The following is a 72,089-nucleotide window of genomic DNA, read 5'->3' as shown; positions in this document are numbered from 1 at the left end:
ATTTCTAGACGCTAAGCCATGGCAACACTGACACCTCCTGGCCACTGGCAGAACAGAATGTATATGGACCACAGGTTCATTATAGTCTCTCAGTACAGACTGAAGAAAAGAGGGCGCTGTTTTTCCTTCATTTTTTTGACGATGGGTTCTCAGATTGCCGTTTCATTTAATGGGTAGTTCCGGATCTCTGATTAGGGTCTTGACCCGCATGTAGGGCTCCATCTTGAGCCACACGTGCGTGGGTGCGTGCGTGCGTGCGAGCGTGTGTGTGTGCGTGCGTGCGGCTGTAGACTCACCCTCTCTGTAGCATACACAGGTAAGCGCTCTGCAGGGCCGCTTGTTGGAAGTAGCCCAGGTCCATTTCCACAGGGGGGGACGAGAGGCTGGCCTTGGCTGTTTTAGCATGAGGCGTGGTCACCATCTGATGACACACACGCACGCACACACACACACACACACACACACACACACACACACACACACACACACATTATACGTGCTATTATAGTTTATAGGTATGTTGAAATTAAAATGACACAATGATGACATATATATGCTTTACTGTCAGCGAGTGGGGAGTCTATACCAATCAAGCACAGGCTGGACGAAAATAGCCTCGCTCACAACTCGTCACGACGTGACAGACATGTTGTGAGCTTTGCAGATGTGGCTAATTTCAAACCTAAGACTATTATCATCCTATAGCAGCATGTATGTATGTACATAAAACAGGTACTAACAACGCAGCACAATGAGTATGAACACCGGAGAAGTATAGGTGTCTAATTGAAATGGAAAATGCAGCTTGCGGTTGCGGTACATACGGGCAGCTAATATTTTTTACAAACACACATACATGTTATGAGATACATATTATATACATTATATTTGAGATAACCACAATTATGTTGTCATAATCATCATAATCGTTTTCATGTTGAAAAATGTGCATACATAGAAAAGCAGAAATAGCAGATCAGCTATTCCCTTTATAAAGTATAAAATGTATACAAATGTCAGTCATTTCTTGATATAGTTCAGTTATTTGTCATGCACTTTTTCATTATGAAGCCTAAAAGGTGGGCCTAATGAGGTCAACTCCTTTCACCTGTGCAATTTCCAGCCTCTGCCTCAGCCAATTGAGACTCAACCAATCAGGCTCTGCCAGTGGGCCGAATTGATTCCCAAGTACACTTTTCAGTTTGCAGTCTTCACACACACACATGCAGGCACATACACAGATCTCCATGTGGGCCACCAAACGGGTGCTATGACTACGTATATCATTAGGTTCCCAAGTAGGCCGGTGGCCGACTAGTTCTAATAAATGACACACCCTATCCAGTTCCTGCAGGAAGGACAGGGCAGCATCACAGGCCTGGAGGTAGCAGGACAGGCTCTCCTCCTCTCTCTCCGACAGACGCACGCGGGACACCGCAGAGACCAGCTGGTGGTCCAGGGACAGACCTGAGAGACAGAGACATTTAGGTGTCTTATATAGCGGGACACCGCAGAGACCAGCTGGTGGTCCAGGGACAGACCTGAGAGACAGAGACATTTAAGTGTCTTATAGCGGGGACACTGCAGACATCAGCTGGTGGTTCAGGGACAGACATGAGAGACAAAGACATGGGTGTCTTACAACAGCTAGGGCTCGTCAATGCTTTTCAGGCCAAAGACCCTTTAGCTAAGAGAGAGACAAAGCAGGGATCCTCCCATTACAAATACACTTTTTCACAGATTTCATGTATAACTTCATAGACTTGTTTGACAGCACTATCAGTGTATGTTGGATTCAATACTGTCAATACTTCCACCAGGGTTTCTTCCCCCACATAATTTTAAAACAAATTAATTGCTTCAGATTCCTAAACGTTAAACTGGGACCAAAAAAGACTTCTTCTTGCCCTGAAGTGGGAACCAAAGTGGACGTGTCACTATTCAGGTTGTGTAACAGTCAACAGACACTGAGACGAAATGATTTTATTTTGAAAGGCTGTGCAGGCTCACAGGAAGCACACTCACTCACCAGAGACACAATGACAGATAAAGAGCCCTGTGTGTGAGTAGGGGGAAATGTTTGGAACAGATCAATGAAAGAAGTCTAATATCATCTGAGGAACGTTATGAAACGGACACCCAAATGGATCAAAGTGAGTGCAGAAAAATATCACATATGTGAAATTGAAATGGAACTATTTGGATTTTAATTATTTGATTTATTTGGTTTAGTGGCTTTCCTGAAACTCATATGGGCGTTGATGCCATGCTTCTGGGACGCGACATACCAGCCTACACGGATAGTGCAGTCTACGCGCTGTGATTGGCCAGTCGCTGTGATTGACAGCCTAAACCTAAGCCCAACCTCAGTAAAACTATACCTAAACCTAACCCTAACCCTAACCTTAACCTCAGTAAGCTTAACTTGCCTGGGGGCGTGGTTATAAACACAACCCGTGTAGGAATTAGTATGTAGCTTCTGGGACACCTGGTAATGGCAGTATAGCACCTAGCTGGAAGAGGGAACAAGGTGAATAATGTCATTTTGTCATTTATGGTTATTTGTTTCTGTCGTTTTATTCTTATTGTTTATTATTGTAATTGGTATTTCCTCATGTGGTTTTTGGTATGCACCTTCTATTGGAAAAGTATTTGTTTGACAGTTTATCTTGATTATGTGTTTTGTGCTTGTTTTTAGTTTTCACATTGATTACTAAAGAACCATCGTACATCATCAGTCGGCTTCAACCTCATTTACCAGCTCGGTCTGCTACAGGTAGGAAGATGACTTGACTGTTCTTTTTTCCCTTCTATACCAAAATGCCTCACAACGCCAACGTTGGGAGCTTGTAGATCTGCTAGTTTTTGGCTAAAGTTCCCCTAGGGATGCTAGGGTTCAAGTGGTTACGCTAAAATAATATCCTATCACATTACCTCCTGTAGTAACTCTAAGGCCCCCCTAGGGGGTCCCGGACCCCCTGTTCAAGACCCCTGTTTTACAGGGAAGGATTCTCTGCGGTTAGAAGAGATACATGAGACAGACTGCACACAAACACAGGTCCAGAGCCTGGGAATCCAATCCATGACATTGCATTTATGTCATGTGTATTCAAGATACAATCCACAGCTTGTTTATGGGAATAAAATGTTATTTTAAACGAACCGTATGGTAAAACTAACACAACTGCGGTGGTTGGAGGTGGTCTACCGATTGAGACTTTCATATCCTGTGGTTGAACTCGCCTGAAACTCAAATGGAAACGATGGAAACTCACATTCCCAAAACTCTCTCTCCGTTAAAGCCCAAACAGCAAGAATTCAGGCACATGCGTGGGGGGGGGGGGGGGGGGGGAGACCCGTGTTTGGATCCTGTGTATAGGACATGAAAGTTACAGATTGCAGTTTTACACTGCCTGGGGATAATCTAAAGTAATTATTTAAGCAATTCTGTTTGGACAGTGGAGTGGAGTGAAACAGAAAATAAAGACTAGATGACATTTACCAAAGCAAGGTTTTGAGCCAAATCCAGGATGATGTTATTTATTAAGTGGTCAGTGCACAAACTGGATGATTCCCTACCTCAGGAAAACCACGGCCAAGTCCAGCATGCCAGAGCAAGCTGCTGAATGCAGTTACAACTCAGTCACACCAGCCCCAAAGATAGAAATAGAAGACAAAAGGCCACAAAAGGAGAAATATCACTCCAATTTATAGCTGAGAGACAGAGCTGAAGCAGGGAGCCCCTGCACTACAATTGTGTTGCAACTTTTTCATAGATTTCATAGACTTCATTGCCTATCAGTGAATTCATATTTTTTTTGTTTATTTCGGTCTTTTAACCCTCAATACCCTCAGTACTTTGGTCTTTTTCCCCTATACACAAGACCGAAATAGCCGATCTACAATTTGTAGATCTGCTATTTCCGGCTAACGTCACCCTCAGAATAGGGATTCCAGGGTGGTTACTGTAAAAAAATGAAACAAACACAAAGATTTGGCGACTGCCCTATAGTAACTCTGAGGACCCCCTAGGGGTCCCGGACCCCCTATTGAAGACCCCTGCTCTATAACATTTCACAGTTCACAACTGGGCAACAATTCCTGGAAAAGCCATGGCATTCTTTTGAATGCTAGTGTTTTCCATGCCTGGAAACAGGATAGGAATCACGTCGTATACTCAAACTCGTAACCCCCAACCTCAGTTTCTTCAGCCAGAAAGAAACATTATCAAAGGAAATCATTGCTGCTTGCTTCCAGTTTGCGAGTATAAGGACCCAAACAGCACATTTCCTGATTATATTAAGACATCCAAGTGCACTGGACTAGGACATGACCTAGAGGAGTGAAATCAGCTATTCACCAAAGAAGGTAACGTTTGTATAACATGATGCGTACATCAATGGAAATGTACTATAAGGCTTATGACCTGCCATTGGTTTTACAGAAGTGTTTTGCCTGTACGGTAATACTTATTTTACCCTGTATGGCTGTATCTGTACTTTAACTGCTGCTTCCTCATGCCTCTTAATTTCCCCCACGGGATCATCTATCTAATAGTGGAAACACACAACTCTGAGTTTGGCATGAAGGAAAACAGCAAAAAAATAATCCAACAGTCCTTACTGACTTGTATCTAAATACAGCTCCAGTAGTACTGTGAGCTGAGAACATGACTGGCTTGCTGCAGGGTAGGTATTTAGCAGACGCTCTTAATCCAGAGCGATTTACAATAAGCAAGAACAAAAAAGCATGGCAATACATCACATGCATAAAAGGTAGCTATCATGAAACATGCGTAAGCTAAGACGTAACATCTATGAAAATGTGGAATATCTATGAAATGAAATCAAAGTGGGTGAAATTCTTTTCACTGCTAGAGCCGTAAAAATCTTCTCTTATGGGTGTCCCTGGCTTATCTTTTCAAATGGGGGTCCGCGGACTATTACGTGTCAGTTTGGGGGTCCTTGACATGAAAAAGTGTCTGTCTGTCTGTCTGTCTTATGTAAATACAAGATTGGCAGTAGTAGAGAATCATTGTTATTTTTAATTTCCTGGTTACTCTACTAGTGGTGACGGTGGTGCTATATTGCGCTTCGTTGCTGTTGGGACAGAACACTTTGTTTCTATCATGAATGCCCTACTTCATCACACTACAGCAAAAGTATACACTGTATAATGCATCACATACATTTATACAAGTATGTGCTTAAAAAGCTTTTAAAATAGAGAAATGGAAGCGCTGCAGGAATCAGTCCGTGGCTCTTATAAGATGGGTGCTCTTTGGTGATACACAGGGTTACAGATAGACCCTGACGAAGACCTTGTAGGTCGAAACAAGTTGGTCATTCTTTGTTGTCTTGCAAATAAATCATATTTATATTTTTTCACCAAAGAAGGAGTGCCTTGGAATACTTTTTTCTTTGCAAGTCTGCATTTTACACCTTTTGGAAATTAAGCACCCGTTTCGACTGTTATCGATAGACAAGACCGCAGTGATCACTTAGGATCAGTACCATTGTTTTCAACGAGTATGGGCTTGCTCTGCCGACTGAAAAAAACCCCCAGACAGGATTAAGGTTGGCGAACATGCGTTAATATTAGGACCGCGCTGCGACATGCTTGCAGTTAAGTTTAGGGGAGGGTATGAGGACTAGGAGGCTTGTCGTTTTTAGTAGGCAGTAGACCAAAACGACAGGATTAAGGTTGGCGAACATGCGTTAATATTAGGACCGTGCTGTGACATGCTTGCGGTTAAGTTTAGGGGAGGGTATGAGGAGGCATGTCATTTTCAGTAGGCTCCCAGCATGTCCAGTAGACCTGACTAGAACGATAAGATCGTTTAATGTGTCATCAACGCCAATCGCAGCCAGTAGGGTCCAGACTACATGCAGTAGGTCCGATCGGCTAGATAAGATCGGCGTAATAAGTAACCTACTGGGAATTATCGTTGATTTTCGGTCGAAACGGCTCAAATTAAGCACACCACCTTGTACCACCTTGAAGATGGTCTATATGTGCTTGTGACTAAATAACTAAATTGGATTTGTTGGAACATGGGTTTCCATTTCCTGAAAAGTAATGCTTTTGTACGGTTTCCATCAGGGACATGCACACATAGACATCAAAGGGGGCTTTTCAGCCCCAACCCTTTTACCCGTCTGTAAAACAAATGCCCTCTCCAGACAACGAATGCAGCATTTACTATAGTGGAAGAAATACAAATGCCACTCCTTTCCATGCCATACGCCAACGCGTCGCGCTGCGACGCATCATGAGCTTGTAGATCTGCTATTTTCGCAATTTTTGTTCAAAAGTGCCCTCTTACGAGATTTCAGCCCCTGCCTCTCTATAAGACTCTCTGCAGTCTGCACGGCCCCGGTTTCCACCCGACAGACAGTGACGTCTTGCTGATCACGACCGCGCTGAGGGAATACAGACGAGCCAGCCCATCTCGGTCCAGATGGCCCGGCCTGATGTCAGTTAGCGGACTTATTGCTCCAAATAAATGGCGAGTTGCGGCAAAGGAACCTCCAGGATTGCAGGAAGCACAGCGGGGAGGCTAGCTAGCGCCTCGAAGCCAGACGCCAGGCGTAATCAAATAAGCAGACAGCTGCCAACAGACGAGATATCATCATTGTCCAAATATTCATATCTGACTACATTCCCACAACAATATACTCTACTCTATACAGTACATGGAAAACAGTGGAAGGAAACTATGCGATATCAGGGCTGTCTCCAATTATTATCCAAACTTTTTTAATGTCCAATTATTACATGTTGATTCCCTGTGGATGTTCCTATTCTCACGCGTGTTTTCCATGTAAATTCCGTCAAGCATTTGGCAAAATAGCTCACAATGCGATGTAATGTGTTGCATTGTGAGTTTGGGCTATTTTCGGCAAACATAATTTATGGCGACCAAAGGTTGAGGAGATGCTCAGTTCAGAACTCACCAAAATCCGAACTTCCCTTACTGATAATATAACAAACTCTCATTGCATAGGCAAGGAAGCAACCACAGTGCTTAGGAGGTGTGCAGGTATAAAGATGTAAAAATAGTAAAAAGGTGCTCTGGGATCAATCGGGATAACGCATCGATATAGAACAAAGCGGAGATCCGGGCACACTTAATGTTAAAAGAAGGAAAACGTTATTGAATCGACATGTTTCGACCTATACGGTCTTCATCAGGGCTGATGCAAACTCTCATCTTGGTAAAACAGAATAATTTTCTTTTTGGGTCTAACCACTCCCTTAGTAGGGTAAATTATTTCAATATCAGAATGGACGACATTGTAATCTCTAGCAAAAACGAGGTTACATATCAGGTCAACAAAAGGGTGATCAAAAAAGTAAATCCAAGGACAAGATTCCTGGGGAGAATCTCCTCCTTTGTTTGTTTGGTCATCACAACATTAACACCAGGATGGGTCATCACACAAGAGATCTCTCAGGACATTAGCTGGAGTTCTTATTCAGCCATTATTTGACTACGCCTGTACCTCCTAGTTCTCTAATATGTCAATGTCACAAAAGACTATAAGCTTCAAACCTCCCACAACAAACTAATCCGACTCCTTCTATGCCTAGGGCCCATGACCCACCTTTATGCAACGCATTTTGATGGCATAGGATGGCTCCCGGTAGAAGACAGAGTCAAGCAGTTGAAAATGGGGCTGACATTCAAAATTGTAAATGTAGCTCTGCCCTCAGTGCCCATTTATTTAACTGATTACCTCACAAAGGTGAGCAACTCTCACAGCCACAACACTAGAGGGAGCATAAATAATGATCTGGTGCCACCCACATTTAGAACTAATATGGGTAAATTCACTTTCCACAGCACTGCCACTCAGGTGTGGAATGCTCTGTCCCCTTCCCTCAAAACAATGCCCTGTCCCCTTCCCTCAAAACAAGGCCCTGTCCCCTTCCCTCAAAACAAGCAAAGTCTTCCTTTAAAACCGGTCTGAAAATCCCTGAAAATCAATGTCAGCGGGTCAAAAGGAGAGAAGGTGATTGCCCAACCTCTTTATACCCCCCTCCCATTGATTTATTTGTATTTTGATCCTTCCCCATCCATCCTTCCTCTTCGATGTCTCCCTTTTGACTGTATACCTGTCCATTCAAACTCGGGCCCATGCATGCCCCAAAGTTATTATTGCTGCCGTGCCTGGCAGCCGGCGAAAACTAGAGGCCCACCTGTCCATTCAAACTTAGACGGGCCTGCTAAGTTATTAGTCTTAAAATATTTTGGTAGGGGAATTCCATTTATTGTTGCCTTAGTCTGCACTGATGTACAGCATAATGTGTGTGACAATGAGTAATCGGAAAATGCACTTTATGTAGAATTATTCACTGATGAATAAGCCTCATGACGGGCAGTCGTCAGGTCTTTCAAATACTATCTTCATGGGGGACTACTAGCAGAACACAACAGAACTCAGTGATTCTATGAGCGGATGGCTTGATCATGTTAATCGGACTAAATTATGAACACAATCCCATTGTAGGAATGGGGTGGGGATGTGCATCATCATCACCTTGGAGAAAGCTCAAAGCAGATGGAGCCAACAGGGCAAAAAGACACAAAGGGAGGCATTGTCAACCAGGCCAAATCCAATTCACTAATCTTTCCCCCTTCCACATTAGTGGACGCAATTAGAAATATTCTGCGTCATTCACTGATTCACTGTGCTGAGGATAAGGCTCCACTGATACTGAGTGAATATTGCAGTTTAGTAAGAAGGATCCTAGGCTCCACCATATACAGCAGTTCATACTGTACAAAGTGAAATCCTGTGTTACATTGAGTAGAGTAGTAAAAATGCACAAAAATGGTACAATGTTTACTCAGAGTAAATCTCAGAGTTGAATCAACATTGAGGATTTTACTGTGCACCTTCTGTTCTTTTCTGAGATAACAATCTGCCAACTGAAGATCCTATTATTTTCCAGATGCATTACGTTCTCCCAATGGCATTTCAACAAGCTCCCTTCCATTTATGACTATACTGAACCTGTACAAGGCAAGGCCATTATCATTTTAGGGGTTGTAATAACTCCTGCTGCTGAGGAGGAAATTCATGCAGCAAGCTGTTCAAACTTTCCTGTGGTGTGCCAAGCTCTTGTGCTATCTCTGCGATCTCTGACTTCTTGGGCCAAACAATACGAGGCTTTTATGGGTAAGAAAAACATGTCTGTGTGTGTCAGATAAACTCTTTGTTTACCATTGTCCCAAAGACAATAAGATGTCAGGGGAGAAAACAATCCTCACACTTAAGAAAGGTGATAGAAGATTAAATGCATTTACTGTCATTTGCACAAGACCTATTTCTCAACCAAAAGAAAGAACTACTATATCTCTGCTGTCGGGCGGAAACCTCATAACTCCAAAATGTTCATTTTTCAGGAAATGAAAGTTTTACATTTTTCAGGAGATGAAAAATGTAAATTTATCAGGAAATGGAACTGTACATTTTTCAGGAAATTAAGAAAACCTTATATTTTTAACAAAGCAATACAGCCTCATCAAAATTGGTGTAACTTTATATATTGTCAATTACTTCCATGAGAGGGGGAGAGGTGGTGGAGTTAGTTGCTTAGAAGACATTTTGAGGGTCCCATGGAGTTAAGAGGTTTTGTCCTAAGCACTTTTTACTACTTTCCATTGGTTCAATATTTTCGAAACAACACACAGGCGCAAAGGGTGTTCAATAGCACTGATTTATGTACCAAAAACGTAAAAGATTGAGTTATGAGGTTCCCTCCAGACAGCAACGATACTGCAGCCATTATATTAATCATACCAAGAATCAACTCTATATGCTGGCTACATTGCAGTGGTGGAAGGTAACTAAGTAGTTTGACTTAAGTACTGTATTTAAGTACAATTTTGAGGTATTTGTACTTTACTTGAGTATTTCCAATTTCCAGTACTTTTACTTCTACTCCACTACAGTACATCTCAGAGCCAAATTTTGTACTTTTACTACACTACGTAAGTATTTGAAAACGTTAGTTAAGTACATTTTGATGCTGATACTTTTGTACTTTTTCTCAAGTACATTTTCAATTCCATACTTTTACTATTCTAAATTGCAGCATTGGTACTTTTACTTAAGAAAAACAATTGAGCACTTTTTTCCACCACTGCTACATTGTATCCACTCTCAGAAGCCTATACCTTTAATAACGAAAGCCTCGGCCAGCAGACGCAGATGGTAGACGGGCTGGTCGTCCTGCGTGAACTCGTCGATGCCCACCCTGGCACACATACCCTGGGCATCTCTGTACCGGCCCTGGACATAGTGGAGCTTGGCCATCAGTAGTAGAGCCTCATTCACGTACCTGGGCTAAAGAACACACACACACACACACACACACACACACACACACACACACACAGGGCCAAGACTTGATTTATCTGCTCTAGCAGGTACCGAATCATCATTTGTTCAGCGGCGGTCAGTGGATGGAAACAGATGAAGCTGGAAAAAATGTGCATGCACGCACGCACGCACACACACACACACACACACACACACACACACACACACACACACACACACACACACACACACACACACACGCGTCTGCCTACTCTTGTAAGGCTATTAGCCAAAAAATATATGAAATATGAAAATATGAGCCTGCAGCGCTCCAAATTAGATGAATCAATAGTACAATGGGAATGAAGAAATAGCCAGCACACGACATTTCCTTTTCACATGGTTTAGGAGTCAGTCAGAGGTAAATAAAACATGTAAAAAGGACATTTCTTGTGTGCTGGCTATTTCTTCATTCCTATTAACTGTAACCTGCCAATGCAAATTAGCTGAAGCTATATTTGGCACATAAAATGTTTAATGTTGTACGTGGTCCCTTTCAAAGGAAGAAGTAAATGCCAACTTATAAACTTGCATTGTAGTTTATAATCTATGCATGTCAAAAATATATTTAGCATAAAATATAGGAAGCTATAAGGAGGCCTATATGGCTATATTTCTACTTTTCAAACTGATCATAATGAAAAAAATCACAATTTGTGTCAGTTAGAACCCAGCAAAATGTGATGGGCTCATGTAGCCTATTGAATCCAAGTCCTCGTGAAATATTAAACAGTGCCGTTGCAGGTGATCACTGCTCATTTTAACTTTTTTTTATAACAATATTGCTCATGGTAATGACATCAACACATCAATTTAACTAGAACAGCCAATGTCAATTTGAAGCTATGATTCCCTGCATTCATAATAAATAAAATCCAATGGCAGTCCCTCAGTCAAATGTGGTCACAATAGGCCGCCTAGGGCAGGCTAACTTCAACTGAGATATATATACTACAACAGTACTGTGGTCCAGCCTATTTGCACATTCAAATATCTGTATCTAGGCCTACAGTTAGGCTAATGATAAATTAAGATGCAAATAATAAACAAAAAATAAATGACATGGTACGTAGGTATGCTATTTCCTATAATATCAAAGGCAAGCAGCTGAACAGTGCAACACTGCAGTGATCTAACTCTTGTCCCTGTTGCTCCGCGACCTGTTTGGATTGTATCGATATTTGCCGGCGGCATATCGATTATTTATCGCAGGAGGAAGTATCTATACAGTATATCGCAATATTGATATTTCAGCACACCCCTAGATGAAGGCCATGGCTGCCTTGCCGCCTCAGTTTGAATGTGTTGATTGAAATGATATACCCTGCAGCCACATCCGCACTGCCCCGAATGAGTTCACCATTTCTTCCTCTGCCTCTTTCCTGTCAATTTAGACCAAATTATTATTTCTTCTTTGTAACTGAATGGCTGGAAAATGGAAATTTTGAGTTTACATAGTACACATAGTGCATGCATAACCTTTCCTTAATGATTATATCTGGTTTCAGTATTTATTTATGATGTATTTTCGCTATTATTAAGGTTAAGTGAAACGCCATATGCACATATTTGTAGTAGGCTTGCTTATTCGAGCCTGGGCTATAAATGATGAATTTTGATGATAGTTTGACAAAAGTCTATAGTATCGGCCGCCAGCCAACTAAGAGACCGGCCTCGAACTCATCCTGATGTTCCAAAGCCGCAAAGCTGTGACATTAACCTACAGTATGGTCCAAGGAACCCCCAAGACATGACACTGCAACGCCCCCAGACAGACAGAAAGATCTACTGAGCGCACCTTTTCTCCTTTTCTTTTGGCAGCTGAGCACATTTTTTTAAGTCTGGTTATTTGGACAAAGGGGAAAAAGTAGAGAATATTATACAATTGTATTCTTAGTATGATACATGCATTACACTATTCACTGAATAAAATAAAACGGGCAAATAAAGTGGGAGAGATTAATTGTGGAAAAGAAGCAGGCCAAGATACTGCATGGGACTGACCGTTAGCCGCCCTCGGCTGAGGATGGTGTTGAGATGAGATTTGGCACTGGACAGTTTGGGCTGGGTCTTGTCCATCAGAGGTGTGGAGCTCCGTAATAGGTCCATATTTTCCTGCAGGCACTCCTCCAACAAGGCCTCGGCCAATAGCAGAGTCCCGTAGTCATCTGTAGGGAGGGAATGAAAACGTTACGAGTTAAACTGACACGAAGACACTGAGCCTGTGTACTCCTGATGTGTGAATGTGTTTGTGAATGGGTGAATGGAAGGTCCATGAAGCAGGTCTATGACGAAAAGCTTCATCGTCATAACCTTTATTTAAACTCGGAGTACAGTTGAGGGTCAGGCCCTCATTTTCAATGTAGCCGAATAAGCTTGATATATAATCCAAGCCCGTTCTTGGCCAATACCACGTTAGCGACTGTTACTAGGTAAGGATCCTGGTCAAGCTTTCAATGCTGGTCAAAATGGTTAAGCAGTGTCAATAAATATATTTGCTGTAGCATGTGTGGACCTCAGAAAGAGGGTTTGTTTTCTTACCTTGTTGTGAGCAAACTAGTCACACTAGTCAAACTAGTACAGTGAGGGGCGCCCACTTATATCGGCCATGTTTGTGTAACTGCAGCCCAAAACATTCAAAGTCCATAGACTTGGCTGCCATATGACGTAATCTTCAAAAGCCATGCATTGGAGGGGCTAGCGCCCTGACTTACAGGAAGGAGCAGCCTAATAGCCTATATGCAGTGATGTAAATTAGTTTTCACTGTAATAAGTCCTGGGACCCAGGGGTGGTCTTTTAAATGAGTCCCATGGACATTTTATGAGTCCCACTTCAACGACATATAGAAGTGCTGAGTACAGTAGTGCGTCCATGGGACCCCCAGAAAGGTCCACGGATGGGTCCATAACTCCATATTATCAATAATCTGCGTTTTGGGATGCGAAATGCACCCTATTAGCATCACGGCAGTGTATTTTGATATGGCCAGGATCCAAATCAGTGGCGAGCAGTGAATGTTCTCTGATTGTGTGACACAAACACGTCGTACACACTGTGGATTCAAGCTTTCCTGTTTATTCCTCATCCCTGATTTCCCCTGACTTTGTATGTGTTCTGACGCGAAGCCTAGCTGTGACACAAATGTTTATGACACTGGTACAAATGACATACTTATCTGTCAGTTTTATCAGCACAAGCAAGGCCAGAAGGGGGGGGAAAGGCAAGGCGAGCTCCAGCCCTTGGAACTGTCCACAGTACAAGATGTTTAATGATTTAAAATCTTTGTTTTTTTTAAATGGCTCAACAGTGAAAGAAAATAAAGTCGTTGAGGAGTGAGGACTATGTACTAATAACATTTTAACTACAAACAAAACAAAACATTCTTCTTTTTTTTTGTCCAGCTTTTGGTCTATGTGCACAAACTTTGTCCTACACAAACTAAATCCCATTAACAATAAATTCATGATGAGGAACGATGATAAGATCGCCCCTCACTTCATTTTGGAGGCACTGGCAGAGATATTTAACAAATATGCAGAATTACAGCACATTTCAAGTACAACTCAATACAAAAAAATCTGTTAACTGTGGACGACAGTCACGACACCATACACTTCGATATACCCCAAAACAGGAAATCACACAATTTTGAGGTACTTCTAGCCTACTTGAGTGAGTGTTTTGTTTCTACACCTCAGGGGCAAATATTGTGGTTTTGACACCACTACAACTTTGTTTTAACAGTTTTAGACTAGTTACTGTTCAAAGTACACACTAACTGATCAATTATGATCAAGTACGTTTTCGAATACAGGCTTTTTCTTGTAAAATTGTTCTGGTAGTCCTATATATCTACTTTCTACTAGCAGGTGGCCACTGTTGTGTTGGATCATCATGGTTGACACAAGAGTGTGTGTGTGTGTGTGTGTGTGTGTGTGTGTGTGTGTGTGTGTGGCTCGTCTCGCTCAACCCATATTTACTTTACCAAGGTGAGGGGAGGAGACCAAAAGGTGAATTGCCAGCTTTTACAGAGTTGAGCTACGATGATAAGCGTGTTTACATGTTAAATGTTTGCGCACTTTACCTACTACTATGTGGAATAATTTCAAGGACGTGTGTGTGTGTGGGGGTGGAGGGTGGGATCTGCATGTTTGTCCGAGGTGAGGTCCAGGAGTCAGGACGATTTGATTTGGCGCCATGGTTTAGCGACAACACACAGCTGTAGACAATCGATAAATAGGCTAATACTGTATGAGTAGAAGGAGGGAGTCCCCTAGAAGTAGCATATCAAATTATCGGTAACTGCGAGCACAACGTTTTACGATATTATGAGTTTAGATAAGAGACGAAATAACTCCCAAAACGGGGCGCCCTATAAGCCAGCCACAGGTGTGTGTGTGTGTGTGTGTGTCTAGTATAAATCACTCACCATCTTCGTGGAATCGTGCTGCCACAAGCTGGTCAACCATGGTGGGCATCTTATCCCACTGGCACTCGGCTCTGTAGCGCTCTATCTCCGCGTCCAGGCGGCACTGGGTGAAGGACACCCGGGATGCCATGATGCAGCTGTCTCGGTGCTGACCGTAGTACTCCCCGGACACTGCCGACTAGCACACGCGCGCGCGCGCACACACACACACGCACACACACACACACACACACACAGTCGCACACCGACCAGGAGGAGAAATAATGTGTAATCTCACACAGCACGGGCTGCAGTGCAGGGAGGACAGGCATGAGCATTGGAGCTCATACAAAGTTTATGAGGATGGATTAACATTTTCGTGGTAGGAACATTAATCAAAACGGCATCAGACATCATCACCACGCACCTATAATTAAGTTACTTTTTAGGTTATAATTCTAACTGAAAAACCGGTGAACTTTGGGCAATGGGAATATAAACACGGTAAAACACCTCTGATACTTTCTTTTAGAATGTAAATTATGAACGGAGTGCCGATTAAATGGCCTGGTGGGTGTGCATTTCACTGTAATTTACTGTTGAACTAAATCGCGAGATGTAGCCTAAATACTGGTGGAACTGGAACGCATGTGAGAGCTTAATTGGGACCACTTCACCACTTAGGCTATAGGCTAATTGGTCCTCACTAATGTATGCCCACAACAGCCCTCCCGTGAGACACAGACAAGTAATAAATTGTGGCATTTTATCATGAACATTAGTGATGACCAATTATATGAAAACTAAAAGTGGTGAAGACAGTGGTCCTTTAATGTTTTTGGTTAGGTGGTGTGCAGGAATCTCCTATGAATCATATTTATCTATGTCTTAAAGGGGCATTCCACTCATTTTCAACATTTTGCTATGTCATTAATATACCTTAGAGCTGTTGTATGGAAATAATAATATTAATGCCCCCCCATTCTGTGTTTCCTAGAACTGTAAGTATGAAAAAAATATTTCTTTCAGATTTCAGATTTTTTTCAGAATGGGGTGCCTTCAGCTATAAGGTATATTAGTGACATAGCAAAATGTTGAAAATGAGTGGAATGCCCCTTTAAAGAAGTTAAATGTATTTATATCAAATGAATAGAATAAGTTGCATGCAGACTCTTTTAAAGGGGTCTCTGCAGGGGGAGTTATAAACATAAAAAGATGTCTTGTCCTAAAGCCAGTGCACATGCCCTTAATCTCCTCCTTTAACCCTTTAACTGGATCAGTTTCTGGGATTAGAGAACATGTGAGAAAATGTTGTGAATCAAAAGACAAAAAACTTTGAATATAAAGCGATACATAGACGGAGTCATAAATGCTTTGTTTTCCCCCATTTCCTTATACAGTAATTTCATGGGTATCAACGGAAAATCAATTTGTCAGAAATCCTGTGCCTGCATGCCTCTGGCTGTGTTGCAGACTGCAGTGGCATTATCGAGCTGTAATTCTGTGGGGTTAATTTGAAAGCAAGCGACACATATCCTTCCCATTGTAACTATAGCCTATGTGTCAAACTCATAGCTCAAACTGAAGTTATGCACTGTCTCAAAGAAAACAGATTTATTTGTTGTACTTATTGCGCGCGCACGGCGCCTCCACCTGGACATATAAATGGAAACGTCTACAAAAGTAAAAGACAAATCACAATACAATTATTTCACAGAAACACAAGAAACAAACATGAACGCCACTTAAAATGTAATGTCATGGTGTTTATACATTCTGATAAAAAAACAAAAAACAAGCTATCGTTGTGCAAATAACAGGGATGGGATGGTTTCACTCAGATTCCTAAAGGATCTTTACTGGGGTAAGACTCTAATTTTGGCTTAAACTACCACCACGACACATAAAATAAACCTCAAGTCGTTTGAAAAGAGATTTAGGGCCGTCATTTTCCCTCTGGAAACTGGACATCCGCTCATTCCGCTGCATGGTCATGCACGATATTAAATTAAACGCGCTTCCACAACAACGCAGACGTTTAACTGTGACCGGCGTTGCCAGATTGTGTGCGAGAAACAAGCAACTAGCCGCTCTATGAAAAGAAGACAACTAAAATCTGACTACTACTAGGCTATTTGAAAATAGCCGATCACGCATCTTGTAGATCTACTATTTTCAACAAAATGTTGAATATTCTTTGAAACATTAATAAGACAAATCTTGTATGGGGGTTCCTGGCACATAATATTTTTTAGATGTAGTAGGGCCCTGGCTAGTTGGACAAATCTCTAGGACTAGGTCCTTGACCTTGACATGAAAATGTGTGAGAATCACTGGTTTAAGAAACAAGCCTATAAATAAGCAACTAACTTGAGAAACAAGCCCCCCAAAACAGCAACCCGCAAACTACAAATATTTACAAGCAACTTTACAAATAAAGACGCCCAAAGTCGCTCATAATAAGCCGACATGGCAACACTGAGAGTGACAGCTTCAGCGCCGCAGCGGCTGCTGTTGTCGTTGCCATGGCTGCAAGCACGCACGGCATTCGCTGACACGCGTGATGATGCTGACCAATCAGAATTAGCTGTCGTGTCCCAGCAGTTGAAAGGTGACTACTACGGCGAACCGCGGCGGCCAAAAAATGCAGTGGGATGAGTCAGTTCTCTGACTGCAGGCAAGGCAACGCACACGAAAAAGAGGTGACTTTTTTCTTTATTCTTGTGTTATACTATCGTTTATGGTCTGGTGTTGTCATGTTATTGTGTACAGTCAGTGTGAATTGTATTGTAATTGTCTTGATTATTAGACTCATGCTGTTGCCAGCAAAGCCTCTTATTTACATGCTCCTCTCACTTGTGTTTAGCGAAAATGGTATGGATTTTTCTACTGCTTTGTGGTTGTGTTGTGTGTTGTTCACTAGCTGTGTTTGATGATTACTGTACTGCACTTTTTGTCATCACTGGCTGTGCATGACCTTTAGTTGGGTTCCCCCCAATGTAGGTTATTTTTCACCACTAAAGCTCCTTAAAACTCAGCTTTGGTGTGTTTGTTTATAATGTTGTTTTAGTTTTGGTCTTTTTATGCATCTTATTAGATCGGATTTGATTGTTTATATGTTGCAGTTGCACTGCATGTGGCTGAGGGGGAACCGTTTTTTCATAGTCTTTACTCTTTATGTATGTATATCAGTATAGGGAAATTGACACAATTGAGTAATTCTTCTTCATGATTCTCTTGGTCCCCCATAGGCCCATACCATGATTTAATGGAAAAATATAGCCTAGTTGCAATAAGATCCAGGCAGTGGCTCCATGCACTGTGGCTGTGATATTGACATATAACATCAACCTCGTCTAACACCAGGCATTGACAGCCCATTCATCCAAACGGAAAAGTCAGATCTGATTGTATTATAAGCTGTTGGTATTAACTCACCAACATTGGTGGAGCTGTAATGTACGGAGAGTGTTGGAGTTTGGAAGCACTTTTTTCATTAACGCATCGTGCTGCTGATTCCTGCATTATGTGCAAATTCGAAACGGGTGGTACGAGGGCCATTGAGTGACTTCCGACGAGCGCTTTTTTTTCTTTCTTTTTCTTTTTTGCACCTGCACGGAATGTCTTAGCAGAAAGTAGCTCATAACATGTCTACGGTGGATTGATATGAAACAAACACTTTGCAGATAGAAAGTAGCTCATAACATACATGTCTACGTTGGACTGTTATGAAACAAACACTTTACAGATAGAAAGATGATAATTCAAGCTTTCCGTACAGCCGCAATGTTGATGAGTGTAACGTTGTTTAATACAATCAACATCCGTTTGGATGTATGGGCTGTCAATGGTCGATTGCAATTCTAGATTGAGAGACACGGACAGGATTATATCGGTCTTATCTATTCCTAAAGTCTGTCTGTGCCTGCCTCTTTCAATTTATCTTGTAGAATGACGAGACCAACCTCCAGGGGCAGCTACAGCTATAAGGAGTGGGCTTGTGTGCTCCTCCTGCTCTCCCATCTAGTGTATGTTCACTCACAGACGGAGCCAGCTGGAACCCCGGTGGAGCATGGAGCAAATAATGGTGATGCTGCTGCACCGGACCACCATGCTCACGGTCGCCTGGACAGGAACATGGTGCAGGACAAAGAGTGAGTCAGGGACGTGCAGAAAGAGGGGCTTGCAAAAAACTAGCAGATCTACAAGCTCACAAGAGAAAGCTTGTAGATCAGCTATTTTCGGGCGCAAGTACCCAGCACTCTTTAGCTAGTGGACATGCAGTGTACGACAATTTGGATTCCTAAACTAATTTGTTCAACGCAAAATACTGTTGAAAATAGCCTAAATATACTGTATATAGGGCTCGGCTGAAGTGGCCAATGTATGTTTTTAATAATAAATCAAATCTACAAAGTAACTGGTAACTAACTTTTTCAAATAATTGTAGCGGGGTAAACAATATTTGCCTCTGAGATTTGGTGGAGTAGTAAAAGTATTGGAAATTTGAAATATTTAAGTAAAGTACAAATACCTCTTTACACCACTGGATACTCTGATATCCTGTTTGTGCTCTGTGGTAGAATAGATGTCAGATGACCTGCACTCACTGGCCTATTTGCATAGAACATTGAACTTTGAACACTGTTTGTTTAACCTTGCTGGCACCATCGTATCACCATGACATGTTTTTGATGCCGTTTGGGTTACCGTGCAGATCTGGGAAATGCGTTAAATTAATACAGTACATCCTTGCAGATTGCAGGTGTATATTACAGTGTATATTACACTTTCACATATGCTGTCATTTCCCACACGTTGTGGTGTTTGCTATTGTGAGGAGGGATAACCTTGATAATAGAAGAACTCACGCCCAAGCGGAGAGCCTTTGTTGCTGCCCTACATGCCAGCAAGGGCAGTAAGTTACTCACGGCCAAGTAACAAGCATTAAAGCTTCCTGATGAATATATTACAGCAGTGGTCCCGGGGACCACCAGTGGTCCAGGAGGGGGTTCCAGGTGGTCCCCAATCTAAATGACGGAGAGTTGATGACCAAATGGACCCTTATAGATCTTTAACTCTCAAGAGTGTAAAATAAAACCAAATGTACCATTTCGGGTCCATTTTTGTTTTCATTTTACACTCTCGAGTTCAATTTGTTAAACATCTGCATTAAATTCCAATAAGTCTAAACCAATTGGAGAATGTTTTTCCATCAACGCCTGTTCTCTCATATGGTATCAGGTATCACCATCAATACAGCATGGAATTGTGGACAAAATCTTATCCAACAAAATATTCATAGTCTTTGGTCTGACAGGCTAAATCTCAACAAATGGTGGTCCGTGGCTCAAATGCTGAATAAATAATGGGCCTTGATATGAAATGGGTTGAAAACCACTGTATTACAGGCACCCCGGCAGTGTCTGCCGCCACTATCAAAGAAACTCTGAAGCTCGTCCACGGTACCTCACGCTGCCTCATGTCATCCATATCAAAATCAACCCCCTACCATTCCAACCACGATTAAATATAGTCTTGCTGATGGTTATATAGAAAAGCCACTAGCAGTAATTGTTGTCAATTATGAGACAATTTAATTAAATCCTGTTAAGATATAAGTTATGTTCTGAGAAAAGCATAGCATTTGAAATGTAAACTTTGAAGAATATATCCTGTCTTCTGATAAATTGTTTCCAAATAATAAGACTAAATCCTCTGTTTATGGACGATTGTTATCAAATGACCACCCCGTGACCATTTCTCTGTCTCTGTTTCCTGTGTCTTTCCTAAAGCCACATCATGGAGCATTTAGATGGAGTGATAAACAAACCAGAGACAGACATGTCGAACCAGGAACTCCAGCTGCACTATTTTAAGATGCACGATTATGATGGCAACAACCTGTTAGATGGGCTAGAGCTGGCCACCGCCATCACACACGTACACAGAGAGGTATAAACGCGTCTTTGTGCATCAGCTACTTTCGACCTGGTGTCATATATGTTTGAAAGATTTTTTTCTAAAATAGGGTTAAACAAAGATGTCCTTTTTTATTTCCTCCATCAGGAGAGAGGAGAAGAGAGCCAGCCAATGAAAGAAGAGGACCTCATCAACCTAATCGATGATGTGTTGAGAGACGATGACAAAAACAACGATGGTTACATAGACTACGCAGAGTTTGCCAAGTCACTGGAGTAAGAGGGGTAGACAACGGAGTGACTACGGGGGTCGTGTGTCAGTGTCACACAGCCTGACCAAAGCAATCTATAAGGAAGGAAGTGTCAAGAAGAAGGCCATACGAGCGTACTCGAGAGCCAAACTGAAAAGCAGGTGTAGTGGTAAACAGGCAGGCTGCAGCTTGGCCTTTCCTCTGACTCTCCGTATTGCAACTAGTGTTGGTAGTTCATGACGTCTGTGAGCATCATTAGCAGCTACATCAATTCTTGAGATGGTTTTGATGTAGCGTTATGGCAGACCGAGAGGCCGGTTCACTGCTTTGGAAATGAAATGGTAATGGCAAGGAATAGGAATTAGATTCTGCAAATGCCATCCAAACTGTTACTTTTACTTTTATGTATTGTCACAAAGCTGTGAAGTGACATTTGCTGGCCCTTCCTCCTTTATAGATTCCTTGCTCCTGTGTCCCGTCAAATCCATGTAGCACAGGAAGTCGCTGTAGAAATTGTGCCTTGTGATTAAAACATCCTGATAGTCCACACAGTGTGAGGAATGCAGCTGCCAGGTTCCTATAGTGTAGCACATGCATCAGTCAATCATATTATCCTAGCTAAAGGAATAACTTTTCTGCTAGGGTTGTCCCGATCGGATCGGGTGATCAGGAAATCGGCTCAGATCTCATGATTTTCAAAAGATCGTAATCGGGGGGAGAAAAGATCAAATTTTTAATTGTCTAATGTAAATCTCAAAGAAAGATGTATAAGCAATGAGATTTTGTTTATGCTAGTTTTTTTCCTTCTTGTCCCAGTCAGAGATCATCAAACAAAGACTAGTCACAAAACTAAATAACACAATGACAGTCATTCTAATAAAAGTATAGTCACATTTTGCCTTTCAATAATTGAAAGGCAACACAACAGACTACACTAGAGTGACATACATTAGGATATTTGTAGTGTGATATGGCATAAGTGTTATATCAAAATACAAAGATCGGTATTGGTATGTCTCAAAATCAAATGATCGGAATCCGATCGGGAGCAAAAAAACCTGGTCGGGACATCCCTGTTTGCTGCATTGACATCCAACATTGTGGACCAAGAGGCCAATTTGTGCTTTATTGTACGACCATGTTGCTCGCTGGAAATCACCTGTCACTGAGAGTGAGTGTGTGCGCGTGCGCGCGTATCCAGGGATAGGGCTAATCTTGCAATCTGCAGGACCGATCAGTGCCATATATCTTGTGCACGGTCGGTGTCAGTAGGCTAAGAAATTACCTTCCTGCATTTGTTTCAAGTTTTATATTATTGTTTAACTTTTGATTTCATAATGGAAGTCGATGGCGGTCAGAACAGATTGAGACCGTACCCAAATGTTTTGAAGTTTGCATAGAGAGCTTTTGCTATCATTTTTTGATTTATGAGATGGTTTTGATTTGATTTGACAAACTGAGGTGACATTCAGAACATGTGGAACTGAATCTTGACAATTCGATTTTCAAGTAACATGCCAGAGTGGCATCCACTTGACAACCTCCTTAATGAAAGTTAACGATCATGCTGAACGCACCACAAGTTGCATTCACTGGCATTGCTGTCAAAGTAATCTCTGATGGTGTAAGACAGTGGTTCTCAAGGTGGGGTCCGGCCCTTCCACCCAGGGGTCCTTGGGGGCGGCTATTATACGTGTAGCATCTAAATTTAAACCACTTAATCCATATTTTTATACTTGCCATTCAAAATAATACATATATTTTTGAAGAATAGGCCAAATACATATTGATTCGGTGGGGGGGTCCTCCTTCACATGGAAACGTTTGCGAGTCACTGGTGTGAGATGACATACATCTCCAACGTAGTCTAGCATAGTCGACCTTATCCGAACCGATGTTTATGCTCCCACAAGCTGATACTTGAGATGAATTTGTCATCACAGAACGAATGTAAATCTGAGCCATGTGTAATATTCTTCATCACTGGATAACTTAGAACTTAAGGCTAAATAATACAAATGACAAAGATGACACCGTCTGTCAGTTTTAGTCATTTAGTATTTATGGCATATTGGTATACCATTGTTTGATCCACTGCAGCATTCTCCTTCAAACGTAAACCTTTTGGTCCAGGCATTTCCAGTAAAGCTGTGGTGCTATTCAGTGTATCATTACACAAATAATGTAGCCTGGGTTCTGTCGCTTTAAATATTAGCAGCTTGTTACAGCAACAGATATTTATATAATGTTTGTCAGTCCGTCTGTACAATATATTATGAGTCATTTCTTACACTACAGATCTATATTTTTGTCATTCCGTGTTGTATGTTCAATTAATTGAGGTTGTTTGAATGCAAATATTTAAATGACCACGTAGCTTTGGCAGAGACAACTATGTTGTCTCTGGAATGTGATCAGTTATTAAATGCTGTCAAATACAGTCACAGTCTTCAGTCATCAGCTGTTCTCCATCATCAAAACTTTGTACAAAATTGTGTACTAAGATTGTTGTTTCAGTGTTTACACTGAGTTAAATTAATACTCAGGATTAACTGTGTGCAATACTACAAAACATTATTTCTGTTGCTAAATATGTAAAATTCTTATATAGCGGCAGCCTATACCTTAACATTTCATACAGTAGTGTTGAACATACAGGACATTGTTCAGTCTTTATCCCATACTGTTTGTTTTATATCTAAAGTGGGGTCCAGGGGACCACTAAGGGGTCCTTGAGGGAGTTCCAGGGTGTCCCCAGCTAAATGATAGTTTGTAACCAAATGGACCCTTATGGGTCTTTAACTCTGAGTTAAATTAACATTGATTTTACAATATAAATTGTGGTCCCAGAGATAGAAATGCCATTACATGGGGCGTCCATAGACTACTAATGCATGTCAAACTGGGGGTCCTTGAAATTAAACTGGTTGAGAATCATTGGTAGAGCTGTAAAAATCTTATCTTATGGGGGTCCCTGGCATGTCTTTTCAAATGGGGGGTCCACCACGGGATAATTGGTGTCAATTTGCGGGTACTTGTTTGGGAACCACTGAGCTAAACTATATTTCTGTGAAGTGCAATGTTCAGACAACCCGATCAAGAACTTTTAGCAGGAGATTTAATTGTTCCTATCATGCCACGCTTTAAAATGACAAAATGTGATCACACCATAGTCATAGTGCAATGAGCTCCATCTGTTGAAACTATACGTCAAGCCTCCCTTCTATATTTGCAGTGATGGGGGAAAAGTACTCACATCCTTTACTTAAGTATCAATACTGCAATATTATGTAGATATACTCTGTTACCAGTAAAAGTCCAGAATTTCATGTGCTTGAGCAAAAGATAAAATATACTTAAAGTACCAAAGGTCAAAGCACTCATTGACTAATTGTAAAATATTTTGAAAATACCTGAAATGTAGTGCTGAAGTGTGTTTTGTAATAATAGTTCAAATCTACAAAGTAACTAGCAACTAATGTTTTCAAATAAATATAGTGGATTATAAGTAAAAGTATTGCAAATTGGAAATACTACAGGAAAGTAAAAGTACCTCAAAATTACAAAGTACAGTTCTTGAGTAAATGTACTTCACACCACTGCATATTAGTGACTAATTTAATGAATGGCTGATCTTACAGTCAAATTGGACAGTGTCTCCATTCATGTCAGTCCACAATAAGAAATACAAAGGGCCCACACGCCAAGTTGTTTCAATTTACCCTACATAGATATTTTGTTTCTATAATAGCTTGGCTCCGTGTGGAAGGATCACTCGAGCGAGACTGACCATGATTCATAGCAGTGTTGTTTTTGTTGACTAAAACTAAGACGGAAAATGTTCATCGACTTTTTACAATTGGTTGCATGCCGAAAATAGCCGATCTACAAGCTCACGTGTGTGTGTGTGTAAAAACAGTCATTACGACGGCATCAAGGCCCGCCAAAATACATTTTAGTCGACTAAATCAACTGTAGATTTAGACCGCTAATATCGTATGACATTTAGTCGGCTGAAACTAGACTAGAACACAAAAACATTCCAGGTGACTAAAATATGACTAAAACTAAATGAAGTTTCATTCCAAAGAATATGAGAAATTTGCTGCAAAAAACAACACTGATTCATAGGATTACTCAAGGAGTTGGTCCCTGTGTTTCTTTACTCTGGGAGGGACACACATGTGCATACTACAGTAGATCTACCACTGTACAATTTAAATTATCAGGACTCAGGTCAGATAAGGGAACTTTCACATGCATTAGTGCCATCCAGTGGAACCGCCTGGATACTGCATGTCCAGTAGATATTTAACATGCCCTGATGAAGACCTGTTAGGTCGAAACATGTTGGCAGTTGCCTTTTTAATTTAATAAAGGTGTTCCTCATTTTTTAACTTTGTGTGCCCGGATCCTCTTTTTATCTAGATATTTAACATACTTTAGATTAGTCTGTTTTTTTTTTTTTTTTGTGAGGACCACAATGGAAATATAAATAATATGTAGTAGCCTACAGTTTACTGTAACGGACAATTTTCACCTTCTAATGTCCTATTGTCTTTGGCTCGTTACCTCACAGGTAATGGTGGGAGTGATCCTATACGCAGCAGAAACAGAAAACTAACAGATCCATGTCCAGTCATTGTTCCAGTTTGGATGTATTTATTGAAAGAAGTTGAGCAGTTGAAATGAACACATCTCCTTTCTGTCTGCCTCTCGCTGCTGGTAGGAACGTGTGAGCTCCCCTGTGTTTTCCTGCCAGATGACTACAAATCATTGACTACAACATGACGAAAGTTACCATCTGCTCCCGACCGGATCATAAACCCGAAATGGAATGCTGCCCAGGCTAGAGTGAGTCTAAATACACACCCAGGCCCCTTTTAAATCCAAAATAATATGTTCCGTTCTAGATTCTGGTGGTTTCATGGAACTGATGTCAATTTATTTGGTTCCATGCAGTTCCAAACCAACTTTTAGGGTTCTTTTGAACTAATTCATTTTCAGTGAAAACTGGTTCAATATTAGGCGGGGAAAAAATAATCGAACCAGTTCAACCCCGGTGGAAAATAAAATAAATTGCCATTGTGTCATTCTCAAGCTCGCCACAAAGTGTTCAGTAATATTACTGAAAATAGTCTCATAATAATGTCACCATAATGGCTCCTACACTAACTTTCATGGTTGTAATATTTCAAGTTACGCACGCACGCACACACACACACACACACACACACACACACACACACACACACACACACACACACACACACACACACACACACAGAAATTAAAGAATGCAATCAATTTGTGAGAGTAGCTATCTCTTTTTGGGGGTGTTTTATCTTAGCTCCAGTGAGAGACGGGGTCTAGAGCTGACATGGAGAACACAGGTGATGTGAGACTGGTGTGCGGCGGAGCTCCAATGCTCCTCAGTGGGCTGTACCATTCGTCGTGCTGGTGGTGCTGGGTCGCTGGCTGCGGTTGGACCGCGGGACACGGGCACTGGCCGACGGGGTGGTGGGTATACCCGCCAGGGGACAGCACCGTGGAGAAGCGGGGAATGTGTGCCAAGGCCTGGGGGTAGTACTGCCGCGCAATTCCTGATGACTGGACACACATGCCGCCCAGCAGGGCCCCGTGTCCCGACATCATGCCCAGAGGCAGCACCTTCTGGGAGGCCCGCTCTTGCTTGCGCTGTTTGGCTCGTCTGTTCTGAAACCACACCTGTTGAAGTGATTAAATGTCACATCATCAAACAAATCTGTTTTCATGTTATGGTCTGCATTTGGATAAAAATACTATCATGACTTCTCCTAAGCACATTAAATTCACATAACACGAAAGGTGTCAATGAAGGCGAAGGCTCAAATACAAGGTGTCCTTGAGCAATGTCTTGCTCAAAGACACTTGAGAGGAAACTAGATAAAGTGCCCCTCGTGGCACAGGTCTCCACCAGGGCAGGTCAGGTTGTGGCGTCCTGGTGGCGCTATAATAGGCCAATGTGAAAAGGGTGCCATTTCTTCTTACGCCTTGGATGGCAATTGGATGATTTGAGGCATTTTGTTCCAAAAATGTGTTTTGCAAAAATCCACCGCTATAACAGGCCAAGATTTCACGTAAATTGCACGCTGCGTTCATGATTTGAGGCTTTTTGTTCAAAACGGGCCAATCCTGCAAATTTTGAAAGCCAATGTTAGCCAATTAGGATGGAATATGAAATATCGGACAGATCCGTCTTGAACACATGACTATAGAGATAGTGTGTAACGATTTGCGGGATTTTTGGAAAGAATCTGGAGGAGTAATATAAAAAAGAATGTTTTTCAAAAGTCGGCCTCCTGGTGGCGCTATAACAGGCCGTTCTGGAAAGTTTGGGGCAGAGGTTCATCGTTGGCATCCAGGGAGTGTGCGTGCAAAATTTGGCACCGACCGCGTTAACGGTGCCGGAGATTATAGCTGTTAACAGACGGACGGACACACACACACTCTCTCCCCATGCCTTCGGCCTGGTGGAGACAACCAGGGAGGCGCTGGGGATCAAATCAGTAACCTTCAGGCTGCTTCAGCTACTCTACTTCTAGAGCCACTCTTACATTATGACGGCGCAATGTTGCATCCTAGACTAGACGAAGATCTATCAAGATCGAAACATTGTCGTTTAACTTAATAAAGTAATTATTTACCAAAGGAATGGTGTGTGGGCCCTACCTCCTTCCATAGCATCCTAGTCTAGAGGCGGGCCCTACCTCCTTCCATAGCATCCTAGTCTAGAGGCATTGGTTCTCAAGTCTGGTGGTGGTGGAGGGAGAATTTTACTTTTATAGATAACTTAACATTGAGTAGTTTACAGAGTGAAAGCTATAGGTGAAGTAATACAGTAGTTAGCTGTTTCATTCCAAAACAAAACAAATATGAACCACACGCCACATCCATATAACCTTTAGTTTAAAACGGATGTCTTTTTCTGTTTGTCAAATTTGATTTTAGCGACACCAAAATGTGAATAAATAAAAATCACACTTGTGTGAGGTGAGCGGCGCCTTTATCATCATACATCTTCATACTTCATCATACATCACATTTCGTGCTCAGCCAATCCACTGAGCACATTCCATGGTCATACGGACAGACACAAATGCACACACACTGTGCGCTCCAAAACAAATCTAAAACATGTTAATGTCATACAGCCATGCAGAGTACCAAAGTCTAAAACTGCTTCATGAAGGTTTTGCTCCATTCAAAATTCCATAGACTTTTTTGAGGGGCGCTAGCCGCTAGCTCCTCCTATGCCCAGCTTTTGAACACCAACATTGGCTTGTGGTTGGCTGCGTACCCCATAGCAATGATTTGATTGGTTGAGCAAAGTACATATTGAAGCTAAAAAAAGTGAGAACAGAAAAGTGAAGACGCAAATTGTGATTTACCGGAATGAGATGATGTATGATGACAGCGCCCCTCATTTCACACGGGTGTGATTAAGTCACGTAATATACAAATAATAAAATAAAATAAGTCCAGACTTATGTTGGTGCATGACTGAAAAAGTATACATTTATGCAAAGAGTACCATTACACACAAACTAAATAGTTAGGGATTATGTGTCATGCTCAGGGACACCTAGACATTGCCGGGAATCATACGTGGGACCTTGTCAGGAGGGCTCTGGTATGTGACCCAAGAAGGATGGTTTTGATGTCAGGATCAGGAATTTGGTACTCAATAGATTTCCTGTACATAAGATGTTCATGTTCCCCACCTGTATGCGCGCCTCGTTGAGTCTGGTCAGGCGTGCCAGCTCCTCGCGGTAGTAGATATCTGGGTAGTGGTTTTGTCCAAACGCCAGTTCCAGTTGTTCCAACTGCTTGTGGCTGAAGGTGGTCCGATGGCGGCGTCTTGCAGGGGATGGGTAGGCCCTGCTGTGCCTAGCCATTCCAACTCCCATGGACGTCTCACATGAAGGCCCCTTCCTGGCTGAGTCTCCAATATCTACAGTACACAGTAAAATACTCAGTGTTCGGTTAACTGAAATGAGTGTACAAATGGAACAAAATGGGGCCTCCATTTCGTTTCATTTGTATACAAACACTCTTCTGACTTATGTTCAGGGTAAAAGGAAGAGTTTGGGTGCTTGGAATGGACACAGCTTAAACCATTCTCTTTAATTGGAAATGTGAATCGAGGGTCAAAACACCAGCTCGTGTTTCTTGCCTCATTTGGTCTCCTTTGGTTTTCTTTAGCATTTTCCCTAAGTTCACATCATACAGGAAGTGGGCTACATTTGTCAGAGCACATTTCACTGATGGCTGTGTTGAAAAAGAGGGATTACGGCAACTTTTATGGCTGCTAGAGCCATCGGGCAACCTGAGAGCCAGAGGGGCTTTGGCTGCCAAAGCCGATCTCCTGAGAAAAAGTTACCAGAGACCATCGGATTTGACCAGATTACCACTTAACAATAGCTGACAAAGTGACTAATTTAATGGGAGTGAGATGACATTGTCTTTTCACATAACAGCCAATGTTGAGAAGAAAACTACTAGAACTGAAGAACTTAACTGAAGAAGCCGATGGGAAAAGACAATTGGATGACTTGTATTCATGTTTCTTTAAGCCTTTTATCTTATTTTACTGTTTTACCTGAAGGTTTCAAAATAAAGATAATCAAATCAAATCAAAAACACTAAATACAACACAAATTAAAATATGTTTATCAGATTTAACTTTAATATTTTAATTAATGTTGAAATTAGTGTGTTAGCCACTAATCCAATAATAATTCCTTTGTCAGATTCAACACCATTATTAAACATATTAGATGAGTGGCCTTTCTGTTTTACCAAAAGCATTGTCACCTTATTTTAAAGTGTACTGAGTTGTCTTCATATTAGCTCCTTCATCTGAGTAACTGATACAGAGTGACTATAACATCTTTATAATCTGAGCGTTAATTCATCCATTTGCAACTCTGAGTGTCCAAACACACGAGTTCAGTTACAGTAACAACAACTTTTTCTGGGGGAAAACCTTGAATATTTGGTCCACAATTCCATGCTGTATGTGTTGATACCATTAGGAGAGATAACAGGCAAACGTTGATCAAAATAATTATTTTACATTATCTAATTGTAGACGTCTTGTAAATTAAATAATGCAGATGTTTAACAATAATTTAACTTTTGAGAGTGCAAAAATGAAATCAAATGGACCCATTTGGTTTCATTTTTACACACGGGTCCATTTGGTTTCATTTTTACACTCTGAAGAGTTAAAGATATACTCTATAAGGGTCCATTTGGTTACAAACTCTCCATCATTTAGCTGGGGACCACCTGGAATCCTTTGGAGGAACACTGGTGGTCCACGGCCTCCTGGTCAGAAACCACTGGGACTACCACTGGTTAACACACTTTTCAATACATGTATGAGCTCACCTGCACTGGAGCTGACCGTGGCCATGTCTGAGTAGATCTCTATGCTCTTCAGGGCATCCCCTGAGCCTGTGGTCTTCGTCTGAGCCATGTCTGACGGTGTGTTCTCCCATGGGACAATCCGGGCTCCTTTATCCCTTCAGAGTAAACCATCAGCTAGATCTATCTATGACATCACAATGTAACCCCATTCGCCAACCATTGTGCATAGCATCTGCATACCCTCCTCACCTGTGTGTGTGTATGTGTGTGTGTGTGTGTGTGTGTGTGTGTGTGTGTGTGTGTGTGTGTGTGTGTGTGTGTGTGTGTGTGTGTGTGTGTGTGTGTGTGTGTGTGTGTGTGTGTGTGTGTGTGTGTGCGTGCGTGCGTGCATGCATGCATGCGTGCGTTCACAGTACACACACTACTGCTTATGATTTGTTCTTTTCTTTAGAGGCTTTCCTCCAGTAATTAGTTTTAGCACAAGCCTGCCATAAGACAAATTGCAATAAAGTATTATGGCCAACAGATGGCGACTGTGTGACAGACAGACCTGACACAGACAGACATGACAAAACCAAGACCTTAATTGTCACTGCTGATCTAAATCTCCTGTCAGTGGTTTTAATTCAGTGGTCCTTATTAGATCTTTAACTCTCATTTTACGCTATCAAGATTTAATTATTGTTAAACACCTGCATTATAGTAGGCCTACTTTTTGACAAGAAGTCTACACAATTAGAGCACATGACTTCCAAAAGTATATAAAGAAATAGGCTATAAAGTATCAGTGTTTATTTTGCCTTTTTTTTATCAATATTTTAGGTTGCATTACTGATGTGGTAAAGCATAACATGTCCACTCTGATACATTTTCATGATTATGAAAATATGGTTGATAAATGCATTAAAATTCTTACTCTGTGTTCACAATGTGCTACCATATTCTTCATTACATTAGGAGTGATCGCCATCTTTAGCATAAAATATGCCCCGTTATGTCCAAAATGTGTCCCCCTGGAAATAATCGGAATAATGGATTAAGCTGACAGCTGAATCTGACAGCAGAACATAAACTCTTTCAGAAAAAAAAAAGAAATCCTGTTAAAAAAATATTTTGTTTCGAAAAAAGTTACTGAGGCTGAAATGGCACTTAGTGAAAATGACGCACTTCCATCTATCCATCCATCTTCAACCGCTTATCCGTAGTCGGGTCATGGGGGCAACAGCTCCACCAGAGTGCTCCAGACTTCCCTCTCCAGAGCAACATTAGTGACTTCCTCCTGGGGGATTCCTAGACGTTCCAAGGCCAGTGAGTCGATGAATTTACTCCAACTGCGCCTTGGTCTGCCCCGGGGTCTCCTCCCTGTGGGACGTGCGTCGAGGACCTCCCTAGGGAGGTTCCCGAGAGGCATCCTAACCAGATGCCCGAACCACCTCAGCTGACTCCTTTCCAGGCGAAGGAGCAGCAGTTCTACTCCGAGTCTCTCTCGTGTGACAAAACTTCTCACCCTATCTCTAAGGGAGATGCCAGCCACCCGTCAAAGAAAACTCATTTTGGCCGCTTGTATTCGCAACCTTATTCTTTCGGTCATGACCGACACTTTATGACCGTGAGAGTAAGGGCCGATTCATACTCCTATTTTAGAGCCGAATAAAAGTCGGTTCGGCTCTGTAGTGCCTACAATGTGACGTCATTTGAGGTTTGGGGGGTCGGGTACCGTCCTAAAGTCACTCGGTGCTACTACAGCGCCGAAACAGCGGTAAAATAGGAGTGTGAATACTGAATCGGCCCTAGGAATGAAGATTGCTCGGTAGACAGAGAGCTTTGCCTTCTGGCTCAACTCTCTTTTCGTCACAACAGTGCACTTGAAATGACGCACTTCCCATTTTCAATTTGACTTCTATTTCCACTAGCCTACATCTCAGAGGCAAATATTGTAGCCTATACTTTTCACTCCACTATAGTCTTAGTTTAAAAATCACACCCGTGTGAAGTGATGGGCGCTAATATATTAAAGTCTAACTCATGTTGATTAGGTGATGTGATGTTGATGTAAAACAAACGGCATTTAATGTTTGTGTTAGGGACAAGATGTAGTACAAGATGGCGTTTTTAAAACAAACATTGAACTAAAAGCAAACATACATTTCTATTCATTGTCAATGGAGTTTTTAAAACAAACATTGAACTAAACACAAACATTAAACCTGTATATAGGAGGGCGGCGGGCGCCCCTCAAAAATACTATAGAAAATAACACTTTTTTACTCCAGTCGATCTACAAGCTCCCACCGCTGCGCCTCGTGACGCGTTGTGAGCTTGTAGATTTTTGAAAATTTGTTTGACCAAGTTTGACTAATTTTAGTACAAGGGCAGGCTAATACTAACGGGACAACACCACCATGCACACCAGCATCACTTCAACTCAACATCCACGTTTCCAAGGAGCTGCCAATGGAGGAGCTCCATCCTCCGTCTCTCCGTCCATTGGTGCAATGTCGATGCCTGTCATCGTGCCGACGAAGGGAGTCCCGCCCATATATATCTATGGTCCCGCCCACACACTCCCAAAGCCACCGGTAGACTAGACTTCGCCCGTACCACCGACCGGGCGAGAAAACAGCCAATCTGCAAGCTCACAGCACGTCGAGAACCTTTTCGTCCGTGAGCTTGCAGATCGTGCATTTTTCAAGGACTTTCCCTATCCGCCGAAGAGTTGCCTAAAGGAAGTCGTGCGATGATGAATATGAACCCTTGCAATGTGACTGCTAGTTTATATTTATCTGCAAATAAAAATTACGTTAAAAAAAAGGAAACATAATCAGCTAAAATATGTAAATGACAATAAATGTATTTGAAATGATATAATATTCAGTCACCCGACCCCGGCCCCACGTCGCCATTCATTGGACCGCAGCGGTGCCACTCCGGCTCCGCTCCCCGCACCACGCGGGGCCACCGTCCGTCCGCCTCTCTTTCAGCTCTTTTCTCCGCTTCGGCGACCGTCGTCATATTGGGCTGTCAGGAACAGGAACGGACCACGGGTCGAGAGAAAAAAAAGAGAGAGAGAGAGCTCGGAGAGAGAAAAAAAAGGACTCGACCATGAAAAAGAGCAGACTGTCGCGTCGCGGCGGCATTTAATGAAGAATATTTTTACGCCGTTATTATGGAATGAATTTGGTCGAGTTTTGGTTATTTGAAAAAGCATCCGGAATGAAACCGACTCCAACTCCAACGAGCCCGGGCAGTAGTTTTTTGGTTTGGTCGGACACCGTGGTGGACGGCCGCCGCCGCCGCAGCAGCAGCAGCAAGGGGGATGATGATGATGATGATATGTGCCTGACTTCTCCTCCTGATAGCCATTTTTTGCAGACAAAGAGAGCTGTTGAGTAGGGCTTTCTAAAAGACAAAAGGGTAAGCTGTGATATTCTAACAAGCCTTTATAAGGGCTGTCTAAGATCATGACAATGTGGCCCTGCTGCTATGCATCCCTCGGCGACATCGCGTCGTTTAATTCACGAGTAATTTTGTGTGGATTTTCTTTCTTTTTTTCTTCTTCCTTACAAGCTAACACGCTAACCTCGCTAGTTGGGCAAGCTAACGTAAAAGCCTAAAGATACCAAGGAGGTGACAGTGACGTCACGTGGAAGTTTTCCTAAGGCTCAACCACTCATAAGGGCACAACTTGGTTATAATCTATCTAGTATTATTGCCAACCTTAATGATACAATTATTAATTATTATTTACGCAAACCACGTATCCTCAACCGAAAAAAGGTTGAAAATTAATGTCAATTTCAGCTTAACATTATTACACCGGTGTTTCTAAAAGGGCCCGGAGGAATTCTGCCACACGACGCTTAGTTGTGACATAAGTGTCGATACCTTGGTATCTTCATTCTAGACATGAGCTAAAGGGCTAGCATGCTAGTAGCTAACCTAGCAACACGGAGCTACTGCCTGCCTGGGAACACTTCTCTTGACAGTTCGTCTGCGGGACGTTGGGCAATGTGCAATTTGCCTTAGTTTATAACCCCCAACTATACATTTTAACTACTATTGGTATAGAAACGCCACACCACACGTCTGAAAGCGAGATTAATAAGAAGACAAACGATAGCTCGACTAGAGCTAGTTGGCTCTGGATGGACCTCTATTGCAAGACACTTCAGTTGGATAGCTAACGCATTTAGCCCCGTAACTGTGACCGGGGATGAGTTGGGCCTCCAAGCCCCAAACCTCTTGTAACAGCAGACAGTACTAGCTGCATCTCTTGCATTACTGTCTGGTAGGACATACCGCTAACTGCTAGTTAGTAATAATAGACAATTAGCCCTAACCTTAGTTGGTACTGATGCGACATGATTTCCACTGTAGCTATGGTGCATATTGGCCCAAATGAGCATCGGTTGCTAGCCGTTTTTAGTGTCAGACTATGACACATCTGGTAATAACTGCTTACAAGTAAGAAAGATGCATAGTGCACATCATTGAACGCCAGAAGGTAAACCACTGATTTGAGCATGCAGCTGTGCTGTCCCATAATGCAGAAGTTTCTCATATAAATAAAATAGTTAATGTCTTCAACTCGGATGAGGGAAAAGGCAGTCAACGTTTTACTAGTTGCCAAGTTGCCATCAAGAGTTTGGCATCTGACGTGAGTGACCGGTGTTAAAGAGTGCAGAAATGCCATGTTTCAGTTAGTTTTCACGAAGCCTGCCACCCCACACCACGGCTTTCTGGAAGTGAGACACCACAAATATCTCATTTACTCTGGAGAAGGCTTCCTCCCTTAATCTTGTCCGCTCTCCAGCCCACTCTTAGATCACTAGGATCCCTGGAGAATGGGTGTGTTAGGCTTTCGAAGAGCAGAAGTAGCCCAATTCTGTTCAGAGGCAGGGCCTTAAATGGGTTGGAGACTGGTTGAGCCATTGTCAGTGGTTGGCATTCACACAAATTACTAGCAGATTACTGTACTTTGAATTTAATTAGCCAAGCAGAGCTTATTCGCCCTCGAGGCTAAACTCTTCTTAGCAGTACTTGGTCTCATTTTTGTTTTACTTTTTGCAACCTGGGTGGAAATTAACACCAGGCATAACGTAAGCATTAAGTCTACTAGCATCAGGTAATCAACCATTGTTAACTTCGGTGGTTCCTTTCTATTCCAGAAATCCAAAAAGTCTGCACACTTGGAATACCACCAGTGGACAGGAGACAAAAATGTTTAGTTTCCCACCCAGGTTATAATTTCACATCCGTGGCTCCTTGGCTGGCTCACACAGCAGACCTGGGCATTATGTGAACTGAAGTATGTTGTTATCCTCTTTTGATCGTCATTGTTTATCCAAATTTGCCTCTATTGCAGTCTTAGTTGGGGCCTATATTGTTGTCTTGCATTTGTCTTGTTCATTGTTCATCCACTAAACGCAAGGTAGTGATACTGTGCGTGGAGATCTTTTTATAAGGGTCTCACCCTTGCAGTATTATCTTTGGTGTGTCTTGGATGGCTCATTGAGTTCCTTTGATGCCTAATCAGAATGGAGCATCCTAATTAGGACAGAGGCAGATTAGCTAGCTGACCCTGTAGCACGCACTGGCAGGGCATGTCAGGTCTCTCCTCCCGCTGGTCATTCTGTCACACTGACAGCTATGAGCTATGGATAAACCTGGATCATTCAGGGACAAACTCACAGCTCAGCCACGGACATGTTTGGTAGTCTCTGTGGCTCCGCCAATATAATTTGACCAGTTTATGTTAGTCGACAGAAGTGTGTAAAAGTTGACATGATGACAAAGAAAATGCCAAGTTAGATTTTTTTTTCTTTCTTTTTGTTGCACAGATCATAAATGTCACCTATGGTATCTACAGTATTCGCTTTTTCCAAAAGGCCACCAATAGGGCAACCTAGGTGAGCGTGTTTCATTCCGCATTGCTTGTTGTCACTAAACTTGACCTTTGACTATGTCAGATTTCCAGTTATAGATATTATATGATGTTACGTTGTGAATGGATTGATAATATTGACAGCCTCAATAGTTTTGAAATCCCTTAGTGTGATGGTGAGTAAAAGTTAATTGAAATTAACTAATTTGGTAGAGGTTTAGGACAGGTGTTGCCACTTGCCATCACATATTGGTGAGATATTTTCACTAGTTCTGTACATATAAAAACATGTCATACTTTGCAGTGAAACAGCTCTCAAAGTCACACTTTTAGCACACAAATGCATTTGGTATAAGGTTGCCGAAGCATACCTTCTGGATCTTTGTCCTAATTAAATTAAAGGACAAAATCAACACTATCTTTATTTACAAAAAACTCAGAACTGGGTTTTGTATTTTAAAACCGTGCAATGCAAGTCAATAAAGAGAATATACTGGAATTGATATAGTAAGGGCCGGGCTACAATGAGGACTGAAATGGCTCCGCAGTGCTATGCTGCCACTAAAATCAATGGAACCCGCCTGCGGCGCTCAGGTTGTACGTAAGCTCTGTACTCGTACGTAAGCTCGCGTGTATCTTGGAAAAAGAAAAGAAAACGGAACTCCTCACGTATTGTCGTTGCAGACACCTACAGTAGCTGCGTACGGTTACGTCCCCAGTGTAGAAGTAAGTCAGGAGAGGCTTATTGTCGCTATCGGCCAGTAACATGTGGAAGTCTGTCCCCGTTACAATGCGCTAGACCCCTGGGAGATGTATTGCTGAGGTGGAGCGCCACACCTACCATCAGTTCCCAGTACTTCCCGCACCTAAGCCGTTCTACTCATACACTGAGTTGGTGGTGCCCGGGATCGAACCATGAGCTCTGGCCGACTGAGCGACCAGTAAGACCTCTTCTCTCCTTCAGTCATCTAGAAGAAGGTCATTGGATTATACATGGTGCACCAAATTGTAGTATAATCACTCAGAACCATGTAGCGTCCACTGTCCATGGACCCTTGATGTCACTCATTTCAGGCCTATATCAGACCCCTGATATACACTTTAAAATTGCTTTATAATTGTGCATGAGGCGGACTATAAGTTGCTAGTGTAGTAATGCTAATATTGATTAATTATACTCTGCAACAGAAGCTAATGTTGATCACGTGGCCTTATTTTGGCAGTATTTATAATCATACTTTTTAAGTCTGACCAAGTAACATGTATCACCTGAACTATAAAAAAGTCATTACACACACACAACAGCATTTGACATTTCTAGATACAAATGCTGGCTGTCCAATGTCTTATAATTGGGAAGTTTGTTGTTAAGGTGATTAGCTAGCAGAAGTATAAAGCATGCCAACCCACATGGAAAAAGTCATCCTCCCAAGATTGATGCGATATAACATTAGCCTCACAATTCCAGTCTGTCTTCTTCACAATTCCAGTCTTGGAAGGAAGGCAAGGCAGAAAAGGGTTGTCAACATGATGCAAGATTGATTCTTAAAGCCACGTTTCATGTTACCGAAGTAGTACTCTCAGGGTAGGATAGTACAGCCCGGTCTTTCTTAAACCCAACTTGGGTTGTAAGGATGGCTTGTCTGCTTGACATAGATGAAAGAGAGCCCTAAACCTAGATTTAGCCATTTCAATTAATACGGTTTTTCTTTTACAGTTTCAAAAAATTACGGCAAAGCCCTGTATTCTTTGGCTTCAAAAGCATATTTATATGAATAAAATCTAAATCGTACAAAAAACCTCAACTGAGATATAGGCTCTGGAGAAGGAGTCCCTCTGAATTGTGTTGCATAGTAATACAGAGTTAGGAGTCGCATAGAATTCTTACCAAACCTCTGCTGTTCTCTCCCATTTCATCTACACAAAAATCCTGAGTATTAATTTACCTTGCACTCACAATAAGGGTTAAGTTTTACAATGAAAGTTTATCAGAGAAGTGAAATAAACCAGCACTGCTAGCTTTTTTTCCCCATACATAGTTACAAAAAACATAGGATTTTACAGTGTAGTACAATTGCCCTTGTGCTACACTGTTACCCCCCTCTCGGCACTCAAATTACCCTAAATGCTTGTGGTCACTTTTGCATTAAGTAAATGCCTCAAACTCAGCGTCTGAAAATGCAGAGGGTAGACCTCCAATGGACTGCTAAGCTAGACAATGCACTGCACTCACTCCAGACCTTCTGGCCTGGTGTGCAGACAAACTTGGAGCACAGAACGAACCACAGTGAATGAGTCATGTCACATCTGGTGATGCAGCTTAGTGGCTGACAGCTTGAGAAACTACGTACTCCATCTTCACGGCAGCTGATTTGTCCCATGCCGCTGTTTGTTTCAGGACTCTCCGTATTCTAAATGTCTGGTGACCATCAAGTGGGGATGGTTTCATAATGTTATCTTCAAAGGAACTCGGCGGCTAGAATATATAATCGGGCCAGGGTACTTGCCCGGACGTCATGAGTTTGGTTAGTGATTGCCTGTCCTTGTAAGGGTGGAGGGAGTAGTACACAGTAATAATATATATTCTATTTATGTAAAAAAATATTTTATCGATCTAACTTTGAGTGTACAACAAGTGTAACCAAATTTCTTTTTTTACTGGTTACATTTATATGCTAGTATACTCCCTCCACTAAAATCTGCATATAGGCTGTCATGTTCTGGGCACTAGCCTTGTTACATGTACGCCATGCCACACAGTCCTGTCTGTTGCAGCTGAATGTGCAATTGCAATTCCATGTTGGTCCTGTCTTTGTCAGTATATTCAGACACTAGGTCTGCCTTGGCTGCAAGTGGCCAATGTTAAGCCAAAAAGTATTTGCGAGTGAAGTCTTAAAGCTGCACTATGTAACTTTCCTCTTCTACAGTGCACCCATGCTGACATTTCTTTTTTCCACTGATCTAATGGAGCCTACATGATGCTTGCTCAGGGCCCTCAGGGGATGAATTGAATCTTGACAATCGGGTCAAGTTGTGTCAGATTGTGTGTCTAGGTGAGACATTTTGGCTTTGACACAATCTAAATGTCTCAATAGAAGAGCAGGGAGACAAATGCAACCACTCCAATTGTATTAACCGTCTGCCCGCCAGGATTATATTCAGTGATTTCACTTAATTCAAATAGCACTTATGTTTTTGTTTTGTTGTGATAATCCTCTGTACTAGTGTGTGCTGACCATAATATAAGGAGTTCCTCCCTGTCCCAAGTTAACCCCTGGGTGTCAAAAGACCGTAGGTTTCTTTTTTGGCTAGGTGGCCCAGCCTTCCTCCAATCAGGATAGAGCGGGGGCGGGCCTTGGTGTGTGTGCTGTTGGCATGTCGCATGTTCCCCCACTGTAGTGCATGCATGTGCACATCTTGTTGTCGGGCGGACCAGGGTTTTTTCCAAATCACCCAAATCACTCCTTTAATCTAATATCGCTCATTGCCAAGGGTTTATCGCGCACAACCCGTATTTTGAAGGGCCAAATATCCGTAACCGGATGTTACAATGACAAAATGCTGTGTGTGGTGTCTTGACCGGTTGTTCTCTCGGTCGGTGGTGAAAAACCTTGTTTTCACCAGAAACAACATTCATTGCACCGATTTAGAGATGCAGGCCATTGAAAGAAGCACATAAGAGTGCAAGTGGATGCACGCGCATCCACTTGCACATGAAATATTGAGAACCATTGACAAACATTAGATTAGATTCAATTTATTGCACATTGTATACAAATACTTTGACAATGAAATGAGGTTTTTCAGAAAACTGTCAGGATTTAGAAGACATTTGTAGAATCGTCCTCAGGTCTAAATGGGTTAACATAACCTCAAAATTACATTTGATTTGTTAATTCTCTTACAAACTAAGTCAATGTGTAAACTGTAAGTCGTCAGATTGGCTGGAGTGGAGATGAGATCTCGTCATGTGGGCATGATGCAAAGTGAATATTGAATGGCACGGAAACTTTCAGGGTTGGATGTCTGATGCGAGTAAACCATACAACAAAAATGAATGATAATCCTGCCCTGTTATCTCCAACTAGATGCACAAAGTCCAACAGCCATGAGTTAAATAATAAAACTTTATTTGTATAGCACCTTTCATGACATGAAATGCAGCTCAAAGTGCTTTACAGAGCAAAAGCAAGGCATAAAACATTAAATAACAGCAGTAATGCAATACAGTGAGGACATGAAAGGGAGAAATGGTGGAGTGAATCCTTTTTGAGATTTTGTGGTGTTTGCTTGTCCTGTGTTACCTGTGGTAACTATGCTGTTCGCACTGAAATTCACATCATTGGAAACAAGCAGGTTGGTTCTACTAGTGCGTCCAAATCCCTGTCAAACAGGGTACTGCAATGAATTGTATGTGTGTGGCCTGTCTGCTGCTGTTACAGGGAAAAGGTTTTGGTCAGGTCTAGACTGGCTCTGTAATACAGTACATACCAACAGATCAACTGGGAGCAGATCCCTGGGTTCATTTATAGCCGTGGCCTTGTGTCCCTGCACGTCTGCCTGGCAACTCCTAACACGGCCGCTCTTCCAGCTATCCCACCTCACGACTCAGACCTCCCGGTACACTCACACCATGTCTAATGGTAAATTAAGTGGTAACTGGGGCATTTATATAGCGCCTTTATCCAAGGCGCTTTACCGATGCAATGCGCCAACCTGCTCATCGGGAGCAATTTAGGGGTAGCCCGCGGGATCGAGCTGGGAAGCTTCTGGTTCCAAAACTGGCAACTGAGCCACTGCTGCCCCAATGTCTAATTACAACTAGAGCAGGGGAATGAAACATAGGACATTATTCTATGTACTTTACTTTTGGGTGGGAACCCCTTTTGGTGTTAGCATTATGCTATGCTTTAGCTATTTAAAAATAGCAAATCTACAAGCTCATAGCGCGCCACCAAGTGGCGTGCTACGAGCTTGTAGGTCTGCTATTTTTGAAAAATCGCAGAACCACTGACATAGAAACATAGCTTTTTCAGAAAACTGTCAGGATGTAGAAGACATTTTTAGATGGTCAAAATGGATTAACATGATGTGATGTTTCCCCCTCTCGTTCGTTCACAGGTCCCGGGGTCTCCTATCGATGGAGAAAGTGGGCAAGATGTGGAGCAACCTGAGGAGCAAATGCCAAACCCTCTTCCACAGCGACGGACCCGGGGGAGAGAGCGGTGTCGTCGAGGCAGACGCTGTCCACTGCGTGCTGGACCTCGGACAGGGAGGCGGTTCGGCCGATGCCCCGCCCACTTCGTCGGCAGCGTCCAGCCCCTCCAGGAGCATGCTGCCGCTTCCGCTGGTGGCGGCGGCGGCGGCAGGGCGACGCCATCACAACTGCGTGTCGGACATCCCTCAGATAGTGGAGATCACCATCGACAAGGACACGGAGGATGTACGGGGAGGCCCGGGGGGTGTGCCTCTGGCCCGGAGAGACTCCTATTCGCGCCATGCTCCGTGGGGTGGCAAGAAAAAACACTCGTGTTCCACCAAAACTCAGAGTTCCCTGGAAGCGGACAGGCGGTCGGGGCGCTCGCGGGGGAGTCGCCGGGACAGGCGCTACGGCGTCAGCTCCATCCAGGACGTGGGAGACTCTGTATCCGGAGCGCGCAGCCTCAGCGCTCGCTCCCTGCGGCAGCGGCTGAGCGACACGGTGGGCCTCTGCCTCCCGCTTCCCCCTCGCCGACGCTCGCGCTCGTCCAAGATCCCCGTCGCCTCCAAACGAAAGATCCACCTGACGGAGCTGATGCTAGAGACCTGCCCCTTCCCCCCCGGCTCGGACCTGGCCCACAAGTGGCACCTGATCAAGCAGCACACGGCGCCGGTCAGCCCGCATTCCTCCACCGCCCTGCTGGACGCCTTCGACCCGGCCCACCCCTCCCCCGAGGACGAGGAGGAGCGCCTGCGGGAGCGCCGCAGGCTCAGCATCGAGGAGGGCGTGGATCCTCCGCCCAACGCCCAAATCCACACCCTGGAGGCCTCGGTGCCGGGCTCCTCTCTTTACAAACTGGGACCAAAGATGGCTCCCTGCCCCGGAGACTCCTCCGGGGAGGGACGGGGCGGTGGCGGCGCCGCAGCCGGGTCGTCGGGGGCAGGCGGTCAGGCACTAGGGGCCGTGGCGGCCTCGGCCCAGGACTGTGACTCGGAGGAGGACTCGACCACCCTCTGTTTGCAGGCCAGGAGGCCCAAGCAGAGGCACGCCTCCGGGGACGGCAACTCGAGCCGGCAGCAGCAGCAGCAGCAGCCGGGGCCTTGGAAGGTCCACACGCAGATCGACTACATCCACTGCCTGGTGCCGGACCTGCTGCAGATCACAGCACTGCCCTGCTACTGGGGCGTGATGGACCGCTATGAGGCGGAGGCGCTACTGGACGGGCGGCCCGAGGGCACCTTCCTGCTGCGAGACTCGGCGCAGGAGGACTACCTCTTCTCCGTCAGCTTCCGCCGCTATAACCGCTCACTGCACGCGCGCATCGAGCAGTGGAACCACAACTTCAGCTTCGACGCACACGACCCCTGCGTGTTCCACTCGAGCACCGTCACGGGCCTCCTGGAGCACTACAAAGACCCCAGCGCCTGCATGTTCTTCGAGCCGCTGCTCACGGCGCCGCTCCACCGGACCTTCCCCTTCGGCCTGCAGCACCTGGCGCGCGCCGCCATCTGCCGCTGGACCACGTACGACGGCATCGGCGCCCTGCCGCTGCCCCCGGCCCTGCACGACTTCCTCAAGGAGTATCACTACAAACAGAAAGTACGAGTTCGCTGGCTAGAGAGGGAGCCGCCACTCAAGGTCAAATAGGGGGCGGGACTTGACCCCTGTTGGCCTGCGCACATACATGCTGCAGGAGGAGTACAAAAAAACTTTTGAAGACTTTTGAAAACCCATTAGCCAATCAGAAGAAGCCATACAAACATGGCTCTTCTGTCAGGCACAGGAGGTGGGAGGGTTGATTATAGGTGAAACGAGCTATACAAGATTCATTCTAATCTCTTTATTGTTTTAGTTAATACTTACATCACAAAAAAATTACATATGATTATATTCAGTATAACGCTGTCTGGCAAGCACATGTTTTAGTGTTGAACAGGTTTTTTTTCTTTTTCTGACAGGGCGGGAAAGAGCAAAATCTCTTCTCTTTACTGTTTAGTGCTAATTGTCTGCCTGATCCCAGAACACCACCTGCCTGTAGACCTGCCTGCATGCTTCCCTTATTCATCCCAAATCTATAGTTATTAGGACCACATGGTTAGCTATGTTGTACAGTTCACTTTGTGCTTTCTTTTCTTTTCTTTCTTTTTTTGCTTGACTAAGCGCCTCGTAGAGCGCCTGCCCAGTAAGGGTTTTGAGGTGTGTGTGTGTGTGTGTGTGTGTGTGTGTGTGTGTGTGTGTGGGTGGGTTGAGAGGGCGTCTGGTGGCGCTGTTAGCAAAACTGCAGTCAGAGCTTGTCCCATGGATACAGCCATGCAGATGCACCCCTTGCCATGTTTTCTTTCTTCTTTTTTTCCCTTTTAATAAGGAGCAGTATGAACTTAGCCAGGGACAGGGGACATATTCTGGTAGGATCTGCACAGTTCAGGACAGTACATCAGGTGCCCTTTTAACGGGGCAAAGAGAAATGTAGTGTGTAGATTATACAAACTACTATGTATTTATTACGTACTGCGCCGACGTATGCAGAATCTTATCGAACTGCGTTCTATGATGGTGCAAGCTGAATTGGTTAAAGTTGGTCTTTCCGCTGCACACGCAGTACTGATGTTACGGAGGAAGACTTGGTTTCTGGTCTTCCGGAAAGATTTTGACAGTTCCTCCTCCTTGCCGCCATTATAGTTTTCAAAGCAGTCTTGTCAATTCTTCACTTGCCACGGGCACTTTAACTCTGTAACTCTGTGCATGCAGTTACTGTATGTGTATACACTCACACTCACACTCACACTCACACTCGCACACACACACACACACACACACACACACACACACACACACACACACACACACACACACACACTCTTTCTGAGATTTATTTCCAAGGGTTACTACTGTCAAACAGTCTTGTGTCGTGGCTTTTTGGTGCTTTTTGGTGAGAATTAGACCCCGCCTTCCTCACACTGGTAATCTTTTGAGTGGCCTCTGTCACGCCGGTCACACTCGAAGGGATACTTTGAGTGTAATTAGTCTTCATCTGGTAGTCACACATTGTGCCAGCTATAGCTGTAAAGCCCGCCGGTTTGAACGAGGAATTCCATCAAGCCATTTCAGAATTGAGAATTGCCGAGACAAATGTTGACCCACCAAGTGGCAGGCGAAGACTAATAAGGAAAAAGCTGAACCGGCACCCCCTCTTAACCACCTTCAGCCAGTCCCTATTTTGGGATTCATTATAGGCAGTTGTTCCAAAAATTAGAAAATGGCAGATCTATGAGCTGCGGCGAGTGTAAGTGGTTAATGACTACTGTTACTAAGATTACGGTTTTTACAGAGTAATGTAGTAAGAGAGTGCTGACACGCTTTGATCTCGCCGCAAAGTGGGGTGCTATGGGCTATAGAGGGTATGCACATGCATAAAGTGAATGGGAAATAGAGTGGCAAAGTGACATGGCAAACTGAGTTTAATGTCGTTTAATGCAATCCGATAGGACTGTTCTGTTTGGATGTATGGGCTATCAAGGCCAGAAAGTAGTTTTATGCATAACTTCTGGGTATGATGATGATGTCACGCATACCCTCTATAGTTCCAAACATTGGAACTATCCCATTGAGATTGAATGAGCACTTCCGCATTCCATTGTTACAATGGGAGTCAACGCTAGTGACACCACTCTTACTAGATTACTCTGCGTTTTTAGAAGGAGAGTATTGCCATTGGCCAATAGATACACGATACAATACATTGAAACATTTAGAATACAGAGGATGGCTGACCTCACAAACGGGATCATCCCGTTGGTGGAGAATTGCAGCTTCCAGGAAAATGGCAGCATTATTTTTCTTCAGTGTGTAGTGCTCTTTGACTAATACAGACAATTGTGTTTGTCTGTATATATGTATATATAATAATACATCTGTATGGTGTGTAATGATAATACTATACTACTCTGTATGGTAGATAATGATAATACTATACTACTCAACCAGGGACGGATTGACTCCTACGAGGGTCCCTGGGCTGATTAATCTTTTAGGGTCCCCCATAGTGTTTTTCAAACGCAATCAACAGGCAATGAAGGGTCCCCAGAGCCCTTTTCAGGGCCAGTACCGCACGGTCCAGTTTCTTCGAAGGGGCCCTGAGAGCCAAGGGCCCCCCGGGCCCGATGGCTAATTTGGTCCTGCTCTCACTTTGGTGACAGCTGGGCCAACTGGTTGATGGTGCAGCGGATGATGGTGTGGAAAACTGCCAGCGGAAACTGCCATCTTCGTTGGCAGTTTGTACATCATTGCAAAAAAAAAAAAGTACGGATTGTAGCTATAATTTTAAAAAGAGCATTATGCAATGAAGAAAAATCTCAAGTCTGTTCTCTGTAGTTGTTGGGAGTTTGTTTGTTTGTGTAGTCATTTCACTTCTGTTTTGTCAGGTCCCACCAAGACATGCAGTCATTGCACGGTTGTATTGGAGGGTCTGACTGTAGTAGGCTAGCCCTGAACTCTCGGAGGCATTAGAAACTTTCCCCCAGTTGTCTTGATTATATAACCTAACTGTTTCATCTGAATGAACTCCATTATATGACCTAGGTCTAGGACATGCATAATGCTGGCTGGCTTTGTCATTTCCATGGAGAGTTTGCATCACGAAGAGAAAATACAACTTGTAACCTTTGTGCCTTTTTTAGAAAGCTGTCCCTTTTTTTTCCTTTTTAAATCTCGTTCCAGTTCACTTTTCAGTGAAAATATGGTGCATGAAATGCCCCAGCACGGCACCTCCAGACTAAATGAGACTGAAGAGAACGGTGAAGACAAGGTGCATGAGCTCTGAGCTCACCTTATTCATGGTGCACGCTAAAATAATAGTGTACGAAAAAATAAATAAGTGATACTAATCTAAAAAGATTTAGTGGTGCTATGTTGTTGTTTTTTTTTAGCTAGGGGATTGAGTGTAATAGTTAGTAGTAGTTTTGTTATGCCCATTTTCACTCACTAAAGCATGCATTCGTCTCCCCCCTTGTCACATTTTTGGCTTCTGTACCCAGTAGCCTTTGAACAATTCCTTTTTGTCTCTAGTGGGTCCAATGTCAGCCTGGAATCCATGTCAGTCCTCTAGTCTAAATGGCTTCATTTGATGCCCAAACCTGATGGCAGATCAGGGTGGGGTGGGCATGTAGGTTAAAGACTGCTCATGTGACTTTTTTTTTAACAAGTGGCCTTGCTTCTGATGGTAACAGTTGTTGAGTTAGGCTTCAGAAAGGTGCATTTATCATTTATCAACATTGTTGTGCATCTTAATCAGTAGGAATGACCCATTGTAGCCACACTCTCCTCAAGAAATAAAATCCAGAATAGACTTTGTGAGTGAGTTGGGCATGCATATCCGTGTATGTGTGCATTTTAAAGGTCAATTTGAATCCCATCAGAATGAGTCACGAACAACAGATGTGTCAATGCATTTTTATTCTCTCCTACATGAATATATATTCATTGTGACCAAAGCTCTCAAAGGCTCTTTCACACCAGTTAAGCTGTTCTAACTAGCAATGCTTGTCGCTATCTCCATGGCTTTATACCTCGATTAAAAGTAATTTATTTCAATAACAAAAATTTCAAGTGGAAGATGAGAATTATTTTTCAAGATATGGGCCGTCGTTATTTTTAGGAAAAATAAAATAAAGGACAATATTGTGTTAATAAGGAATGCTGTAGTAGGAGCTGTTCCTTATGTGCTTCAGAAACGTATAATACTTACCATGATGAATGATGGAGCGCTTTGGTCTTTGTTAGCATGGCTGAAGTACAGTCGTATTCCTGTCAATTAAAACATTTCAGAACATATATGGTGTGTATGTTAGGGTATTTTAATTGCAAGCTATAGTAAATGTGGAAGTTCATAAAGCTATTTCTTTTTCTACACTAAGACGGCATGACTTCAGTTTTGATTTGTAGGCAAACTGATTAGTTTCAATTGGGATAGGCGGGTCTAACGGTGGAATCATGACACATCTTGCAGATATGAGTCCCACACTCACTGAACCCCACCAGAACACACACACACACACACACACACACACAACACCAGCTTGCGTTTTGAAGTCTGAAATATTTCCCCCTTCCCTGCACTTTGTTTTCCAGAAAGCTTGAATATTGCATGTTAATCGCCCATGTGTATTAATAAGAAAAGAAAACACACAGAAGGGCTGGATAATTATTTAGGGGGGAAAGAAGATGACATTCAAGTCGCTTGCATGTGCACTTATATGTTTCGAGCCTTGCATTTGCAATGTCAACTGCACATGGTATATCTGTTTGAACACACGCATACACATACACTCTCTCCTCCTCTATGCCACCTGTCTATCATGACCCGGCCTAGTGCTGGCAGGCAGCTCTTGGCAGTGCCCCACCCAAACCCGCGGGTGCTAATCACAGGCTAATTTTACCCCTCCAGCATCTAAATTTACCGGGCACTAAAAGGGACACTGTTGACTAATGGGTGCTGTGTGACTCTTCTGCTTTCCCTATAACTCTCTTCTCCCAGACCACATCCTCAACATCACCCTGCTGATGCGGGGATACGTGGTAAAAACTGGACTTAGGGCCTTTTGTTTGTGCTGTAGCACCCGTCTCTCTCTCTCTCTCTCTCTCTCTCTCTCACACACACACACACATACAGTCACACACACTTCACCCAGCCCTGTTAGGGAGATGTTAGGCTAAAGTTAGCATTAAAGAGAGGAGAGTGAGCGCCTGGCTCACACAATGCCCCATTGAGTGCACTGGTTTCCTGCAGTGGGGAAACTAGGCTGCATTGGGGATAGCATGAGGCGGGGGATTTGCTGAAGGTAAAATGGCACTTTAATTGTGTGTTTGTGTTGTGTGTGTGTATTTGTTCAAGGTGTGGAAACGTGTTAGGAAAAGGAGCAGTGATGGTGGTGGTCCTGGATTTCATTTGTGTTCAGGCATTACAAGCAATGTTGTTTTAACCTGACAGTTCAAGTGTTTTCTCCACCGTGCCTCGGTGGTGTGTGTGTGTGTGTGTGTGTGTGCGTGCGCTTGTGTGCGGACAAAGCCACATAAGAGGGGATGCAGAGTTGACTGTGAGGCGTAATGGCAGGCGACCCCTATGAACTATGTTTTGCGTCCCCCCGTCCCCAAATTTCACCTTGACAACCCAGTTCTCGTTCTCAGGCAGGCCCCGCCCCAGTGCAAGGCAAAGTCCCAACCAGGACTTGGACTCTCTCAACTCCAGTTTTCCCTATGGGAAGTTTTCTGAAGTTTTAAACTGTAGCACGTTTTTGCCATAATATGACTTGTAGAGTTGGAGAATAACTATATTGCTAAAAAAAAATTAAAATAAAAATAGTATGTATGATGAATGATGTAATAAACTGGTGAATGGACATTCTATTCAGCTGTAGTGCACCGACTGTCTGCGTCACGTGCAAGCTGCACAGTCAGACAAAACTCTTGCGAACACTCACCTTTTTGACACTTGCGTTGCCCCCCCCCCACCCCCAGATACTATGATATCACGCCCTGTCATCCCTCCCTTACGGACTTAAACATGGACCACGTTAAGCCAGCACCCCCTCTCCGTGTACCCACCCCCACCTCCTCCCCCCCCCACCACCACCACAACCCCCACAAAGGGAAGAACAAAGATGGGTGTTTACATGTAATATTTTGTGTTCTGAAGAGGCTAAAAAAGAAACTAAACAAAAAAAACATCGTGAATTTAACTATTTTGAACTTATAATAATAATAATTATTATCGTTGTTAGAACGACACTATTTAGCTGCACTATTGAGAGCCATGTTTTGTAGCAGGAAACCACTGGGTGCGGTTTGGATGGGACGGGGAGGCTGGGCAACTGGCCAGCCCTGTCCCCTTCAAACCGGTATGGATGGGATGGGGAGGCAGGGCAACTGGCCAGCCCTGTCCCCTTCAAACCGGTTTGGATGGGATGGGGAGGCTGGGCAACTGGCCAGCCCTGTCCCCTTCAAACCGGTTTGGATGGGACGGTGAGGCAGGGCAACTGGCCAGCCCTGTCCCCTTCAAACCGGTTTGGATGGGACGGTGAGGCAGGGCAACTGGCCAGCCCTGTCCCCTTCAAACCACAGCTCCACTTGGTGGAAGCAGGTCTGGGACGGTGCCCCTCCCCAGCCCAGCCCCTCTGCTACGGCTCATGGTTTCTGCTTTTAGAGGACAGACAAACAAACAAAAAATTACTAATTTTAAACAAATGTTTTTTTATCATGTTTCCCATATATTTTTTTTGGAAAGCTGGGTTAAGTGCTATATCTAAACACGATAGAGTAAAAAAAGAAAAAAAATGAAAGAAAACTTAAAAAGAAAAAAAAAAAAAAGATGTATGACTAAATAATTATTATTTTTCATTATTACTTCTCCCTAATATGCAAATGGAGTGTACTGTAACAGTGGTTGCAATCCTCAGTCACTTTAATGCTGTAACGTGCACATTGGTTGCTGTGAGGATGCGGGTGCCGAGGCAACAGGACTTGACAATGATGATGGGAACCAATGGTTGTCATTCTACAGCTGCCGCTGATGTTCCCAGAGACCGCCTTATTCGTTTTCTGACCAATCAGGAGAGCCCCTCAAATCCAGGGCTCCAGCCACTTGGGCGAACCAAACTTTAGTCAGACGAATATCGCTGTTCCATTACTTTCTGCTTTTTTTTTTTTTTTGCCCTTTTTTTCTTTCTTTTTTTTATTGCCGGAAAGGTAGGATTTGGAGAGTGTAAACAAAACATAATCATGTTCACATTTCAGTGTCTTTGTTGTTCCGTGTATCTGCTTCACTGTTTAATGGAAAAAAATTACAAGTAAAAGGAAAAAAAAAACCAGTCGTTTCTTTCCAGTATAACCCTGTTCATTTTAAGAGCCGTATGATGCGACACGTGTAGCTGTCACTCTTGGTGCTTGGCTTATGCTTCATTGTCTTAATATTCCAAATAAAAACTGTTAAGTGTAATCCACGCTGCAGGCTCGTGATTTGACGTGGGACATGGTCCCTCCCTCGCCCCTTCTGGTCTGCTCAGTATTTGTTAGATGTTTCGGAAGCAGTCAGTGGGTGACTTAAGCAATATTACACGAGAGGGTGTGTTTTAACGTGATTATTGCCACGACAGTGTTGCGGTCAGGAACGAGACGTAGTCGAGTTCCGCAAGCATCACTGAAGTGAAATATCTGTATGTTGTTACGGGACAACCCTCCCAGAAGATTTTAGTTAAAACGTAAAAACAAGATCTACAAGCTCGTAGTGTGGCACTCTGTGCCGCGCTATGAGCTGGTAGATCTGCTATTTTTCCATAGCTTTTTTTTGTTATAACATAATGCTTAAAACACCAAAAGGGGTATCCGTCTTGAATGAGTAAAACCCACTATTCTTAGTAAAAAACAGAATTAGAATCTATTTATAGTGCCGCTGCCAGAATAGGCATGCTGGCGTTCAGGACTTCAGGTTAAGTTGCCTCCAAATTGTCACCCTCTACAACAGAGTACTATGATGACTTTAAATGTAACAATCTCAACAATTTAAAGTTGTAATATTTGTCCTATTTGAAACAAGTTCTACAAAAATACGTACATCTGTGTGTTAAATAATGTCTTTTTTTACAGGGGGCACGGAGGCACAGTTGGTAGTGCTGTCGCCTCACAGCTAGAAGGTCCTGGGTTCGCTGGGTGCTGGCGGCGTGTTTCCTCCTCCACGTCATCAGTGCCCATACCCGAGGCGGGGTTGGCGAAAGGGCCTTTCTGTGTGGAGTTTGCATGTTCTCCCCGTGTCCCCTAGGGTAGGTAGTAGGTACCCTCACAAAAACATGCAGTAATCCTGGTCTCTAAACTGCCTCCCCCTGTCCAGCCGGGGCGCCTGATGGAGGGGAAAGGAACTGGTTGGAATAACGTGTTCCTTCCACGCGCTACGTCCAACCAGGGAAACTCCCCCCTGTCAGGTGTAAAGGAGCAACTTGGACACTCAAGCATGAAGGAAGCATGAGTTAAGTCCGTTGCTCTCCCCAGGTTGGCGGAGGGTGTGTAGAGCCCAGGATCACATTAGATGATTGACACAGGGGTGAAAAATGGGTTACAAAATCGTGGGATAAAAAATATATAAAAAAAAAAAAAAAGTCTTTATACTGTGTGTTCTGTGTAGTCCCAACGTATAATCAAATTGGGAGTCTTTTTGGACATTGGTTTTCAAAGGCTAAATTGGTTTAATGCAGGAAGTGTGGTGACACATTTGTTATCCAATATCCAGACATACAGTAGCCTATATTGGATTCAGGTTGACCGTTTAAGATCTGTTAACGTCCAGTGCTCTCTTATTATAATGGTCTCCATGGATTTACCTTAGGTTGTACAGAGCTGTGCTGCTGGACTCGTTAGATGGACCCCACCACTATCGCCTGCCCACCATAACCCCACCCCAGGCCAAGAGCTGCAGGCTACACAGACCCACACTCCCTGGAACTTCACAGTTAGGTATTTGTTCATTTGAAATAAAGTATAAATAGCATGTGGGTTATCGGTTTCAAGTTAGCTACCAGAGGCTTATAAATAATTGACTCACGTCCAGAGAGAGAAGCTTAAGAGAGGGTGAGTTGGGATACGGGGCAGCGGGAGGCTTTCGTTGGACTGGAGTGAGAGAGAACCCTTAGCTTAGCTTGTAAACGCCAAAACATTAGCATACATAATTGACACTGTCACCTTGTAAACGCCAAAACATTAGCATACATAATGGACACCGTCAGCTTGTAAACGCCAAAACATTAGCATACATAATTGACACTGTCACCTTGTAAACGCCAAAACATTAGCATACATAATGGACACTGTCACCTTGTAAACGCCAAAACATTAGCATACATAATGGACACTGTCGGCTTGTAAACGCCAAAACATTAGCATACATAATGGACACTGTCGGCTTGTAAACGCCAAAACATTAGCATACATAATGGACACCGTCAGCTTGTAATGCCAAAACATTAGCATATAAGCATACATAATGGACACTGTCAGGCTGAAACCTTGTATACCGTTATCCAGAACCACTCCTTTTTGAGGGGCACTAGCCCCTCCTATGTCCAGCTTTGATGGTGTGTGTAGACGCAAACTTTGTCTTAACACAAACATTAATGCCATTGACAAGCTGTGAGTTTTTGTGTAAAGACAAACATTGAAGACGAAGCTGAGGATGCAAATTCTAATTGGCAGTAGCCTATGATGATAAGAGCGCCCCTCACTTCACATGGGTGTGATTTATATATATATATTTTTTGTACGATTTGTTTTTGGCTTTTGTGCCTTTATTGATAGTTACAGTGAATATTGACAGGAAAGAGAGAGAGAAGGGCATAGACACGCAGCAAAGGTCGTCATGAACGGGACTCGAGTCCCGAGCCAGAGCCTATATGTGGCATATGCGCCTGGACCACTAGGCCAGCGGATTCCCCGAAACAAAACATTTAAAATAGCGAATATAGCCGATCCACAAGCTCACAGCAGATCTGCTGTTTTCACTACTTTTCATGCGACACTGCGACAGATGAAGTAGGGCATTCATTTAACACACAAATTTGAGATTTTTATCCTGAAAATGTGGTGCAAATCTTTGAATATATACAGTATTCTTTCAGAGCGAACGTTTTTAACTCAAAACCTTGCTTCTGGGGAGTCCCTGGAACAACATATTTTTAGATGGGGGTCGGCAGCCAATTTCATAAGATTTCTGAGGTCCTTGACATGAAATAATTTGAGAAACACTAATATAGAAACATGGGTTTTTCAAAAAACTGTCAGGATATAGAAGACATTTGTAGAATCGGCCTCAGGTCTAAATGGGTTAACATACATACCGGTAGCTTACACGACATGTACAGTAGGTAACAGAGACCCATGTACAGCAAAATGTACTAGGCATTAGGCCTAAGGGGGCATTTCCAGGGCAGAAACCACCGCACGTGTGGAATGTAGAATTGGACCCAAGCGGCTCTGCTGCGAGAGGAAAAGGCGGAGGAGGACTGGCAGATATTGATGAACGTCTTGTCAGTTTTTATCTGTGGTGGGCCAAAACCCACAAGATTCTCATCCTGCTTGTGGTCTGGCCCTGGTTCAGTTCCAGTCTGTCTTGAGACACCCTCTTATCAGCCTGCTGTGTATAGTTGGCCTCACACACAGTTCTATCTCCCCGATGCACATTGAAGCCAAGTTTAAATACTTTGCCGTCACACGGTCCGTGAAAATAGCCAAGCTAATAAGCTATACACAAGCCGGCCGTCACACGTTGTGTGAGCTTGTAAATCTATACTTTCTTGTTGTTTGCTTGCTCCCATAAGCAGCTGCTGCTGGCAGTGGCATCAAAGGGTGTGAAGATGATGATAACCATCCGACCTCCATCAAGATGAAGGCCTGCTCGTAATGTAAGTTGCTACTGTCGGTTCACACGGAAAAGTAATGTTTTTTTATCGTTATTTGTTCCACAGCCGCCTTCATGATATTCACACGCAAATGCACCCAGTGCCCATGAAATAGAACACGTGTTGAACCAAAAGTTGAACTGCTTGGTACTGCTGTATCATGTATGTACCGTTGTTTCGTTATTGCGTTATGTGATGTGAATGTTGATTGCTTTGTATCTTTGCATAGTATTCTGTAGCCTATAAAACCAATTGGATATTATGTGATCATACCAGATGTAAAGGTTGACCAACAACCCAATTATTCATGTCCTTTTTTCCTCAATTCAGCGTAGTAGTAGTATTATCATGGCTTGGGTGTAACTAAAAGTCCCGGGGTAAAGGAGTACTGGAAGATGATGTATTGGTAGGTGTTGCGCTCCACCTCGGCAATCCATCTCCCAGGGGTCTCGCTCTATAGCGCGTTGAAAAGGCGATATATATATATACCCTCGTTCTCTCAGTTGGTATAGCGACATTAAGCCAGTAAAACCTGAGGCTTGGAACGAGTCATTTTTCAGTCATTATTGTTCACCACGAATGCTTTCTGCTGTAAGGTACCTAATGTATTTTAACATGTAATTGTAATGTATTGGCCTTGGCCGTGGCTCCAGCGGTCCAGGCACCTTGGCTGGTAATCCAGTCTGGCAGTGCCTTTACTGCATGTCACCCCCCCCCCCCATTTCCTGTCAGCCCACTGTCAATCTATCCTATCTCAAGGTTTTTGGCTGGGGACCCCCCCCGGAAATGCTTTGGAAATATAGCATAGCATGGTGTAAAATGAAACCAAATGGACCCGTACGGGTCCATTTGGTTTCATTGTACGCTCTCAAGAGTTACATTATTGTTAAACATCTGCATTACTTAATTTCCAACACAATTAGAGATCGTAGAAGAATTTTTGTTTTGATCACCACATCAATACGGCATGTAACTGTGGACGCAAACTTATCCAACAACACAACATTCATGTAACTGTGGACGCAAACTTATCCAACAACACAACATTCATGTAACTGTGGACGCAAACTTATCCAACAACACAACATTCATGTAACTGTGGACGCAAACTTATCCAACAACACAACATTCATGTAACTGTGGACGCAAACTTATCCAACAACACAACATTCTAAGTTTTGGGTCCGAGAGGCTGAATGTCATCGAATGGTGGTTCCGTGGCTCAAATACCAAATATATAATGGGCCTTTACATGGAAAAACACTGGTCCATAATATGGAGGTAGCAGCACACCCAGGCTCCCACCGCCGAGGGCAAGGCCACACTCGAGAAGCACCTCTAGGCCTTTTAATTTCCTACAAATTCTCATGGCGCTTCAGTCTCCACGTTTGTCTCCTCCACAGACACGGCTAGCGCCGCTAAAGCCTAGATTAAGCTGTGCTCCTTCACACGGCGGTGTCGCACGGCGGAAAAACAGCCGACCTTCAAGCTCACAGCGTGTTGCACATGGCAGCCGCTGTGAGCTTGCAGGTCGGCTGCTGTGATCTCCTGGCGCATGAACATGGCCGTGCGTGGAAGTATGAAGCCGGGCTTAAGTCCAGAGCTCGACAGATACACAACACATGGCTGCCTGCATGTCATCTGCACGCAACCCTAGTGCGAGGAAGAAGAAGAGTAGGAGGGAAGGAGGGAGGGAGGGAGGGAGGGAGGGAGGGAAGAGTGCGACGGTGCTGCTTTTCCAGAGTTGGAGTGCCGCCAAGTCTGTGGCAGCAAAGTGAGCATTGACCTCCAGTTAACCTCGCACAGATGCAACACGCACAAACTCGGTCTCTCTCTCACACACACACACACACACACACACCGATGCACACACACACACACACACACACACACACACACACACACCCATGCACAGAGGCTTACATCCACATTTCATACCAGAAATATATCCACCCGACAGTATTTTACACCCTCTCCAGAGCTCACCTCTCAGTGGCTGAGTGGGCCGATGGGGGTGACGGGGCTGAGTGGACCGATGGGGGTGACGGGGGCTGAGTGGGCCGATGGGGGTGACGGGGCTGAGTGGGCCGATGGGGGTGACGGGGCTGAGTGGGCCGATGGGGGTGACGGGGCTGAGTGGACCGATGGGGGTGACGGGGCTGAGTGGGCCGATGGGGGTGACGGGGGCTGAGTGGGCCGATGGGGGTGACGGGGGCTGAGTGGGCCGATGGGGGTGACGGGGCTGAGTGGGCCGATGGGGGTGACGGGGCTGAGTGGACCGATGGGGGTGACGGGGCTGAGTGGACCGATGGGGGTGACGGGGCTGAGTGGGCCGATGGGGGTGACGGGGGCTGAGTGGGCCGATGGGGGTGACGGGGGCTGAGTGGGCCGATGGGGGTGACGGGGCTGAGTGGGCCGATGGGGGTGACGGGGCTGAGTGGACCGATGGGGGTGACGGGGCTGAGTGGGCCGATGGGGGTGACGGGGGCTGAGTGGGCCGATGGGGGTGACGGGGCTGAGTGGGCCGATGGGGGTGACGGGGCTGAGTGGGCCGATGGGGGTGACGGGGGCTGCTTTGCTCCTCCATGGCCAAACGTGGTGTGCGTGCGCGCCCGAGTCAGCCGATCACACTGTCGTCTGAGCTGGTGGTGCTGCTAGAGCCACGGTTGAGAGCAACTACCCCGGGGGTCCCTGGGGGGTTCCAGGGGTCCCTGAGGGGGTTCCAGGGGCCCCCAGTACCCCAGGGGTCCTTGATGGGGTCCCCAGGGGTCCCCCAGCAAAATGTTGAATCAAAAGCAGTTTAACCACTTTAACCCCATTTTTATACTTCAGATATACTTACACCGTTAAGCATTTTAGCATCACAATAATAATCATATCGTTTCACTGCTCCTCAGTTTAATCCTTCAATAACTCATCAGTTCCAGCTGGGGCAGGCTGGAAGAGACGAGCCACTGGATCCTTGACCTTTGACCCCCCTCCCCACCCCACACACACCTCATGGGAAGAGCAACTCCCCTGCCTGTCAAACATCTGCAATCTGAAGCTTCTCCAAGCTCTCCTCTGGGTAAGTCAGACAGTTTTAGCCTGTCACACGCACACGCGCGCACACACACGCACGCACGCACGCACGCACGCACGCACGCACGCACGCACGCACGCACGCACGCACGCACACACACACGCAATCTCCTCCACCTTTATTTCATCTTCGAAATGCCTCCTCATCCTCATCTCCCCCTCCTCCCTCCACCCCTTGATTCTAGAAAAGTCAGGCCACATGTGAACGGCATCTGGGCTGACCTCTTTTTTACTCTCCCCCTTCCTCCTATTTTCCTTTTTCTTCTTCTTTGGCAGAGAGTCTGGAAAATATTCGGCGGGCATTTCCTTCTGTTAATTCTTAAACATCTCGCCAGCGCTTCGCCCCCAACTGGCCTATCTGTCTATGTCAGTGGGTCTCCAAACGTTTTTTTATTTTATTTCAAAGACCTCCATTGTAGCTCTTGAGAGTGTACACATGTTTGTGTAAGGCAGTGCTTCCCAAAGTGGGGTCCGGGGGCAAAGTGGGGTCCTTGAGGGAGTTCCAGGGGGTCCCCAGCTAAATGATAGTTTGGAACCAAATGGACCCTAATGGGTCTGTAAAAAGTGTACAAATGGAACCAAATATTTGGTTCCATTTATACACACTCAAATTAAATTGACATTGATTTTTACAATATAAATTGGGGGTCCCAGAGATAGAAATGCCATTAGTAGACTAATGCATATCAAACTGGCTGTCCTTGAAATTAAACGCGTTGAGAATCACTGCTAGAGACGTAAACATTTTCTCTCATGGGGGGTCCCTGGCATATCTTTTCAAATGGGGGTCCGCGGGGCTGATGAGTGTCAATTTGGGGGTCCTTGACATGAAAAGGTTTGGGAAACACTGCTGTAAGGTCCATTTGGACCCCACTTTGAGAACCACTGATTGGTCTAGTCTCTCTTTAATATATTGTTCTTTGCCTCCTCATATCACTGTATAAATGAGTTGTACGTATGTCACCGTGGGTTGCTGTCCATGTCCAGCCTATGCATAAAGGCCAGTAAACACCCAATTATTCACGATGCTACAAAACTGTTGCGATTACGTTGCAGAGAGAAATCGCCGATTTCAAATTGCAGTGATCTGAATTATTCTCAAGTTCCGGGTCTGCACAGTTTTTGGGTTTCCGTTGGGCTGCAAGTAGTTCCATGTCACAATTTATTGCATGCATTGCGAATCGTTGAGGTAGAATGGACCTTAATACTACTACTGTCGTGCGCCGAAAAGCTCTAAGCGCATTGCACAGTGACGCCTTGTGAGCTTGTAGATCTAATTTTTTTCAGATGGGGGGGGGGGGGGGGGGGGAGGAGGCATATTACATATATAATCTTTGGGGTCCTTGACATGAAATATTGAGCACCACTGATACAGAAACATAAGGTTTTTCAGAAAACTGTCAGGATTTAGAAGATTTTTTATTTATTTTGACTTCAGGCCTAAATGGGTTAAGGCTAATACTCAACCAGAATCATAAATTGATAAACCACAGAGTAGTGGGGCCGGAAAACTTTGAGATCTGAAGAAGAAAGGTTTGGTCAAGGAACATTTCTGAGGGTTTAGCTCTGAGCTTTAGGACAAAGGAACCTGCTGTGGCCTCCTGACTTGAGAGTTGGGTGAGTTCTCTACATTCATATCCATGTGAAAGTTCTGGCACAAAATGTGTATTTAGTCAAATATCTCCACTTTTCCACCACATTCGCACGGACACCTTTCACTCCGGGCGAGGAGCCCAGAATGATCAATGGACTGGAATTAACCAAAACTTCATCTGATCATCACAAACATTGACCGGGGAAGCACAAACGTTTTTGGGACACAATTGACAGGTGCGTTTTGAATGGTGCTGGGTAATTAATCACACACACCTGCCAATTGTGTGCCCCAAACATTTGTGCTTCCCTGGTCAATAATTTGTGATGACGTTTGTGGTAATCAGAGGAGGTTTTGGTAAATTCAGTCCAGCTGTCATTCCGGGCCCCTTTGCCCGGAGTGAAAGATGTCTGGAATCTGGTGGAAAAGTGAAGATATTTGACAAAATACACGTTTTGTGCCAGAACTTTCACATGGATATGAATGTAGAGAACCATATCTTACGCCATTGGAATTATTGAATGAGTGAGTACAAACGGAGCACCGATCACATTTATGCCACGCTAGCCCTAGAATGTCTCCTGTTGTTACATACAGTTGGCACAGCTAGTATTCCACATACAGGAGCCATAGAACACCCTGGTTTATTTCTGGTTGGGCGCAACATGAGCGGCATTAAATATGATATGGTCCGTTTGTACTCACCCATTAAATAATTCCAAAGACGTGGAGTGAAAATTTGTCCTCTAGTTTTATATCCATGTGAAAGTTCTGGCACAAAACATGTATTCAGTCAATTATCCAATCTTGCTGTCTCTCCAATTATCTCCACTTTTTCACTAGATGCACACGGACGTCTTTCTCTCCGGGCAAAGGGGCCCGGAATGACAGCTGGACTTCATTTATCAAAACTTCCTCTGATCACCACAAACGTCATCACCAATACATTGACCAGGGAAGCACAAATGTTTGGGACACACAATTGGCAGGTGCCTTGCGATAGGTGCTGGGTAATTAATCACACCACTTGCCAATTCTGTGACCCAAACTTTTGTGTTTCCCTGGTCAATTGGTGATGACGTCTGTGGTAAACAGCAGGAAGTATTAGTAAAATCAGTCCATCGATCATTCCGGGCCTCTCGCCCCAGAGAGAAAGTCGTCCGTGTGCATCTCGTGAAAAAGTGGAGATAATTGACTAAATACCGCCGCAAATCCTGAATTGTTTTTTTGCTATTTTTTAATTGTAATGCTGAAAAGTTAAAAAATAATATAATTTCAAATGCCTTTAATTCTAGTTACCGGTATGTTAACTTTATGAACTAAATACAAATACATTGGACATAAAAAATACATTTTAATACTACTCATTTAGCTACTAATTTTACTAATTTAGAAGTAGGCCTAATAGTAGGCAGGTCATGTTTGCAAAGGGCCGCATTAAGTGAAGGTGGGGGCCGCATGTGGCCCCTGGGCCGCCAGTTGCCCATGTATGTTCTAGGGCTAACTTTGGGGATATTTAAGTTTGGAAAACAGAAGATCTGTACTTTTTGGGATACTTTTACTCATTTGAGACATTTAAAGAAACTGTCCGTTGCGGGAGTTTGAATATTTTCATTTGTAATTTGAAATCTATTGATTGATCAATTGAATTTAGTCATGATTATGTTGGTTTGATCAAGTTTAAACCAGATACAAATATTGCAATTTAATCCCAAAGCAGCAGCTTTTTGTTTTTCTTTTGGTCACAGTTTGGTTACAGTATAAATAATTACTGACGCAGTAATACAATACAATATAATAATATAATATAACTCAGTCATACAATTTTACGATTCTGGTTGTTATACTGTATGTCTCACAGAAACTGTGACCCCCCCCCCCCCCCCCCTCTCTCTCTCTCTCTCACTCTAAAGGACCTTGCAATTGGGGAGCGATAAAACGCGCCTATGGTTCATTTTCAATGAGACCTGCGTCTTTGCTCGGAGAAGTCGCGGTGCAACAACGCAAGCGTATGTACGTGAGCGCGGTCCGTCCCGTGAATTTGTTGCTCGTTACGTGCACACACCCGCGACTCACCAGACCTGGATTCTGTTTTGCTTTTTTTTTTAACGCTTGCATTGTTGTGCCCCTCTTCAACAGACCTGGAGGAGACCTGTGTTGATCCAGGCAACAACATCTGCGTTCCTCGCTTCACATTTGCAAGGCCCTTGACTCTCATTATTTTCATGCTCCTCCTCACTCCTCGCTCCACTATTGACATGCAAGCATTATATGTTGTTGTTCCCTGTGAAGAAGCGGGCTGCTATGTGGTGGAGGGAAGCCGCGGTATATAGAGCCCGCAGCCCGGAGTCTTTGGGGGCCTTGTGGTGGTGGCTGAACCTGCCAGCTTTTTGTATTGGAGCGATGGACTAGGGAACTATGGGCCCTGCGGTGAGCAGTCAGGCAATATTTCATTATGGTATAGGGCATGTCCAGGGCTACTGGCATTAAGAATACTGGTCACCTTGTACCCATTAATGGTAGTGCAGCGATACCCAACCTGTGGCCCAGGGCCCACATGGTAGGCCATGAGGGTGTTGCAAAGTGGCCCCTTCGCTATACTAACCCAACCCCAAAAGCGATTGTCCAATGCCAAGCCAAATGGTTATAGCAACCGTTGCCAAGGATGGCAAGCTTTGGTCACCTCATATAGCTGTCAGTGTTATTAAGTCTGACCCACTCAGGTGTGGTAATAACCGTAGTCTTACCGTGTCCCATTGGACGGCTGTTAAAGTTGATTGAGTTGGATACTGTTTCTCCCTCATTTCCTTGTATTTCTAGTTTATTGAAATACCCACTAGTAATACTAATAATAATAATAAAACTTTATTTGTATAGCACCTTTCATGACATGAAATGCAGCTCAAAGAGCTTTACAGAGCAATGGAGAAAAAAGAAAGAAAAGCAAGGCATAAACATTAAAAAACAAGAACAGTAATGCAATACAGTGAGGACATGAATAACACAAAATAAAAGATCAATTAAAAGCAAGGGTGTAGAACTGAGCTGTGAGCTGTGTTTTAAAAATGTCTACAGAGGCTTCCTGTCGAAGGTACAGTGGGAGTTTGTTCCATGCTGTCGGCCCGTAGAAGCAAAAATCTGCTTCCCCGTATTTTTTAATTGCCATTTTTTTAGGCAAAGCGTGCATATAGCCTACTGCAGGCCTAGTTCACTAGATTTAGAAGACATGTTGAAGCTCTTGCTACTGAAATGATCGCTTATTTAAATAGAGAAATCCCCGTCATTTAACATAATACATGTGGCCATAGCCGATCTACAAGCTCACAATGCGTCGCAATGCAAAGCATTGTGAGCTTGTAGATCTGCTATTTTCAAAAGATGTTTATACATTTTATTAAAATTAAATACTCAAATGGGACATTCTGCATAGTGCGTACTTTCTACTTTTGGCATTTTTTTAGTATAGTAGGCTACATTTTAATGCCAATTATTTTTTCAGATTTTTATCCCGATGAAGGAAATGCTATAGTACAGCAAAATCCCGTGTTGATCTTATTATGTAAGGTGTAAAAAATAGCAGAACCGATTCAAATGTAAATATGTTTTTCCAATTGTTTTAAATTGCTTGGATTACCAGGCAGGTGCGGTTCGCCAACTCCTGCAGAGACAAGTCAGAGAGTGTTGGATAAGCTGTCAATCACAGTTAAGTAGTGTAACTATAACTATATTGACTTGGCTTTCTTGAACTCCACTCCACCCTGTTGGTGCACCGCACTATAGTTAAAACCAGTGCCAGCAGCCATTTGCAAATATTATTTGACCCTGGCGGCCTGGCCTGCTTAAAAGCAACAAGTTGACATCTTGGAAAAAGGAAAAGGCCCGGACGTCCCTATTCTTGCTTTTCCATACAGCGGCGTCCACTAGTCCCTGACCCCTGGTTTATACACACCGGGAATACACAAGTTGTGACCTTGTTGAGTAGACTTAAGCAATATTACATGAGAGGGTGTGGTTTAACGTGATTATTGCCACGACAGTGGTGCGGTCAGGAACGAGACGTAGTTGAGTTCCGCAAGCATCACTGAAGTGGCAATAATCACGTTAAACCACACCCTCGAGTGTTATATTGCAATTATACAACAGTTACCCTTAAAACTAAGGAAATCGCAGAAAAAACAATGACAGATGTAGTCACTACGACCATAAATGTCACAAGAAACTAGCTAGCCTAGCCACCGGGTTTGCTGCGCTCTGGAAAAACAGAGCAGCTGAATTCTTTGTTTTGATTAGGTGTTGAGTGGTGCTCGTTTGAACCACAGAAGGCTGTTTCAACCAATCGGATTGCTTCCTCGAAACGACCTGTTGTATAAGTAATAAAACCTACATACGTATAAATTAGACATACCTTAACCCAGTGGTTCTCAAACCTTTTCATGTCAAGGACCCCCAAAAATGATACTCATTAGCCCATTTGAAAATATATGCCAAACAAGGACCTCCATAAGAGAAGATCTTTACGGCTCTAGCAGTGATTTTCAACCATTTTCATTTCAAGGGCCCCGGGTTTGAGTGTAGAAATGGAACCAAATGGACCTGTTTGGTTCCATTTGTACACTCTGAGTTACCCATAAGGGTCCATTTGTTTCCTAACTATCATTTAGCTGAGGACCCACTGGAACTCCGTCAAGGACCTCTAGAGGTCCCCGGACCCCACTTTGGGAACCACTGACTTAACCCACTAAAACCGGGAAAGCATTTGTGTCATTTTTGATTTAGAGTTGGATATAAAAAAAATAGCCATGCTGCGAGCTTGTAGCCTACATCTGCTATTTCTTTTTTTTACATTTTTTAAAAACTACTGATTTAGAAGGCATTTGTGTAGTCATGGAGGACATGCAGTGACCGACCAGACAGTGCTGCTGGAGTCATGGAGGACATGCAGTGTCCCTATAGGGTCTGCCTGTCCTCACTGTCCCAGGCAGGACAGCCAGTCCCTATAGTGTCTGTCTGTCCTCACTGTCCCAGCCGGGTGCCCTCTACAGTCCCCGTCCCCAGGGGAAGCCAGTGTCTCGCACGCGCGCGCACACCCACACACACACACACACACACACACACGTACACAAATGTAGTCACACATACACACACACACACACAGCTGTTATACCACACAACTGGATTCCGATCGCACTTCAGTCAGCAAGCACTTCAGTCAGCAAGCACTTCAGTCAGCTCGGTTCCGGCGAGCCGCCTCGCGTCCGAAATGGTTGAGAAATGAATAAAGCATTTAAAATAATTCTTATTTTGATCGACGTACGTTTGCCTGTTATCTCTACCACTACCAACATCAATAATGATGGAATTGTGGTCAAAATCTTCAAATCAAATCAAATGAAACGACAACAATATATTCTTTAGTTTTGGGTCTGAGAGGCTAAATCTCATCAAATGGTGGTCTGTGGCTCATATGCTGAATACATAATGGGCCTTGATATGAAAAGGGTTGAAAACCACTGGCTTAATGTACCAGTATGTTAATTATATAGTGTTGAAACATTTAATACGTTTTGGCGACATTGCAACCGTGCACTTATAGTTGGACACATGCAACTCTGACCCTGACACATAAAGCACAAGAGAGAAAACTTTATTTCACAAAATGGCTTTATTCAAGGGGGGTTCATGTTTATTATGTGTAAATAATATTTATCTGCAGCTAAAACCTTACTTTTTTTTCTGCCTTTGATTTGATAGTGTATACAGTAAGCTGACAGGAAATGGGGAGAGAGATGGGGAGTAACACGCAGACGCCGCAAAGGTCGTCGGCATCCGGAGTCGAACCCGCGACACGTTTAGGATTTAGCAGGTGCCTGGACCGCTAGGCCGGCCCGGGCCAAAACCTACGTGTTGTTTTAGTTGGTTGGAGTTGAGTGCCTTATTGTTCAGGTGCAGCTTGGCTTTTGGGTTCCTCCTCCTGTCTGTGACTGGAACAGGATTTTGCACTCTTTAAACACTTACAGATTAAAATAACAAGTCCTCTACATTCTCTAATTGTGTAAATGGAAGTATGGCTGATGTTTAATACATCCATGCGTAGGTAGAACAGTGCACTGGTTGACCTCCAGGGAGCTTTGCTCCTGTGTGAGCTTCATGAAGCCATACATTCTATAACACCTCCTCTCTAAACCAAGCAGAACCCGTCTTGGTGCAGAGCAGTAGAAACATGGGGCATGCAGGACCGGACGCTAAAAGTTCTGGATTGCATCTTTAAAGTCTGCACGGCATGGCAGAGGTCTGGAGTGCAGGGAGCGGGCGCTGGCTCGAGCCAGTCCAACAGGAAATGACAGAACTCGGTGCAGAAGGCTAAAAATAATGCCCGTTGTTAAGGGAGAATGGAGCATGGGGAGGCAGCGGAGTACAGCAAATATTATTTCAATTAAACCGCAGGGCTTGAAACCGCGGCCTTATTTTCAGAGGGGGGAAGGAAAAAAAACAGGTGGCTGCTGCCAGGGGAAAAGAGGGGGAAAGAGAGAGAGAGAACATTAACTTGATATAGACTCAGTGAACACAGTCTTGCGATTGAGAAAGGCCGCCATAGGCAGACCTGGCTCCCAAGAGAAGACAGACTGTGCTCCCACTGCATGCACACAAAACGAGGTAGAGACTGAGCTACACTTCCTAACCTTTTGCCTACTGTACCAAGACATCAGAGACACATACTGTCCACTGTACCAAGACATCAGAGACACATACTGTCTGCCTACTGTACCAAGACATCAGAGACACATACTGTCCACTGTACCAAGACATCAGAGACACATACTGTCCACTGTACCAAGACATCTGAGACATATACTTTCCATCTTTTTATTGTTTCGCAAGATGGTATTACCCAAACTGTTAATGTAACACAGTTCTGTTTACACCTTTATTTAATTCCTATTTATATCCAACATTTATTTGTAAATACATTGTTTTATTTTGATTGTCTTTCGACTTCTGCTTTGGCAATGTAAACGTACGTTTTCTCATGCCAATAAAGCTCCTTTGAATTGGGGAGAGAGAGAGAGAGAGAGAGAGAGAGAGAGAGAGAGAGAGAGAGAGAGAGAGAGAGAGAGAGAGAGAGAGAGAGAGAGAGAGAGAGAGAGAGAGAGAGAGAGAGAGAGAGAGAGAGAGAGAGAGAGAGAGAGAGAGAGAGAGAGAGAGAGAGAGAGAGAGAGAGAGAGGTGAGGAATGTGTAGGAGCAGAAAGCCCTTACAAAAAGAGCGAGTCAAAGGTTGGTTTGAGGGGGTGGGTATTCTGACCAACAAAAAAGAAAAATTTATGCCACAGTCTTAGTAAAAGTGTGACTCAGAAGGCAGCGCTGGGTGAGGGCCTGTGGTTCTTTTTCTCAATGGTCTTAAACCCCTTCCCGGCACTCGAGACTCGTTATGAAAGGGGCGGGGGGTGTTAAAGACTATAAAGAGCATTCAGAACTGAGTGTAAAGCTTAATTTATACCCCCCTTGCAACACAACATGTGAGCTTGCAGATCTGCTATTTTCGGCGAGCGTACACCACTCTGCGATATATACACCCAAGGCTTAATGTTGGCACCAAACGGACACCCCTGGTGGCCCCCCACCCTCCTCCTCCTCCTCCCCTGGCAAGCGCATAATGCTCCCTGGCACTCAGCAGTCCATAATGCTCCCTGGCACTCAGCGGTCCCGAGCTAAGAATGGAGCGCTCCTCCAACTCACGCAATGTGGTGGGCTTGAAATTTCCTGCAATAAAAAAACCTGATTGGGAAGATACCCATTAAAAAGTGTGAGGAAAGAGCTGAGAGCACGCCAGCCCCCCGCTGCATAGCGGAATAATAAATAAATGAGTAAATGGGAGAGCGAGGAGGAAGGGGAGACGAGGGGGGTGTCGCCCCCACGGGCACACAGGAGGAGGAGGAGGGGGGGGGGGGGGGGGTGGATAGAGAGACCTGAAGAAGAAGTGAGTGAATGGAAGAGGGTGCCAGTCAGTCTCGCTGACCATTGGTTACCCTGAAAAGCTGGCACATAGTGTATTTGCTGTCTGTCTGTCTGTCTGTCTGTCTGTCTGTCTGTCTGTCTGTCTGTCTGTCTGTCTGTCTGTCTGTCTGTCTGTCTGTCTGTCTGTCTGTGTGTGTGTCTCTCTCTCGCTCTCTCACGGTTCTCTCCGTTCTCACTTTATTTTCTTCCTTTCTTTTTTTCTTCTTCAAATGCTGTTTTCATTTAGTACATGGCACTGCTCCCTCAAACCCTTGAGTTTCCCAAACCAAAAGCTATTTCCTGATTCACTCCCTCTCTCATATAATTATTCCACTGGACTGTGTTTCATAGTTGTTGTTTTTTTTCTTCTTTTTCTTCTTCTTCTTCTTCTTCTTCTTTTCCAGCCCTGCGTGTTCTGTGTGTTGGGGTGACATCATACATAGACTCCATGCATGGGGCAAAGGCTGCATGTGGTGTTCTCAAACTGGGGTCCGGGGGACCTCCAGGGGTCCTTGAGGGGGTTCCAGGGGGCCCCGCAGCAAAAATGATTGATAACTTTTAGAGTGTGCACACTCAGGGTTATGGTGGTCCTGTTGCCTAAAAGGGGGTGTGGGGGGGGGGGTTCTTGAAATTAAAACACAGTGATTGAGAATTACTGTGACACAAACTAGTACACAGCTGCTTCCAGTTAACATCAAGCTGGCTTATGGAAGCGTCTTCGAGTTCTTGCATGTTTCCTTTAGAATCGTCTGTACTTCGTCTATTTGTGGGTTTAAGCTCTTATACTTTTGAAAGTGTGTTTAAATAAGTTAATTGTTTGTCACCTGTCTCTCCTTTGCAGTTACTGGCACTCGAGCGTGGAATCTTCTTCTTCTACTAGCATGTAAAAAAAAAGCGATAAAATATGTCTGATGATAATGGTTTATAACACCTATTTATCATAGGTCGATTTAATATCCAGATGGATACGGTCACGAGTTACCGCATGAGTGGGGGCAGCCATGTTTGTTATTTGACACTGTCGAGTGACGGGGCTGATGGCCAATCAGCTGCTGCGATCAGATGAGGCTGACGCCGTCGTAGGCAGCGTCACTAGACCTGAAGCGCCAGGACATATTTTTCTAATGGTAGCGATTCAGGGCTGGAGCCAGGCTAGCATTCTTGGGCTTTGTCTACTTTTTGGAGTGTTTGCCATTTGACCAACTTCACACACTGGCCTAGAGCCCCCCCCCCCCCCCCCCCCCCCCCCCCCCCCCCACAAGCAGACGTCACATCACACAAATTGCCCTTTCAAGGTACAGTATTGTACATTTAGCACCCTGACTAAATCTCACTGTTGGGGCCAATTTGAGTGTAAAATTGAGACAAGTTGCTATTTCTTTAAGGTTTAAGTTAACGCTATAGTTCAAATAGCCATCTGAACTGTAGTCACACTCTGTCTAGACGTCTGCAGCCGACAATGAGTCGGGGCAGAGAAGAATGATTGACTGTGTGCGTGCGCGTGAGTGTGTGTGTGTGTGTGTGTGTGTGTGTGTGCGAGCGAGTGTGTGTGTGCGCGCGTGCGTACGTGCATACTAAACATTTTCTGAGCTCTAGCGGGTCACATGGCAAATATGTTAAGGGTCCTTGTTCCCAGCAACGCTATTCATCATGTAAATGGCCACATTGTTCCCATTCTATCTCTTTCACACACACACACACACACACACACACACACACACACACACACACACACACACACACACACATACTCTTTCAACACTCATCAAAATGTGCTTTCAAATCTGCGGTTCAAAGCGCACGCTCAGCCCTGCGGCGCATTAGCAGTCAAACCCCTGACTGTCTGCATGCGTGTGCGTGTGTGTGTGTGTGTGTGTGTGTGTGCGTGCGTGCGTGTGTGTGCGTGTGCGCCAGTAGTTTTAAGCGGTGATGTGCTCCTGTCCATCCAGCTGTGTTTTGGGGTGTGGCTGCCGCTGGTACCAGCAGACCTCCATGAGCACACACACGCACGCACATGCACACGCACACACAATCACACACACACACACACACACACACACACACACACACAACATACTCCCACATACACACTCAGTCACGCACATGCAGGGTTATTATTACAGTATGCTATAAAACTGACAATAACCGACGGCAGTAGCCAATCTTTATCTGTTGTTGATAAGCATACATTTTGCTTTGGCTATGTTGGTGTGTTGGTTATCTGCAGTCTACCAAGCTGTGTGTGTGTGTGTGTGTGTGTGTGTGTGTGTGTGTGTGTGTGTGTGTGTGTGTGTGTGTGTGTGTGTGTGTGTGTGTGTGTGTGTGTGTGTGTGTGTGTGTGTGTGTGTGTGTGTGTGTGTGTGTGTGTGTGTGTGTGTGTGTGTGTGTGTGTGTGTGTGTGTGTGTGTGTGTGTGTGTGTGTGTGTGTGTGTGTGTGAGAGTGTGTGAGTGAGTGAGAGAGAGATCTGCAGCCTACCAAGCTGTAGATTCTATGTTGGTGTGTTGGTTATCTGCAGTTAGATTATATGTGTGTGTTGATTATCTGCAGCCTACCAAACTGTATAGATTCTTCTGATCTGATGTATTTCTTGTAAGATGTATTTGTTTCCCTGGCACAAAATGGGGAAATAAAAACAACAAAGCTAAACATATATCGGTATCAGTAGTGGCTCTCGGCTAAATTGTTATTCTAAACATCGGTATCGGCCAACAATTTCCATATGGGTGCATGTGTTCCTACCATGAACCACTGTCCACTGTCCAACCGTTAAATACAGCTGGAGGTAGAGCATTAATTCTGGGTCAGGGTTTGTTTCATTTACGTTCAGTCAGATAACTCACGAATAGATTTAACCATTATTTGTGTGTGTGTATATATAATATAATATGCATATATTTTATCTTGGCGTTCGGCTCTGCAAATTTTTTCTCCCTGCTAAGCACAATTAAACACCATCATTAAACATTAAGAGCAGGGAGATAGTGATAGATATACAATAACAACCCCCCATGGGGAACATAAATAACAGAGCCCACCGGCGGTGCTGGGGTGGTGGTGGTGGGAGCAAACATCACATAACAACAAGGAACTATAAGCAGAAGGAAGGCAGGAAGAAGCATGCAGTCTAGTGAGCTTAAATACCCCGCCCAATTGGTCAGCTGACTGCCACATCAGCGAATGACATGTAATAGAACATACCATATTATGGTTTAAAAGCAGAACAGACTGATGTGATCCATCTTTAACTTGTAGAAATGCGTCTCTATTCCTAAGTCGTTCTTCGATGACTTCCCTGTTAGAAAGCACTCTGCGTGGCCAAACGAACGCCAGGAATAGTGCGTGGACTACAAAATGCACTGTAATGCTAGTGAAACCCTATACCGGTCCTCCTCCAGGGGTCATGGACTGTGCATGCGAGTGCTCATGCGAGTGAGAGTGCACATGTGGGTTATGGGGGGGGGGGGAAAGCATGGCCCACAAGCGCGTCGCGTCATGAACGGCACCGGCGCACGTGTGTCCCACATGCACAGCAACGGGACAAAATGACTGGCCGGCGTTAAGAGAGAGTGAGACAGACGGGAGTGTGGCAGTGGCTGGGAAAAGTACTCAAATGTTTTACTTAAACCATTTTAGACCTGAGGACGATTCTATACAAATACTGTACATGTACTTAGACATGTTCTTGTCAAGGACCTCCAGAATTATCTGTAATTAGCTGCCGACCCCCCATCTGGAAATATGTAGTTCCAGGGACACCCCCCCAGAAGCAAAGATTTGAGAATAATATATATTCAAAGATTTGCACCACGTTTTCAAGATTCTTCAAAAATAGCATTGTAGATCTGCTATTTTTCAATAGCTAAATGCTTAAAAAACCAAAAGGGGTTCCCGTCCAGAATGGTTACAGTATAGTGCCGCACTACGAGCTAAATTATAACATAATGCTTTAAGTATAAATGTACTTATGAGACGAGAGGGAGGGAGGGAGGGTGCAGGTTCGTCCTGCAGGCTTGTTGGGGCTTGTTGGGGCCGTACGGTGGTACGGTGGTACAGTAGTACGGTGGTAAGTCAAACGGCCTACTGGAGTGTGCCAGTGAAGCGTCTGGGCGGTGGGGAGGGAGGGAGGGCGCAGCTAGCTAGGTCTGCGGTGCATAACGTCCGTGCTCTGAATGCTCGACGGCCTCGGAGGTTCAGCTGTCGGTATGAAGGAGGGTCTGGTGGTGGTGGATGTGCAGAGCTGTCGGTATGAAGGAGGGTCTGGTGGTGGTGGATGTGCAGAGCTGTCTGTATAAAGCAGGGTCTGGTGGTGGTGGATGTGCAGAGCTGTCTGTATAAAGCAGGGTCTGGTGGTGGTGGATGTGCAGAGCTGTCTGTATAAAGCAGGGTCTGGTGGTGGTGGATGTGCAGAGCTGTCAGTATGAAGGAGGGTCTGGTGGTGGTGGATGTGCAGAGCTGTCGGTATAAAGCAGGGTCTGGTGGTGGTGGATGTGCAGAGCTGTCGGTATAAAGCAGGGTCTGGTGGTGGTGGATGTGCAGAGCTGTTGTCTGGATGCCTCTCCTCATGTCCAGACTCTCCTGCCATGCCGGTGTCCTCTTTCCCCCCTCTAACAGTCTTTTATTGCAACCCCCCCCCCCCCCCCCCCAGCCCCCAACCGCAACCCAACCAACCCACCCACCCCGGCCACCTGTGGCCCTGCACGCAAGCTCTCCCCAACACAACACAACCCTGATAAATGGTAAATCCAAATGGGACATTTACATAGCGCCTTTATCCAAGGGGCTTTATTCACACACACACATGCATACGCCTTTACATAGACTGTACGCATTAACGTTCATCCATTCACAGTGACAGTTCACACACACATTCATACATACCGATGGAGACCATACAAAGGCACCAACCTGCTCATCGGGAGCAATTAGGGGTTCAGAGTCTTGCTCAAGGACACTTGGACACTAACTCTGGGGGAGCCCGGGTTCGAACTGGGAACCTTTGCGGTTCCCATCCGGCCAGGCTGGCTGGCTGGCTGGCTGGCTGGCTGGCTGGCTGGCTGGCTGGCTGGCTGAACTAACATTATAACTAGGCCAGTGATTCTCAACCTTTTCGGGCCGTGAGCCCCCCTCAAAATAATCACAATGTGACCCCCCCACCCCCCACACACACACACACACACACACACACACACACACACACCTAGAACTTGGAATTGTAGGAGTTGATGAGCCTACATTACATTTAGTTTGACTCAGTTCCACGGATAAGTATTGTGGAAAGAATAGACGATCTACAAGCTCACCTTGCGTCGTGCACTGGTTGAGTAGCACATACTGGCTTATATATTTGTAGGCGAGGAGACGTATAGGCCTCCCACTGAGGCTCCCACAGTGCAGGAGGGTTAGCATGACAGCAGCACCGGCCAGCCAACTGAAATGAGAGAGAAGAGAGAACACGGAGTGCTGCCACGGGCACCGATGTGCTGTGCGGTCCTGACCTGCAGCGCTGAGTCATCCTA

The 72,089-nt window shown here is 44.1% G+C and overlaps 4 protein-coding genes across 4 annotated transcripts in view; 2 read left to right on the top strand and 2 right to left on the bottom strand.

The window, feature by feature from the left end:
• ttc7a (tetratricopeptide repeat domain 7A) overlaps positions 1-16,771 on the bottom strand; it is a gene marked incomplete at both ends in the record, with an annotated part of 101,544 nt that extends 84,773 nt beyond the window's left edge. Inside the window, 6 exon segments of the mRNA XM_080782244.1 lie at positions 297-421; positions 1,337-1,467; positions 10,187-10,355; positions 12,396-12,559; positions 14,822-14,999; positions 16,715-16,771. Coding sequence (XP_080638370.1) covers positions 297-421; positions 1,337-1,467; positions 10,187-10,355; positions 12,396-12,559; positions 14,822-14,999; positions 16,715-16,771 — 824 coding nt within the window.
• A 621-nt stretch (positions 16,772-17,392) lies between these two features.
• On the top strand, positions 17,393-23,414 carry mcfd2 (multiple coagulation factor deficiency 2, ER cargo receptor complex subunit). Its single transcript, XM_080782258.1, has 4 exons — positions 17,393-17,502; positions 18,751-18,954; positions 20,596-20,755; positions 20,870-23,414. Exons 2-4 carry the CDS (start codon positions 18,752-18,754, stop codon positions 20,999-21,001), a joined length of 495 nt encoding a protein of 164 aa, XP_080638384.1. The 5' UTR covers positions 17,393-17,502; position 18,751; the 3' UTR covers positions 21,002-23,414.
• A 2,904-nt stretch (positions 23,415-26,318) lies between these two features.
• prop1 (PROP paired-like homeobox 1) lies at positions 26,319-30,495 on the bottom strand (the record flags this gene model as incomplete). The annotated part of the gene is made up of 3 exons (XM_080782881.1): positions 26,319-26,699; positions 28,736-28,965; positions 30,408-30,495. 3 exons carry the CDS (start codon positions 30,493-30,495, stop codon positions 26,319-26,321), a joined length of 699 nt encoding a protein of 232 aa, XP_080639007.1.
• A 2,910-nt stretch (positions 30,496-33,405) lies between these two features.
• socs5b (suppressor of cytokine signaling 5b) lies at positions 33,406-50,459 on the top strand. The gene is made up of 2 exons (XM_080782249.1): positions 33,406-33,800; positions 41,392-50,459. Exon 2 carries the CDS (start codon positions 41,411-41,413, stop codon positions 43,115-43,117), a length of 1,707 nt encoding a protein of 568 aa, XP_080638375.1. The 5' UTR covers positions 33,406-33,800; positions 41,392-41,410; the 3' UTR covers positions 43,118-50,459.
• The last annotated feature ends 21,630 nt before the right edge of the window (positions 50,460-72,089 follow it).

The sequence above is a fragment of the Protomyctophum bolini genome (assembly GCF_963924005.1).
Source record: "Protomyctophum bolini genome assembly, chromosome: 14".
NCBI classification, from domain to species: domain Eukaryota; kingdom Metazoa; phylum Chordata; class Actinopteri; order Myctophiformes; family Myctophidae; genus Protomyctophum; species Protomyctophum bolini.
Note: the sequence above shows the minus strand (reverse complement) of the source record. Positions and strands in the feature narration are given on the sequence as shown.

Coding starts and splice junctions, on each gene's coding strand:
- mcfd2 (XM_080782258.1), top strand. CDS start 18,752: ATGACGAGACCAACCTCCAGGGGCAGCTACAGCTATAAGGAGTGGGCT. Junction 18,955..20,595: donor AACATGGTGCAGGACAAAGA/GTGAGTCAGGGA, acceptor TCTTTCCTAAAG/CCACATCATGGAGCATTTAG. Junction 20,756..20,869: donor TCACACACGTACACAGAGAG/GTATAAACGCGT, acceptor TTCCTCCATCAG/GAGAGAGGAGAAGAGAGCCA.
- socs5b (XM_080782249.1), top strand. CDS start 41,411: ATGGAGAAAGTGGGCAAGATGTGGAGCAACCTGAGGAGCAAATGCCAA.